Consider the following 72,089-nt stretch of genomic DNA (forward strand, 5'->3'; position numbering starts at 1 on the left):
AATGCTCTTTAAGTTGGCCAAAAAGAACATGTGGGAAAGAGCAAGTATTTAAATTTTCAGTTTAATGTAGTGTTTGTCTAATTTTGATGACCTCGGTTTATATAGAAATAACCTCAATCTACATGTTAGCCATGTAATACAATTTGCTAAGTATGAGTATAATATATGTTGTTATTTACCAATTTAAAGGGAAATGTTTAAATATTGAGCTCAATAAATCATTTGAAACCTACTAGTTTAGAGAAAGCCCAGAATAAAAAAGAATGACTTCTTTCATTCCTGCTTGCTGAAGATCTATCTTCTCTCTCTTTTACCTTCTCTCTCTCTTTCTGTTTGTGTGTGTGTGTCTCACTCTTTCTGTCTCTCTTTCCTCCAGTTTTTAAGATTGACAGTACTTCTTAGATAAGCACAGTAAAATCTGAAGAAGAAAGCAGTCTGCCCAAGAAATGGGTGCAGGAGCAACTCTGCTCAACTGACTAGTTCTGTGACCTTGGACAGTTACATCCAAGGTTGTTTCTTTACATGTAAATTGGAGTTGGGGTTAGATCGTGTTTTGTGTCTCTTTCTGCTCTGAATTTCTATATTTCTATTATATTATCATAAGCTTTTGAATCATAGAAAGTCATAGTTTTCTTAACCTCACATATATTCTGCAGAGGTCAATGGGAAAGGATGAAACAGGCTCCCATCTAGAACAGGGGTTAATTAGACTGACAGTCAAAGGGGATTCACACCCCCACCCCAGCAGACGGAAAAAGGCCCAGATACAAATTGCTGTCAGGTCACTAAGCACAGCCCTGCTGATACGGATTGGTAGTCTTGTAATGCTTGCCAAAATATTATGTTAAATGATACAATAATATTATTTATTGACACAATTTCTTTTATCTTAGATTAATGGCAATGATACATATGAGGTATTATTGGTCGGTTTTCTTTAGGAATATCTTCCATTTCTTTTCAAATATATTTCCCACTGTCATTCTTTAGCAGTAACTAGGAGGGCCCTTTACATCATGCATTCATGAGTATATGTGACGATTAAAGCTATCTCAATAATAGATTTAAAATATCATCCTGTTCTTCATGAGCCAAAAATCATAGTGTACACAGAGCACTGCAATTGGTCTTTCCAGCTCAACTTGGGCAGAGATCTTTCTCTGTGTAATTGCAATAACAAAAGCAAGAAAATCCTGTCTCTACTAGATATAATGGAGAGAGCTTGTTCTGCTGAAATAAAGGCATTAACAGGCATACCATGCACCTGCAACCTCAGTAAATATCTTTTAAATACTCAGACACTGCAATAGAATGAAATGATATCTTTACGGGCATCAGAAGACCTAATCTGTAGTATTAGATCTTCCATTTATTGCCATATAACCTTGAATATACCAGTTAAAATATTCATTTATTGATTAGCAGAATGAAAACAAAATGGGGAAATGTATATTAAAGTACTTTGAAAATTAATAGCTTGCTATATAAATAAAAGGCGTTATATATTGGGATAGAAATAAATATTCATGATGATGATGAAATTATGCTGGAATGAACACTTGTTAGAAAAAAACACTTCATTCCGGAGAGTATTGCATTCAGCCTGTCTTCAGTCCATTTGGATCCCTAAAGAGAGCAACGTAGCAGTTTTTACACTGTGTTACCTTTGCAAGAGTGTATTCATAGTATGTTCCTTAAGCTGTTGGAATCACAAGTGAGTCTGGAACCAACCAATTTGGATTTGATCAAAGCTTTCATCAGTAAAGGGGCGGTAACATGGAGTTACATTGGCCTCATAAGGGTGCATACATCCTTAGATATAGAAAAAGCCTTCCTGGAAAAAGATTGCTAATATATGCATTTACTCTCATCCAAGTGGAATCCATTTGATAAAGGTGCCTTTGTTCATTTTGATACCAATAATCTGCTACCTTGTGACAGTATCTGACACAATCAGTTCTTTACAATTTAGTCTTTGAGACATGTTGCTTGTGTTATGCTGTCTTGCAAACAATACTGCAATTACTTAGTATTAACATTTTAAAAATTCCTTAATCTCTGGGGAGACTTCTTTCTTACAGAAAACAATTCTGGGACAAAACAAATTTTGTTTTCTGGCAAAACTGGGGGAAAAAAAAATCTAGGTTTGGTAGTATTATGAAATTGTGAAAGATTCTGTGGCTATGCTTTGAAGTTTAATGTAAGACTTTGGGCGGAAGTGAAATAGTTTTCATGGCTGAAAAACACTATTTCCTGTAAGAGTAAAAAGATGTTCTGTTGTGGGAACTTATTTTTTAGAGGGAAAAGAGAAACACTTTTGCCAAGTTTACGAAAAGATGTATCCATTGGTGGAGATGTAAAAATAAATTGTCACAGCTGTGAAGAAATATATGGTACTTGTGTTCTGTGATGAGGAAAGTTGGGTCATAATTACCATTGAAATGTTCCCATATTATGTGGAGGAGTCTGAAAAATTCCACTTTATCACTAACTAGTGAAGCACAATAGTGAATGAACCCAACTACTTCTATGGAACAGATTGTTCATTTCTTGGAAGTTACATGAATTCTTTCAGACCAAACAGCATACAAAGTTCTTGTAAGTTTCTTTAGCATTATTTAAAGGGTGTTATATACACAATCAATATTCAATAGATGCTTCATTCAATTAATTAAAATGCATTAAATGGCCTTCCATTGGCTGCAACCAAGTCAAATTTGGCTTGAACCTCTCATTTACTCATAGGGAGGGCCTGAGTGAATCTAACTTTACATAAAACATGGATCGGGTCATTGCCTGATCACATTCAGTATGTTGCCCTCATTTACTGCTATGCAAACAAGGCCCTAGAGGTGGGACTGTTGTCTTTCATTGTCTTTCAGTAACTTCAGAAACTGGGGGTGTCTAATGTCTGCAACATAACAGGACTATTGTAGGAAATTCTGAGACTCTATAAGCACTTTTAAATGTGAAAATTAAGAAGGCATCCCAGAAATGAATGGGTCCAGTGCTCTGATTTAAGAGTGTGTGACCTGTCGTCATTCATCCAGCAGACCCAAGCAGGCTTAGAGAAAGTAAGACGGGTTAGTATTATATTAAGTTTATTTTCCCTTTATTATGTATTTCCTTAAGAAATTGCTTAACTTTTCTAGCCTCAAATCATCTATCATGCTCTTCAAGAATTAAATGAAATAATGCATCAATATAGTACTTCAAAAATCATAGCACCTGAAAATATAGTGGTCATGATCATAAAAATGATCTGGGCTGGGCACGGTGGCTCACACCTGTAATCCCAGCACTTTGGGAGGCTGAGGCGGGCAGATCACGAGGTCAGTAGATCAAGACCATCCTGGCTAACATGGTGAAACCCCATCTCTACTAGCAATACAAAAAATTAGCCAGATGTGGTAGCATGTGCCTGTAGTCCCAGCTACTTGGGAGGCTGAGGTAGGAGAATCGCTTGAACCAGGAGGCGGAGGTTGCAGTGAGCCAAGATTGGGCTACTTACACTCCAGCCTGGGTGACAGAATGAGAATTCATCTCAAAAAAAAAAAAAATGATCTGAACATTTGTAAGAATGAACAACAATGCTGTAATAAGCCCCTAAACTTGTAAGAGCCAACTAAGGTTGAGAAAAATATCAATGGAAAGGGATATTTAACTGTAACTGGCTGAAACCTTTTTAAAGTATTTTGAATGTGAAAGACTAAAAACTGTTAATAATCCATTTAAAAATAGATGGAAAATATGTTAAAATACAATACAAAAATAATGTATTATTTCATCCCATTTAATTGAGATTAATTCCAAATCTATTGGGATTCATCACCTTTTTTCTGTTTTCTTAAATTTTTTTGAGGCATTCTAGATAGTGTTTTAGGCAATCAAAGGTAACTTTAGGAATATGAACCAAATTAGTCCCCAAATAGCCAAATTATAACATTTCATCCACTTTGCCATATATAACCAGCCACAGCCTCATGAAAGTTCTTTTCTGGTTTCCTTACAGAATATCTACATAAATAGATACATTTTTACAGTATATGGTCCTTTCTGCCAAATCATCAGAGCCTTACCTTAACTGTGCTGGACACACACATAATATGTAAATCTGTTCCTTAGAATTTAGCTACAGTTCTCTCAAAGTATTTTGTTGCTCACATATACTCTTTAGAGAATAAGGTACAAGCTTTAATTTTTCTCTTTCTACAAACAGACCCATGATGTACATTAGAACACAGCAACTATTTGAGTGAAATAAGTATTTTTATTTATTTCAAGAGGAAAGCAAAGTCGAAGGGTGTTCAGGTTGGTAATTATATCTGCATTTTGTCTATACTTGTTCTATGGTTAATCAAAAGGATACAATATCAATTTCCATCTCAGCCTGAATGATTGCTTTATAAAATCAATGTGCCTTGTCTGTATTGCATTTGGAGAAATTTTTAGAAATGTCTTTGCCAATATACATTTGGGAAAATTCAAAGCACTAGGCATTTTCCTGTCTGTTCATTATCTGATGTGTTGAAAAACTAACGAAGTATTTGTAGTCTGAAGGACTGGGGTTTTCTATCCTTTTTATTTTCAATTCAGTGCAGAGCCAGGAGAGGACACTATTGGAAAACAGAGATGTGAGAAAACCCTAAAACATGGTGTACTCATGCCTGAACTTAGCCTGTCTTTCACAGCAAGGCTCATCATTTCTGGGTTTACTACAGAACCTCACCGTGTACAGCAGGCCTCCTATAGAAAGTAGGTACTGTTGCCAAGATGACACCAGGCTATAAAGAAATGTGCCAATCTCTTTGTGCCAAGACAACTAAAGTGAGCTCACCTTCTACTGAATCCAGCATAGAACCCTGAGAGGCTTTGGACCTCACCGACACCGGCTCAGTTATCTTCTAAGTTACTCTCATAATTTGTGAAACATGCGATCAGGTACATGTGATTTACAATTACAATTAGCTTGTCAGGCAATATTTTTGCCCCTGGAGGAGTATCAAGCCTCTTGCCTATTCTTGCTTCCAAGTCAGGATCAGTCCCAGATAAATGGGAATGTGGATCAGTTTACTTTTGTGAGCTCCCACTTACCATGCCTCCTGGCCCTTTCTTTCCCTCAGCACTTTTCTCCCCTTAGATACTTAATAAAATTGGTCCCCTAGCTAAGTCCAATTGTCTGGACATCTTGCAAAGGATACCACATTCTGGGTTTATCATTCCTAACCTCCAGTACATGAGGCCTCTATGTACTGGATACTCTATGTACTGAGGCAGGACTGGGGACAAGGGGTTGGCACACAGGTGAAGTCAGCTGGATCCTCATCTAGGTGTAAAGCAATAGCAAGTTAATGAGTACGACGGCAGTCAAAGACAGCCCCCAGCCCCGTTCCCTCATGCAATTCCCCTTGACCCAGGATGTTCAGCTCTATCACTGACCTCAGCTTGTTCTGTATTAGACGCGAAGGTCTCTAAAGGCTAGCTACAAAGTGCCATTTCCGGAGTATAATCAAATATCAGCATTACATTGTACCATTTCATCTCTGCTGAAGTTCTTGAGTTTAAAGAAGTTACTTCTGATTCCTTCAAGTCTCAATATGTGGATGGATGCCACATATTTAGGAAAAATAAAATACATTGATTAATACTTTAGTGGCTTTGATATAAAATTTGAGAAAAACTCTTTAGAAAGTAAGAATTTCATTTCTGTATAAATGTGCATGAACCCTAAATATTTTTGGAAAATCAACTTGATTTTCCAGATAAATTTTTGAATTCCTCAAGGGACAAAGGGACTATTTTTTATTTTCTTTTAATTTCTTGTTAATTTATTCAAGCAATATATAGGTATATAAAAATCCCTGTTTACCACTTTTATTTTATTTCCTTTCTTGAGAGATAAGCAGTGTTATCAGTTGGGCACATAAACTTCCAAGTCTTTTAGCATACATGTCACCAATAAGATAAACAATTACCATTCAATTCTTTCTTTTCATCTGGGATCTGTCCAGGACATTCAACCTAAAATCTTTATTATGCACTCAGTATTTTCCAACATAAAACCAGTACTCTTGAAGTAAAGCAATGATATCTCAGATTCTTTCATATCAGATACCTAAACAAAGTTAAAAACTGGAGGAAAAGGAGGGTCAAGGCCGGTTATTAAGTTAGAGCAATTTCCATTTTTAATAACTTTGAGAGGTTAGGCGGTGTCATATTTTAACTGAGTAGGTATCAACTCCTCAGCGTCTGTTTCCTTCTCTATTTGCATAAGCAATTGACAGCTCATTAAGAGCTCATTAGGAACAGTAAAGACCCTGTGATGGGGAAAACAGAAAAAAAAAGCTGTTTTAAGAAGGAAATCTTGATTCGTGAATTTCCTCAATATCTCACAATATGTTTACACCTATAATATCTGATGAGGAAGGAAAGTAAGCTATATATATTTGTAAAATATAAAAGAATGATAATATAACTATTCATTGTATCAGAGTCTATTTGTCTTAATAAGAAAAAAGGGTATCATTAGAATAGAATCCATAACTGCATAATTTTCTCATTTAAAAAAAAGCTAAAAATTTTTACGTTTCCAAACTGAGTTTTCCTTCCATATACATACATTCATGTGCACATACATATGTAACACATACATACATATGTCTGTGTGTGTTACCTTCAAGGTTACACAGAAATATGACAATGCCGTGAGAGAAGAATCAAATGCCAAAAGTGGTAAAGTGACTTACCCAGGATGTCATTCTAGTAGGGGCTGAATCAAGACTGCATCCCAGGCTGCCTGACTACTTTTTCATTGTTTATTCCATCTCATCAAGGGCCCCTGGTGAGAAAAATCTATAAAATATTTCCAAAACACACACACACACACACACACACACACACACACATATATATATATACATATATGTATGTATATGTGTATGTATGTATATGTACTCAAATTTTAGATAACTATAACTTGGAGAAACCAAAATAATCTTATTGTTTAGAAACAGTCTGTATGTGAGAAAACTGACTATGCTTCTTCAGGGTAAAATATGTTCAGAATCTAAATTAGTTCTTTTTTACTTGCTAATACTTTCTTGACCCAAACAAAACAGGCAAAAATCAGATCTCCTCTGAATAAATGTTTGCCTGACACTTCTAAATCTCTAGGTACCAAAAACCGATCTTAAAATGAAAGGCAAATGCACATTGGCGTGCTGGCTATTCTTTTGCCTTTGTATTGCATTTTGTAGAAGGCATGAATGCAAAGCACTTTTAAACACTCAGGAATCGATGCAAAGGAAGCAGTGGGAATGCATTTATTCCTGTTTTATTCAATTTCAGGGCTACAGTTTTGCTTGACCAGATGTTGCCAAGTTTCAAAGTCAAATCGGTTCATCTCCTGGCTATCAGCTAAAGGGTGTTGTATTTGTAAGCATTGAGAACTTCTATCTACTGCTATTGTATTTTGCATATTTGTATTTTCTGAGTTCTATTTGAGAGAGACGGAATTACGCATTTCCATATGGATCATCCTCTTCCCTATGTATGTTGCTTTATTGCCTTTTGGAAGAAAAAAAGTGAGAGTTGCAGTCTGTATTTAGGCCATTTCTATGTTCTTTATTGGGTTACGTTTGAATGCCCAATTTGATCTCAATGGCACGTCCTTTGTAACATAAAATAAAACATGGTGCTCAGGAAAAGTAACGACACACACATCCAGGCCCTTTCATAGCAGTTGGTAAAGCTTAAGCCTTGCCTCTCTGTGTGGTAGTTTCCCTTCCCTTTCTTTTCGTTCCCTGTGACAAGCAGCCATTGTCCCCTTGGTGAGATCTGCAATATTACTTTGACCCCAGCCCATCAATCTGCCTCAATTGGATAATGATCTGTAATCACGTTCTTTCAGGGGAGTCTATAAATTTGCCAAGGCCCCATTCTCTTCTGAAGGACTCCTTATGTTCACTCCCATTTGTGCAAATGTGCTCTCTTTTACAGGGCTAAATAGCCATGCACATGGTCCATTCTGTGAGGAGGCACCGGGCGGTTCTCTGTTGATTTTCCACGCTCTAGTCTCTTAAAGGAGACTAAGGCTGACATGCAGGGACACAGTGGGGGGGTGGCCCGAGCCAGGCCACATCACAGGCAGCCGCTTTTCTCATTAAGACTGACCCATCATTAGGTCACTTTGTGCCATCCTTGTAATCAATGAGCTTAATGTTTAGTGCAAAAAAAAAAAAAGTTATTTAAGGAAAGGAGCTGGGAGCTGGAAGAGGAAAAGAGGAAAGAAAAATGGTAGGAAGCATGGAGAAATTCACCACTTCTAAATCTTAGGGTTGGTTATACTTTGCCCAAAGGGTAGGATGAACTCAAATATGCTACATGTGATTCCTCAAACAACCGCTTCCAGTCCTGTTTGTTTTCTGTAAAACGTAAATATTCTTAGACGCAACATTTCCCCCAGGGGCCCCGCACTTCTCATGAAGTCAGATGAAGTGCTCTGTCTATAACCGAGGCTGAATCTGCATTTGCTGGGAACCCTGTAGTGGTGAAGAGAGAGGTGGTCAAAGTCCGTGAGCAATTGGGGTGGTTTTGGAGGGGTAATTGGATTTTGTTTATTGTTGGATCCCAAAGAGTTTCATGACCACAGCCAAATACAGCAAATAAAAAAGAAAAAATATATTAAATTAAAAATTGAAAGACATAATTAAATTGGTCCCATACGAAGGGGGGGTTGGTTACAGAAGGGTTTGGGTCATTACATTTCCAACACCTGGAAAGAGTGTCTTTGTGCATGGTGGGAGGCAAAAATTAACACATTTTCATCAAAATAAATCTTCATAAGCAGAGAAGCTAGATTAGCAAAGATTTTGTCCTTAGCATTCATTGGTAATGATGATAATTTTCAAGAAGACGAACTTCACTGCAAACCTCTGTCTGATTAGTTTTTAGTTTATAGCACCCCAATAATGCCTTTGTTACTAGGTTTAGGGAAGACAGCAGACAAACAGCAAAAGGACATCACAAGACTGTCGAGGGGACATCAGAGAAAAAAGCAGGCTATTTAAAACATTTCATCTTTGTGCTTTCCACTGTCCTGTAGGAAAAAAAATGCATATTTTTATTCTCTTATTCTTCTACTACTCATTTTGACTTCATAAACACTTAGAAATTAATTTATAACATACACACATACATAAAGTACAGCACTTAGTATTTAAATGTAGGCTTGTACATTTTAGGGAATGATTATAGAACAAATACTTATGTAACCACCACACTGGTTAAGGAATTGATATTTGTGATTGAAATACTGAAGTCAGGGGTTAAAAAGAAAAATTAACTGTTTCATACCATTTGAGTCCCGCCATGAATCATGGATTACATAAGAGCTGAGGAAAGCCTTCGAGGTTACACAGAAACATGACAGTGTCATGAGAGAAGAATCAAATGCCAAAAGTGGTAAAGTGACTTTTCACGGTGTCATTCTAGTAGGGGCTGAATCAAGACTGCATCCCAGGCTGCCTAACTACCTTTCCGTTGTTTATTCCATTTTATCAAGGGCCTCTGGTGAGAAAAATCTATAATATATTTCCATAACACAAAAACTTTGTTTGTGTAATTACAAGTAACTCTCTGTGCTTAAGTTTTGGCACCACATACTGAAGAAAACGAAGTGATTTGGTGTCATAATTGAACTCATTATATCAGTGTAGTCTTATACACTGGAAAAATAATTACATATATAGAAAAATATTTTGTTCTGCTTATAAAATAGTTATGCATAAAAACAGTCTGACAATTCTAAGTGTTCAAGCCAGAGATATACTTAGGAAAATTTGCTATTACTAATATTTGATGAATAATATTGTGTCCTCTCATTTACAGGCTATTATTCAAATTATAAAACATTTCCAAATATCTAATTTCAAGTCAGCATTTTTCTCCTGTGATTCTCTAGCTAAAAGAAAATTATAAAGTTATAAGACCTATAAAATAAGCCATATATAACAATGGTATATACATTTTGCTGGTCTTTTTATCTTAAAAAGTAAACTTGTTAGCATATGTTGTACATTGACTAGGAAAGTGATCAGTGTAAATTGAACATTTACAAGAAAATTATTGACAAAAGAATTGTTGACCTAGAAAATAACCAGGAAGTTGATTTTCTATTAATTTTTGCAGTCTCCTTGAAAAAAAGAAACACCCTTGTTTAAGCCTCTAAAGTTTTCCTTCATATTGATAAAGATGATCACTATTTTATCAGAGATTCCTTAGATAAAAAATTCTATTATAAAATGATCTTCATTATTTTACAAAGGAAGAAATTGAGACTCAGAAAGGTTGTCCCTCACCCAAGGTCATATATTAATAGCTGGGTTAGAATTTGGACCTGTGTTAATCTGGTTCAAGGCACATATATTTCCTACTATTTTCTCTACATCCACTTACTAAATTTAAGTCAATATTTATTTGTTCCAAATATCCACCATACATGTGTATCCAAATTAAAAATTATCATGTTTTCTTTTTTCAAAGTCAGAGACACTTTGAATACAAAGATGAGACAATGAAACCCTTGTCTTAGAAGAACTCAAGACTCCTCTCCAATAACCTAATGGGGCTACATGAGAGGTTCCTTAGTACTTTATATATTTTTTATTATTCCAAATGATTGTTAATTTATTACTTAGAAAGTTGCCGATACTCTCTTCTACAAAACTATTTTGTTTTTAGGTATGGTTAATAAACTGACAAATACATGATTAGAGGCCACACTTCTTTTTTTGTCCCCGCCTCTGAAAGGTGTATTCCCAAGTAACTCTTTCCATGAAGCTTCCTATAGACCAATCTTGGCCCTAAATCGCGAATAGAAAGTCACAAACACAAAGACCACAGATCTACCAAGAGTGTAGTTGGGAATTTATTTTTTGTTAGGGCAAATGAGCAAAGTGAAACAGAGGGAAAGTCTTCTAGTGCAACCCTTCAAGAGGATTTTTAAGTAGGGGTGAAATTATCCTGTTAGCTATACAGCGCAGCAAAATTTTGTCTCACCTACAAGAACCTGGTGAGCCCCTGTCAGTCATGCCTTAGATTTTTGTGGATTGGTTCATTTATTGGTTTGTTTTAATTAACTGGGATTGGTCTGAATACTAGCCTTGAAAAATAATTGACCCACTAGCTGCTAAAGCAACAAAAATGTGTAATTCTGCAAGTGCAGTGATTTGGTCCTATCATCATCTGACTCGGCTATGAATTGTAGTTTCATCCTTATTACCCAGGTGAACATCATGCAAGCCAATGTCACTCTCTGAATTTCAGTTACAAGAGCTTTATAAACAGGATGATGCTATCAACCTCACTGGTGGTAGCCTGGCTAACTGAAAGACTAAAAAGAAGCATTTGTCCAGTATCTGACACAGCATTTCCACATGATAAATATCTACTGTGATTAATGTTATTATACACCTCTGAAGTAGCTTCAAATATACCATTGTGGGAAGACTGATAATTGTACAACCGTAAGAGTATAACGTGGTTGTTCCTAAGATAATCCTTGGCCTTTCTCTGAGCCAGTGCATCTTGCTTATTTTTCTGTGGAAACATAGAAAATCTGTATTTGAGGATTAACTGCTAGACTCAATGGACATGACAAGTGTGGGGTTACATATTATCCCATAGCAACTGGCACATAATAAAGACTTAACAAATATTTGTTGCATGAATGAACAAATCTATACAATTTTATCCCATTCATACATAGATGTAGAAGAGCTTCCTTCACCTTTCTCTATGAAAAACTAAAGGTCTTCCTTCTGCCTGTTTATAGAAGCCTATTCTTCATTGCATGGCTTAGAAACATGTCTTGTTATCTTACATAATCTCAGCAAATTCTCTTCTACATGTATTCATAAAATGTTACAGTGGGGTAGTATGCTGGAATGGGAAGAGAAGGGATAAAGAGAGAAAGGACCAGATCCCAAGTTATGTTGCGGTTTTCTCAGGAAAAAATATGATAGATTGGTGCTACTTTCAAGATTCTGAATGGCAAGAATTGTGGGAGATAATGAGGAAGGTACCTTAGTTGTTTGGGCTGTGAATAGGACATTTTTATTTTACAAGATGGATTTTTACATAAAGTAGATTAATAACATTTAAGCTTATGGGTCTGTTTGTCTCTTAAGAATTATTAATTTTAATATATTGAGAGGTTTGGAGTGGCGTAATAGAAAAAATGAATGAGAAGAAAATGTTCAGAGTATTCTAAAAGATTTTACCAGTAGCCACTGCTGTAGCAAAAAAACTATTAAGATTCTATTGAGATTGTATCAACATGATGAATTTTCACATGTATACTCCTTTCTGTCTTTCCTCTCCCTCCTTCCTTCCCTCCTTCCTTCCTTTCTTCCTTCCTTCCTTCCTTCCTCTCTCTCTTCCTTCCTTCCTCTCTCTCTTCCTTCCTTCCTCCCTCTCCTTCCTCTCTCTCTTCCTTCCTTCCTTCCTCTCTCTTCCTTTCTTCCTTCCTCCCTTCCTTCCTCTCTCTCTTCCTTCCTTCCTTCCTCTCTCCCTTCCTTCCTTCCTCCCTCTTTCTTCCTTCCTTCCTTCCTCCCTCCCTCCCTCTCTCTCTCTCTTTCTTCCTTCCTTCCTTTCTGCCTTCCTGCCTTCCTCTCTCTCTTCCTTCCTTCCTTCCTTCCTCCCCTTTTTTCTTTCAATTCTCTCACTTTGCTGTTAAAGAAGAGCCACTGAGAGTCACTTGATTCAAAACAGAGCCCCTGGACACTTCCATTCTAGCTGGTGGTCAATGTTCTGGAGAAATACACATTTGGTTTGCATGCCTCTTATTTATTCTAAATTATGAATGCCTCAGAGGTTGCTTGCTTCACTTTGTAGAAATTTTTCACTGAAAAGTTCATTTCTATTTAAAATGTATGAAATACTTAATTGGCATTGGGGAAGGATGGCAGGCCCAGGGTGGTGCAAGAGGCAGTTTCCTTCAATCTTTCAATACTTCCTCTATGATAAAAGACAACTAGTGGAGCCTGCCATGAGGGTAGTTTATTAACTTGTTTCTCCTCCTCCACAGAACTCTGGCAGTTCATCAGTGTCGCAGGCATATGGGAAGGACTCCTGTTTTAAAGGCCTAAGAGGACCCATGTCCTGTTTTTCAATATTAACACCAAATACTGTTTCAAGCTGAGCAGAACTGCCTAAGAATTAAAAATAGAGACTTGTTTGATCTGAGAAAAAGACAGAAAAATGACTCCTATAGAGTTTGAAATGGAGAAAGTCTCCAGAGACAGTTAATTGCTCCTCCCTTCTAAATACTGCTCAAAAACAGATAGAAACAAATCTCTGTCTGGTGATATTGCAATATGCAAATTGATAGACCAAGAATAAACATATTAGCTAATAGCTTCAAAAACCAGCCAAGAGCTCGAGTTGCATAAGAAAACTAGTGCTTTTCTTGGGAAAGCAAAAATAGAGGTTGTTTTGAACTCTGCAATAGAATCATTGCACTTACAGGGTCTCTCATGAATAATTGATACAATATTTGTCAGGAAACAACAAGTTCTGAAAACAAAGGAGTTAGGTTTCTAGTCAAGAAGTTAGAAAAACAGGAAAAGAGCAAACCCTTAAATGCAGGAAAAAGGAAATAATAAAGACAAAGATAGAAATCAGTGGAACAGATGAACAACAATACAATAGAAATTAGACAAATCAAAATCTTTCTCTTAAAAGTTTAATAAAAGAAATGGACAACTAGCATGGTAATTAAGACAAATCAAAAATGCAAATACTCAAAGAAAGACAAAGGGCATAGTTATAGGCACAACATAAATTTAACATAAAATGTATTGTAAAACAAATCAGAAACTTTTGTCTCAGTCCATTTGTGTTGCTATAAAGGAATACCTGAGGCTAAGTAGTTTATAAAGAAAATAGGTTTATTTGGCTCACTGTTCTTCTGCAGGCTGTGCAAAAAGGAGGGCTCTGGCATCTGCATCTGGTGAGGGCCTCAGGCTGCTTCCACTCGAGGCAGAAGGGGAAGGGGAGCCTGTGTGTGCAGAGATCACATGGCAAGAGAGGAAGCAGGAGAAAAGGAGGGAGGAGCCAGCCTCTTTTTAACAAGCAACTCTTGCAGAACTCACATGTTACAGAGAGGATGGCGCCATTCATGAGGAATCCACCTCAATGAGCCAAATACCTCCCATTAGTCCTCACCTCCAATATCGGCTGTCAAATTTCAACATGAGGTTCTGAGGAAAAACATCGAAACTATGGCAACTGGAAAGAGTAAAAAATACCAAAGTTGATGGAAAAAATGATCAGCAGGAAAATTCAACTAGGACAATAAGCATGAAAGAACTCAAAGACCACCCCTTTTAAAAAGCCCCCAGTCCACATGATTTTCTTCATATTTTATACTAAAATTTTCCTAAAAATTAAAGACTTTAAAAATAATTTTAGACTTTCAGAAGAGTTGCAAAGAGTACAGAGTTTCTATATTCCTTTTACTCAGCTTCCCCAAATTTTGAACTTTACGTTACCATGATAAAATGACCAAAACTAAGAAATTAACATTTGGATGTCCCGGTTTTTCAGCAAGTTTATTTTCTGTTCAGAATCCAATCCAGATACCATATTGCATTTAATTGTCATGCCTCCTTAGCCTCCTCCAAGCTATGATTATTCTTAGTCTTCGCTTTTAGGACCTTGACATTTTTGAAGAGTACTGGTCAACAATTTTGTAACATTTTCCTTCTTTTAGGTTTGCCTGATGGGCATTTCTCGTGATTAGACTGGTATCATAAATCTTGAGGAAAAATACCATTCAGTGATATGCCCTCTCATTGCATCATATAAGGTATATTACACATAGCATTCTGTATGATCACTGGTGATGTGAACCTGGCCACTTGGTTAAGATAGCGTCTGCAAGTGTCTGAGGAATTTACTCTGGTTCTCTTTCTGTACTCAATTTTTAATAAGTGGGACACTAAATCCAATCCTTTCTGAAGGTGAGGGGAATTAACATTCATCTCCTGGAGAAAGGCATATTGAGGAATCTATGGCCTTAGGCTAAGAACACCACAGCAAGTAATATTTTGTTGGAGATATGTTGGGGCTGTGCAGATGTCTTGTTGGTGTCAAAGTTTTGCCTAGCAACTTTAGCATTTATCAGTGGATTTCCTGCAGCAATTGTTGCTGTGGCGCCCTAATAGTGATTTGTCCCTTCTGAATGGTGAGTTGTCCCTTCTCCCACATTTACTTCAAGAGAATGTCCATTCTTTACTTCAATCATGTAGTTATACTAGTATTTTTGCATGTACATTTATTTTATTCTTTGGATTATAGTCTCAAGACTATCAATATTTTTTTTTGGTGAAATTATTCCTGCTTTCCCCCACTCAACTTTTTATACGAGAATTTTCAATTCTATAGAAAAGTTGAAAGAATAATAAAGTAAATACATGCTATACCCTTCGCAGTTGTTAATGATTTGCAATTCTGTTTCTCTCTCTCCATAAATGTATATATACAGAAAAGAAGCACACTTATTTTCCAACACCTTTAAAAGCCATAGACATCATGACACTTCCCTTCTAAGTTTCAACGTGTATCTCCTAAGAAAAAACTTTTCTCACCACCCACAATACTATTATGTCACCCTCAAGACATTCCACAATTATATAAATTATCTATATTAAGTCAATTTTCAGTATGATTAACTGTTCTTAAAATTTCTTATAAAGCTTGTTTTTTTTTTGGAAAAAATATATAGTATCCAACCAAAGATTATACACAGTATTTTGTTGTCATAATTCTTAGTTTTCTATAATACAGAACAATTCCCAAGTTTTTAAAATTTATTTTATTCACTATTTTTAAATATACACTGTCATTATTTTTAAGAATCTGGGCACCACTTAATCTTTTAAAGTATCTGGCCCAATTTGGATTTGTTTGATTGATTCTTCATAATTAGATTCAGGTTAAGTATTTTTTGGAAACAAAATTGCATAACATTTCAAAGTACAAGATGTGATTTTGTCACATTAGCAAAGGCAAAGTTTGCTTACTTAAGGGCATGTCTTAGTTTGGGTTCCCTAGAATTAAAACCTCAGCAGGGATCAGGGTATAGGATTTATTGCGGTGTGATGTGGGAGGAACCTGTAAGGGGGTGAGTGAAGTAGGAGAGGAAGAGAGCAAGAAGCAAGCAAGGGTGTGGTCTCAACTAAACTTCTGCCTTGGCCTGATCCCTGGTGGGCAGGCAAAGAGGGGAGGGTGTAGCTCCAGAGGATAAAGAAGGTTACAGAGCTCCTCCTGTTGGTTCCGTGGGGCTGGCCATTTGTGTCCTCATGGTAGCCAGTTGTTGGATGTATGCTGCCATGGATGGGGTGGGCTGGGGCAGAGGAAACCTAAAGGGCAAGGTGGCTCCCTTCAGCAGAAGGGATTCTCTGAAGAAATGGGGAACTGAGCTTTGTTAGTGATCAAAACACAGCATCTGGGCAATACACCCCATGGTGATCTGGTGGAGTATCCCTAGCAGCTACTACAGGTGACGACAAACATCTTCCCCTTGTAAAGATGCCCTTTCCCATTTGAAAATAATAACTAATCTTTATGTTAAAATTTGAGACTGTGTGAATATCCTATTCCCCAGCAACGCTTTACCCAAAGGAGGTAGTATCCATTGATCATTGTTTCCAAAACCAATTATGATGAGATAGTTGCAAAATAATGATTTTTCTCCTAATTTGAGCTTTTCTTCTATATGTATTGGCTTGTGTTCTTTTGTAAAGAAAAGCTCTTTCTCTCTTACCACTTCTCATTTTTGGTACTGCTATACACCATGCAAATATCTGTAATTTAGTGTGTTATCATCTGTTATGTTTCTCATCTTGCTCAGCTGTCACAAATTTGGCCAGTGGGAATCACTTCAAGCTGGTTCCTGTGCCATTTCTGACATGTCCCCATTAATCTGAGCACTCTCTTCAGTCTCACCTGGTACTTTTCCTGGAATTAGCCATCCTTCAAAAAGACCTGGTCCCTTAAGCACAGGATGGTATTTTGAAAGCAAGAACTGAGTGTCCAGTGTGCTTACTGGTGCTGGAGTATTATTGGTTACATTTCAATGGTCAAAACTAGAAAATAGGGTTTTTTAAAAATCTTGAGTTCATTCTGATATTTCTAATTCAAATTCAACATCGCTAGGCTCTCTTCACCTTTCTCATATTACGTTTTACTATTTTAATCTCCCTTTTACAGTAAGAAATATGTGTTGAATTTAACTTTATCAAAACAGTTTTATAATTATTATATCAGTATCACTACCAACAATATATCTAATGAAGTAAAATTCCAATTTTCTTTGAAGCTCTTTTTGTCCTCATAACGTATCTCACTAGCTGCATGCAAAATAACGGGTTCAAATGTTATCTGAGTCAATTATTTTTCCTTGTATTTATCTTATCAATCTGATAGGTTCATTTATTTTCTGTTGATATTCCATTTTAAGATTTGCTTTTTATGTTCTTTTTATTTAATATTTTTAACATGAAAAATAAACCTCTATGGTTCAAAAGCTAAAAATATATTACAAAGTATCCTTAGAAAGTTTGTTTCCCTCTTCAGTCCTTCCACACCATTACCATCCATCACCTAGAGGCAAACATTTTTATTAAATTTTCATCTATCCTTTCTGCATTTCTTTTAAAAAAATGGAAAAAATAATTATTTTTGTTCCACAAAAAAGTAGCTTACTATATACACAATTTTGATCTTGATAGTATGTTGTAAAAAATCAATCTATTTCCTTCGTAGAGCAACATAAATGCGCAATAGTGAACTTCATAGAGGTCTTCCTCATTCATTTCATGTCCACATAATATTTCATTGGCTTATTCAAGCAGTTCACTATTAGTGAGCATTTAGGCTGGTTCTGATGTTTTACTGTGACAATGAATAACCCTTGTGAATATGATGTTTCATGTTTTCAGAAATGTACTAGCAGGTATGTCTGTCAAATGGGGATTTCTGAATCAAAGGAGAAATCTGAATACTGTTTTGCCAAATTTCTTCTTCATATGGGTTGCACCATTTAGCACTGCCATCAGTAATAAATGTAAATATCTGTTTCACTTGTCCTCACCAATGGAGTGTCAAGGGTTTGAATTTTGGCTTGTCTGGAAAGTGAGAAATAGTAGTTATAGTTTGTATTTCTCTTATTATAAATGTGTGTATATTTTTTGTAGGCTGTGTGTTTGTCTTTTTCACCTACTTTTTCTCCTTATATTTTAGGTCCCATAGATTCTTATATGTAGTTTTCATTAGATCTAAAAATTCTGAAATTTTGGCTTGTTTAACCCTTTTCTTCTAAGATTTACTTATTAGAAACCTGTTTGTATTTAAATTTCTAAGTTGAAGACTTTTTATTTTTCTTTTTTCTTTTTTTAATTTTTGCTTTCTTTGAATAGATAATTTTTTTAAATTATACTTTATGAAATTTGAGATTTTCCTTTCTGACATAGTATCTAGTCAATTATGAATATTTGATATGCAATTAAAAAGAAGAAATATTATATATTATTGGGACATAAATTTTGATACATCCATAAGATATAATTGCTGATTGGGCTATGTTTTTTATATACTCCCTTATTTGTTTCCACTGGATTAATCTAAACCAGAAAGCTGTGTGTTATATATGCTATTTTAAATGGATTTCTCTTTGATCTTCCTTAGTTTCTGCCATAGGAATGTATTATTTGAGGCATAGATTTTATAATTTTTGTATCTTCCTTGTAAATTAATGAATTTAATTACATGAAGGTAAGAATTGCAGTTCACAAATCATGCCATGTACAAAGACAACAGAAAAATGAGAGATTTAGGAAGAGTCTTTTCAATATTTAGAATCAACAAAGAACAAATATCTAGATTATATAAAGGATTCCTATAAACCAACAAGAAAAAGAAAGAAAGGCTTAATGAGAAAATAGGAAAAATATAGGAACAGGGAGAAGAAGAAACAACAAAACCAAGAAAGTGCATAAAGATATACACAAATTCTTCTGCCATTAGACATATGCATGTTAAAACAGTGAGATTACTTTAAACCTGTTAGGACGTCAACAATCAGAAAGCAGGATAATGCTAGTGGTAGAAGGGATGTGAGGGTAACAACACCGTATTCAGTGCCAATGTCCTTTTGCATAGCATTCAGTAGTAGTCAAATCAAATTTAAATATACTGTATACCAAAGTGTATATGCCAAATTGTGAAGCAGGTTCATAAAGGGATGAGTGTGCAGGTTCATTGTAGTGCTGTCTGTGGTGGTGTTGACTATGAGAAGGAAGAAATATAATTAGACTGTGTTTTAATACACATTAAACAAACGCCTAGTCAATTTCCAGCCTACACGATGTCGGCCCCCGTGATCCAGTACACATTCGTTTTTCTAGCTGTGATCATCTTCTCTACTCACATGAACTTTTTACATCTCTCTCTTTTTTAGCTTTTTTCCCCCCCAGGAAAATATATTTATTCAAATTCTCTTTTCAGTTCTCTCCAGTGTCTTCCCGCATTACGTTTTTGGTTTTGTTACAGCACTTGACACTATGATGTACTATTGGCTAGGTACTTAGCCTGGTATTTATACATGAGACCTTGCATTTCATCAAACATATTTTAAATATATCAGAGTTAAGGACATTTTCAACAATCATTCCTTCTAATAGGACTTAAATGGCAAAGTGTTTGTGTAATATTAAGATTTTTAAAAATATTTGAACATCAACCAAATGTAAGCTGGTGTAGCTGTCCTAACAGTAGATGAATTAGATATTAAGACAAGAAGCTTTCCTGGAGAGAAAGTAGAATTCCTATTGATAAAAACAACAATTTATCAGGAGGACATAACAAGTCTAAATCTGTATGCATCCAATAATATTTCAAAATATATAGGGCAAATATTGACAGAATAAAAAAATAGAGAAAAATCACAATGGTAGTGGGAGACTTTCAAACAATTTCACCAATAGCTAATGCAGAAGATCTCAACAACATGATTAACAAACTGATCCAAGTAAAATACATTTTTAAAAAATCAAGTTTTCAAGATTATATGGCTTTCACCCAGAATGATTACATTCTGGCAGTGTGATATTGCCAGCTTTGGTGCATTTCAAAGGACAAAAACCATTCAGGATATATTTTCTGATCATGGTGGAGGCACACTAGAAATCAGTAACCAAAAGTATTTACAAAATGCCCAGCAGTTTGGAAAAAAAGCAATAAATTTTAAATAACCTGTGCGTCAAAGGATAAATTTCCACAAAATGAAAACATTTCAAACCAAACATAACATGAACAATTTTAATATTAATAGTTTGACAAATTTAGAAGAAAATGGAAAATTCCTAGATAAGAAGTAAACTTCCAAAAGTAACAAAAAAGAGAGAATGTGGATCAATTAAAGGATTAAAAATTTGATTAAAGACCTTCCCACAAAGCAGAATCCAAGCTCAGACTGCTTCAACAGCTAATTCTCAAAACATTCAAAAGTGTTCCTTCTCAAAACATTTTATGAGGCCAGCATAACCTCGATATGAAAACCAAAAAGGGCATTATAATAAAGAAAAATCACAGGCTAATCTCTCTCATGATCCTATGTACAAAAATCTTAAACAAGATGATAGAAAATCAAATGCAAAGATACATAACAATTACAATACATCATGACCAATTTAGGCTTCCTTTTTCTTTCCAGGAAGTCAAGTTTGGCTTAATATTTGAATATTATTATAATTTATCACATCAACAGAAAAAAGAAAATTCATATGATCATTAAAATAGATCGAGAATAAATGATTAAGTTTAACACCCATTCATGGTAATAACTTTGGGAAACTAGAGATAGAAAAAACCCTTTCTCATCTGAAGGATGTATCAACAATAAACCCGCATGGAGAATAACGCTTAATAGTGAAATAGCAAAATGTTTCCCTAGAGTTCAGGAATATGACAAGGATATTCACCATTACTACTATTCATATTTTACTAGAGGTCGTAGTGAGTATAATAAGGAAAAATGAAAGAAAGGAAAGGAAGTAAAAATGACATGATTGTATACTTTGAATCTACAAATGTACTGGCAAAATTGATAAGTGAATTTAGCAAGATCAGATAATAAAAGGTGAATGTAGAAAAAACAGTAACATTTCTATATACCAGCATAAATAATAGAAAGTGAAACTTTAGAAATATAACTTACAATAATATGGAAAATGTCAAATATTTAAGCTAAAAAGAATAAATAAGTGCAGAACTTTCACAGGAATCATTTCAAAACATTATTGAAAAAATTTCTACATCATATTATATTTCTACATTGATGTAGAAAGGCTTTCAATGCAATGCAAGGCTTTCAATATTTGTGAAAAAGACATTTAACCCAATAGCACAATAAGTATAAGTTAAAATGCTCATTCTAAATGTACAAATAAATGAAAAGGATTAAGAATAACCAAGACAATCTTGAATAAAAAATATAAAGCTAGAAGACTGACAAATATGAAGTCATGTTAAATTGTTGCAATAATGAAAACTGTTGCATTGGTTGAGGGACATACAAATAGGCAATGAAACAGAATAGAAGTCCCTGGCCAGGCATGGTGCCTCACGCCTGTAATCCACACTTTGGGAGGCCGAGGTGGGTGGATCACCTGAGGTCAGGAGTTCGAGACCAGCCTGGCCAACATGGTGAAAGCCTGTCTCTACTAAAACTACAAAAATTAGCCAAGAATGGTGGCACGTACCTATAGTCCCAGCTACTTGGGAGGCTGAGGCAGAAGAATCACTTGAACTCGGGAGGCGGAGGTTGCAGTGAGCTGAGATCACACTACTGTACTCCAGCCTGGGTGACAGAGCAAAACTCCATCTCAAAAAATAAAAATTAAAAAAAAAAAAAGTCCCTGACACAGACCCATGCATGCCAAGTCACGAGGTTTATGATAAAAGTGAAACTGTAGTATGTATTAGGGAAGGAATCATCTTTACAAAATTAATGCTGAGTCAATTAGTCATCGCATAGGAAAAAAGATGAATTTTGACTCTTATACCAAGTACAAAAACTATTTCCAAATACTAGATCTAAATATAATAGATTTTTAAAAAGGTAAAATTGTATCTCCATGATGCCTGGTTAGCAAGAATTTGGCAAACAGGACACAAAAGAATTTAATCCTGAACTGAATAAATGAGACATTGGACAACTTTAAAATTAATTTTTTTCAAAGACACTATTAAAAGAATGAAAATTCAAGCTGTAAAGAGGGAAAATATATTTGAAATGCTTATACTCAATAAAGGATTCATATTCTGAATAGAACAAAAATTCCTACAAGTCAACAGGAAAAAGACATTCAACCCAATAGCACAATAGGCAAAACACCTGAAGAGGCAATTTTACTTGCTGATAAATGTATTTTTAAAATCTCAATTTTATTAGCTTTACAGGAAATAGAAATTCAAAACTCAATGTGATTCTAACACAAAACGTCAGAATGGCTAAAATGCGAAATTCGTTAATACCAATGCTGGTGAGGATATGGAGCAATGGGAACTCTCATGAATTGAAAAGAGAAGTATAAATTGGCATATGCACTTTGGAAAAAAGTTGGCAATATCTACTAAAAGTGAATATAAATGCCATACAATTCAGCAATTCTACTCCTACATATATATCCTGTGTATCTTCACCAAAAAGACATTTATATAATATCTCACAGCAGCAATATTCTGATTAGCTCAAAATGAAAACAACTCAAAATTAGAACAGATTAAAAAATTACCGTATACTAATGCAATGGAGCACTACAGAGCATTCCAAAAGAAGACTTACTGTTATATGCAACAACATGTTGCATCCCCCAAGTGTCCTACTGAGCAAAAGAGACCAGAGAAAAGTATACATAATGAATTATTCCATTTAAGTAAAGTTCGTAAAATAGGCAAAAGTAATTTATGGTGTTACAACTCAGGATAGTGGTTACTGTTGGGGAAAATATTGAGTGAGGAGGCTTAAGGAGAATTTCTGAGTATGTTCTATTCTTTGCCTGGCTGCTGGCTGCAAGATGTGTTTACTTTGTGATATTTCACTCATCTGTAGAGTTATGATTTATGTACATTTCCATGTTTGTTATACTTCAGTTGTACATAAAGCATGGGTAAGAAGGTATTTTAAATGGTTCCCCAAGAGGTGATTAAAAACACAGAACCAGACAGTAGAACTGGATGTGTATGTGTTTGTGCATGCACACTATTGCCCCACCAGTTTCTTCCAAACTACAAAACTCCTGCTTTTTAATTGTCCTACAATAAACGTCTCCAAACTCTGCAACACACACAAAAAAACAAAAACAAAAAAACACCTCATTAATATGAAATGCAGTCCTGATTGTGGAATGTGATGACATTTTGTGTGTGATGTGTGTGTATGGTATGTATGTGTGTTCTGTGTGTGTGTGTGTGTTGGGTGTGAACTTCTCGAATCAAGGAAGTAGATAGAAGGTTATTAGAGTATCATTTTGTTACTATTGAGCATGACAGTAATGACTAGTTATAATGCATAAGTAACTTAGAGTGTGAATTTAATAATCTAATATTTGCCACCTTAATTATGGTATGTAATTCAAAATTATCCAATTATTAAGCAATAAAACTGGGTCTTGAAGTGATGAAGACAAGTAGGAATGGTTGAAGTTGTCCAAAACATTTTATGTTATCTTTAGTTATGATTCTCTGCTCTTCATTTTTATAAAGCCATTAATATTTTTGTTGCAGTCTATGTATCAATTTAGTCTTAGGTTAGTGAGGAAAGACTTAAAAGAGAGTAGATTTAATTCTTCTAGTGTTTATTCTGCTATTGTATTAACTCACATAATTTTAGAGAGTGTTTAGTTTTCAAAATTTGAGTTATAAGTTTATGGTAAGTGGTGACTATAACTTTAGGGGTATATTTTCAAAATAGTTTGTATACCAATTGAAGTAGCATTTGATTATTGAAATTTAAAGAACGATTATTATTTATGTTGGAAAAGCATCAAGAAAAAAATTAGAATACAAGGTAATACCTCATTCCAGAGATCACACTTGTAAACCAAAGTTCCCTGGGAAAAGAATTCAAAGAATCACAACCTACGTTGCTTATGCAAAACAATGCGTTAATTTTCGACCAGTGATTTATCTTGATGTAAGTTACATCAGATTTCATAATACAAATAGCTCTTTCAAATGCTGTATCATTAATAAGGAATTTTACTAACGAAATTATCTACTTCAGAAGACTAAAAAAAGAAGTGGAAAATGGAAGATTTTGACTGTAAATGTTCAGAGATTCGTGAGAATACTTGGCGCCCATTTGTCCCATTGTACTTAGTTGTTTCTTTTCGATAGCAAATCTCTTGCCCCATTGCTACATTTTCACATCACAAATCTCTTACATTTGTCTGGAAGCTGTCAACCTCCTATCCAAAAGAACATTATCATGTTTTCTTTTTACCACCTAATTATTATTCTGTTAGACAATGTATTTACTCCAAAGTGGTTTGGCATAATTGATTAGGTTGTTCTATGTCAGGACAAGCACAGATGCGGGGCCAGTGGAGTCTGTTAAACTTGGAGACAGGGCTGAGACAAAGGCCTCGCTCCAGTCTCCAGGAGGCAAGAGGCTGCCAGTGCTTCTGTGCTGGCAAGACAAAACCTTCTTGTGGTGGGTGGTCCATGGGGAGGTAATTGGAGATCTGCAGTATGTCCACTACAATCAACAAAAGGGTACAATAGCTGTTCTGTAGGGAATCTGGGGAAAAGAATTTGTTTAAATAAAATTGCAAGCTTGTCAGAGTGGGAAAGCCATTCTCAAATGATCTGTGCATCGTCTAAGGGAATGCAGATTGGGAATCATTTAGTCTCAGGCGAAAGCACTGATGATACAAAGAAAAGTTTAACTTAAACAGTGTAATAGAGAATGAAACCCATGCATTATTACTGTCGGTATGTTAGTGGCATACAACAAACTCTTCTAGGGGATACTTCCAAGTGGAAATGTTTACAAATGGGAAGTTTGATTCTTAGGCTGTGCCCCCAACACAAAAATGAGATGGTCAAACTGTTCTTAGCTATTTATTTATTTTATATTGCAATGCTGAATCTGAGTATTAAGTATAGGAAGCACCCGTTATAAGGAGTGGTTACGGAATAAAATTGCCAGTGGTATTTAGTAAAGTTTTATTAATAAACTAAGTAGAGTGTGGCTCTGTCGATTATTCCTGAGTGTGATTTACCAACAACATGGTACTATAGACATGGAAATTATTAGAGGCCCCTGGGCTCAATCCCCTAAAGAAATTAAGTCATGGCTAAACCAAATTAAGTCTTGAGAACATAAGAATGTAAATCATGGCCCAGGGCAAAGCCCTCCAAGTCATTAGGTTAATGGTGCTCACTGTCACCCAGTGATTCTTCACTTGCATGTTATGAAGAACAGGAAAGGCCACCGAAAGCATGATGGATAAGAACAGAAGTTTGTGGAAAGGAAACGATTTTTTCTAAGACAGCAGAGTCAATGCCTTAACCTAAAACCCTTTCCTTTTATATTCTTTTCTTTCCTTTCCATTTTGTTCTAGTGTTTGCAGAGTGTTTATAGTTTCGTGGGAGAGCAGGACCATTTCCCATTGTGTGTGTTATTTAAGCCTGCAATGAAAAAAAGGAACTAAAAGTAAAGAAAAAATTGGAACAAGCAAAGGAAACTTTTTCATATTCCCTCTCTATCTCTAATTTCTGTGGATACACCAAGTCTTGTTTTGAAAAACATACCTAAAGAAAAACATTCTCTATTTTGCTTTGAAGTTAGGTGGTCTTCCTATAGGTAGTGTAAATAGGATGCTGTAAACTCATGCCAGCCTAGTGGGTCCTAGGAGTCTTTGTTCTGGATGCAATTACATGATCAGGTTGCTTTCCCCAAGCCAACATGTTGATCCCCATAAGAAATAATGTAACTAGGAAAAACAAATAGCTGTGCAAACACCTAAATGTAAAGGAGCTTAGGAAAAGTTCATAGAGTAGAAAAGTTGCTATCTTTCTTTCTTTTTTTTAATTATACTTTAAGTTCTAGGGTACAGGTGCACAACGTGCAAGTTTGTTACATAGGTATACATGTGCCATGTTGGTTTGCTGCACCCAGCAACTCGTCATTTGCATTAGGTATTTCTCCTAATGCTATCCCTCCCCCAGTCCCCCACCCCCTGATAGGCCCCGGTGTGTGATGTTCCCTGCCCTGCATCCATGTGTTCTCATTGTTCAACTCCCACCTACGAATGAGAACACGCAGTGTTTGGTTTTCTGTCCTTGTGATAGTTTGCTTAGAATGATGGTTTCCAGCTTCATCCATGTCCCTGCCAAGGACATGAACTCGTACTTTTTTACGGCTGCATAGAATTCCATGGTGTTTATGTGCCACATTTTCTTAATCCAGTCTATCATTGATGGACATTTGGGTTGGTTCCAAGTCTTTGCTATTGTGAATAGTGCCGCAATAAACATGTGTGTGCATGTGTCTTTATAGTAGCATGATTTATAATCCTTTGGGTATATATCCAGTAATGGAATCACTGGGTCAAATGGTATTTCTAGTTCTAGATCCTTGAGGAATCACCACACTGTCTTCCAAAAGTTGTCGTCTTTCTAATATTGATTAGAAACTTGTTCAGAACAACTTTCTTTACCCACAGATCCCTTCTGTTAAAAGAACAAGTGATGCAGAAAGGTCTATGGCGTCCTTTACTTGTGATCTACATTAACACTTCTCTTCTAGGACCGAATGTCCCCTGAGCAGAACAGGACAGCTGCCTTAAATTGTGAACAAAAGCTGCTCATTAAGCTGGTGGGTTCTCGGTGAACTGTCAGTAAACATTTTAAGAAACCATTAACCTCACATTTGATTTCAATAGATAATTGACTTTTAGAATTGTTGCAGACACTTTTCTATTGATCACAAAGGGATGCATTTTGTTACAAGCGGAAAAGAGAAAAACCTCCCTCAGCCCAGACCCTCATATCTTGCTCTCTGGGATGAACATTTAATGGATGTTATGTATTGACTATTAATATTAGGAAATAGAGAATAAAATAAACAATTTAACAAAGCCAACAATGATGGCTTCTTCTGATTATAGGAAACCACTTAGATACCAAATGAATATGGAAAATTAAAGAAAATATGACGTGGTATTTACATTTAAAATATATTTTAATGTTTTAGTGATTCAAATTTCAAATCCCAAATGAAGTAATGAAAAAAATAATGTTAAATTTGTGACTGAATTCAAAAGTGGCATGTAGCTTCAGTTTGAGTAAGAACATGATAATGAGCTATTTGCAAAATCATGTTATTCTGAATCTCCAAACTTGTTCAGTATAAATTGATGTTACTTATAGATTTTAATTCATAGAATAAGGAAATGGCCTGAAAATTAACATCACAGTTTTTCTAGCCTCTATTCCATTTATATTCCTTTAGGAAAGTAAATCTAGATACAGTTTTCTGTTTGTAGTTTTGGAATGTTAACTTTTACTTTTACTCTATAACTTCATGTACAGTAATCTTCCTACACTGCACGTTATAGTTTGTATTTTAGGCAGCATTCTATGATGAATAAGAATGATTTGCTTTCCTTAGAGAATAACACTTCCCACAGAGGCCCATGTGCCACGGCAAGATAACATTTTCCAGGGGCAGACTTTCAAAGTGTAAAGCTCTAGGCAAAGTTGCCTTGGAGTCCCCTTGAGATCTTGGGGAGAGAGATAACTCACACGAGGGGAGATGCCCCTTCAGCCAGGCAAGATGCCAGCATGGACAAGAGAGAAGCACATCATCTCCCGTGGGTCTAAACACAGAGCTGCTGGAGTGGGAGGCTCCAGACAGCCATCAATGTCTCAGGTCCAAATCTGGCAAGGTCCCTGAGCTTTTGGTAAATATTATTGTACTCGCTGTCTTTGTGGCTTTGAGGCACACATTTCTGTAAAAGCCATGTAGCTTGAAAACAAGGACTTAAAAGCACACACTGTCTATGTTGCATCTTCCACTCTGTCTAAGAATGTCTGTGGAACAATAGAGAGTAGGAGGTCGAGCACCGGAGCGGCATTTGATGTGGCCTTCTGCTGCTAATTACTGGCATGGGGAGCCCTGCTCTCCCAGTTGTGACTCACCAGTGCCCCTTGATTAAATGCAGACGAGGATTTAGTTACCACAACATGCATCAGCTTTGTTGAACTTCCTCTTGGTCTCACTTCCTGCTTCGGAAATGAATTCTCTCAATCCATAGTCATTCTATCAGGCCCATCATAAACTCTTGAGAGAGAGAGAAGGGGTTGTGCTTTGTGATACCCTTGGGGAGCTCAGAGATGGAATTCAGGGCTGTTTATCCCAAGACCGTGGTCTTGTCAGCACTCAGATTTAACAAGCACGGTGGACCATGGACAATGAAGAAGAGCACAGAAATACATCAGGGTCTACTTTGATTAAAATTTCACCCCCACCTTGCAGTTTTGAAATGTCTTAGCTTTCATTTATATTTATATGTTGTCTGACTCTACCAGATTCATTGTCTACAACTAGATCCTGATGTTCTGTGTGGTTCACAGGGACGGAGACACATTTGCCTCGATCAAAACAGACAAGAGTCTCAGTATGTCTGGGTTGCATAATTGAATGAATTCTTTCTCATACTGTGCCTCTCTGATTTTCTTTAAAATGGTGAGACTTCATTTTCCTTAAAAAATGTCATGAGGAGTTAGCAGTTCAAGAATATCTGCTTTAGGGTTGCCTTCTGCCATCAAATCATAGAATTAAGAGTCAAAAGGCAACCTGCAAGTCTTCTGTTTAATTTCCTTCCAAATGATAAAATACCTTCTAGAGCAGGTGATACTCAGCAATGGCTCTCATGGTTGGAAAGCTGCTTATTTTATGGAATTTAAGTCTACTTCCTTGTAACTTCTACTCATTGGTTCTAGTTCTGTCTCCTGGTGAAAGGGCAAAAACAACAACGCACCAAAAACAACAACAAATAAGATCTCAGATAGTACTCTGTTTTTCTTCACCAAACTAGAGAAGACACTAGCAGGATGTTCCTGGAATGTCCTTCTGTTCGTTAGTGTGGGAGCAGATGAGAGATAACTTCTTTCCTCAGGACACACAACATGTCGTAGTAGTTGTAGTCCTGATGTTCCACCCCCATCAGTACTCCCTGTAGAGGGGAAGAGCATGCACAACTTACTAGCCACTGACTTCCAATAACAGAACTTCCCACAAACCATAACACTTTAAGAAATAGGAAGTTTTAGGTAGTATATTAAGATGTCTATCACTTTTTTACTCAGCCGGAATAATGCTATTTTTCTGTTGAGACAAATAGAATGTTGACGTGGTAACCTTTCAGTTTCTTCAGGCAGCCGTTGTCTACACCTTTTTGACTTTTAGTTTGGGAACCAGGTAACCTGAATTCAAACCCTGATTCTGTCATTCAGTTATGTAAACACAAGCAAGTAAATTCACCTCTCTGAAATTTAGTGTTTATCAGTAAAGTGGAAAAAACACTTAACTACAGTATTAAAAGAGAATTCCATAAGGTAACTAGCAGACAGTGCTCAGTATCACATTTGGCATTATTTCATATTCATTCAATTCAATCCTATGCTAATATAGCTGAAATGTCCTCATGCCGGACTGTTTGTAATGAGTAGAAGAATAATCCTACATAAAGCTCCCTACGTCTCTGTTCAATTTAATTCAATTTGACCAAGATGTATTGAGCAGCTACTACATGCAAGGCTCACCGACATAGTGATGCCAACATGAGCTACATTTTATTGAGTACTTACTCTGCTTCAGGAACTCGCTAAGAGTTTCATTACCTTATATACTTTGATTCTTACAACAACATGAGAGAGGGGTGTTGTTCAAGATGTTTCACAAGTAGCATAGTTCTGCCCGTAGTACATTGCCTGTATGGGAAGCTCAAAGGGCCTATTTTACAGAAGAGAAAATTAAGGATTTGAGATATTAAAGGAGCTCATCTTTGCTATAGCAAGTGGCCAAACTTTTAGGGCTGTTTCATGAGACTGTAATTCATGGGCTACCATTGTGAATCAAGGTAAGTCCTTCCCATCGCTGTGGCTCTCAGTTCTAATTCTCTTGTTTGGGGTTCTGTTATATAGCAAGTGAATACAGTTTTCATAAGTCAGTGCATCCAGAAAGCTTTGTTTCAGATGTTCCAAGCCACTGGTTTCTCAGTCAGAAATATTTATTGCCTCTTTTCATTGCCATTAAAGGTTCAAGCTCAGAATGCTTTCTAACACCTGTTAATATTAATACAATTTCAGTAGTAGCATTAAGGAATGCCAGTTCTGGGTTGTGGGGGTCCCTAGGCCCACACCAGCAATGCTCTCGTCTTCCTGCAGAGGTTCTGCCAGTGCCTCAAGAATGTCCTCAGAGTTCTGTCCATTCTTCTTCTGCTCAGACGTTTTGTCTGAAAGTATTTTCCCAGGCCAGAGCTGGACTCTGTATAGAGTACAGAGGAAGGGCCAAGGTATGACTTTACTCCCACCACTTATATCTGAGAGCACAGGCACAGAGGGCAGTTTGTCACAAATCTGAGTGTGCCCGAGCTACATTCATGAATAATAAATAGGCTTCATATTGCCTCACATTCCCATTCCCATCCCAAGTATGAGGCTGGCTTTGTTGACTGCAAATGAAAACTGCTTATTTATAGGGAGGAAGATGGGAGTGGAAGGGCAGATTTTAGCGGGTTGGAAATCATATTAATAAATAAGCTGAGAAATATTTGACTTGGGTAAATGCTCAGGTAGAATTTGAACATTGAGAATCATGCATTCATCTGTGTGTAAGAAATAAGAGTCAAGGATAATCCTATAGCTTAATCCCCCAAAATATGATCCACAGAGCATCCTGTGTATTTCAGAATGCAACAGGAATGTGTGCGTATGCTCTTGGATTTCGACGAATGACTTCGAGCCCTGGGATCTGTTGCCTTGTGAACTTTTGCAGCCTGTCAAACCACAGTCTAGTAGTAAGAGAAACCGTCCTCTGCCTGGTCCAAAGATGCCAATGTGGATAGTTTGTCGTCCTTGAAATGTGGTGTGACCCTCACAGCTACCACGTTTCTGAAGGCATCAGAAAAATCAACCATACTTAAGAGTTAAAATACCGCACGTATCATACATTTTTAAAAGTCAGAGTAACAAGAGTATATGGAATAAGAAGATGAAGCAATCCACTAATCACCATTTTAATCTCACTGTCAAGTCAGCTTTATATATATTTTGCCTACATAGTTTCTTAGGAGTAGTGTCTCCTTGTAAATGTGCTGATTGCCTCTTAATTAAGTGATCTTATTTATAATACTAAAGAAACTCAGTAGAGACAAAAATGAGAATCACATTTTAAACTATTAGACATAAGGTCAAAAATAAAGGCTTATTGCAAGGCAGCATTATCATCATCCAAGTGTCTCTTGCTTACACTGTGTTGTGACAAAGTAAAATCTATTTCAGCTGTTATATGGCAATAGCTGTTATTTATGAAACATAAAAAGATACTGAAATACAAAAGGGCTTGAAAAGACCAGGGTAAGATCAGATAAAAACATGAGAAAGAAACAGGCATCCTGGGATGGTAACTACCCTGCCATGTACTGACAGGAAGGTTGTATATTTTTAGAATATACTGAAAGGAATGGTGCTTTTACTTAGGTTTTTATGGTTTACCACGAGATGCAATTTTCTGGCCTTATATGCAGTTGTAACAAAAGTCAGAGACGTTTTATGATAGCTGCCACAGTTCATAAATGATGGGATACACTCAAATATTTATAGAACTGTAAAATCTTGATTTCTCTCTGGTTTAGCAGATGGGGCCCTAAAACCAGTTCCCGGATTGTCACATTTCTTCACCCTTTGATGACAAAAAAGCCTGTTGTCAGTTTTCTTCTCTGGAGAACAAGTTCACTAGTGTGAACAAGGTCACACTCTCACTCAATTTTCTGTATTTGAATAATGCCAATTAAGAGTGATCTGAGCAGAAGTTATAATTACTCTGGACATACTTCTTGGCATGAGACTCTAGGTTAGTATAGAAAAGATATCCTCTGATGTACTTTTTACTCATTCCTTTGTCTTCATTTCTGGGAAAATTCACTTCTAAACCTGTATCACCCACAGAAATAAGTATCACACCAATATTAAGACTAGTCTATTCAAGTGGCTGAGGGAATTTCTGCTGTCGTGTGTGTGTGTGTGTGTGTGTGTGTGTGTGTGTGTGTGTGTGTGTGCGCGCGCGCGCGCATGTGTATTTTAAAATGTACTGTAAGATAAATTTATTTTTCTGTTAAGGTCACCAAATTTGAGCATCCTTTACAATTAATTTAAGTATTATTTTTATTATCTTTGGATCTGGACTCTTGCTCTGTCACCCAGGCTGGAGTGCAGTGGTGCCATCGTAGCTCACTGCAGCCTCGAATTCCTGGGCTCAAGTGATCCTCCTGCCTCAGCCTCCTAAGTAGCCAAGACTACAGGCATGCACCACTGTGCCCAGTCAGAGTATTTAAAATTAAAAGGAATGACTGTAAGTTGGATGGTGATGGAGGTAAGAAATCCACATTGATGGATTGATAATGGTATTTTTCTGATTTTAGAAATTCAACCAACAAAAGAAACACAAATACTTGTAAAATAGGTGTATATAGTAGTTATTTAGGAAGCATCATAGAAAAGGCAATCTGAATAAAATTTTAAGCCAATAGATGACAGAGATAAGTAGCTAAATAGATAATCAACTGACTGATAGACTAAAGACATATTTGCGTACATGTGGTTTGTTAGACAGAGTTTGCAAATTTTCTATTTTCTCTTGAGGAATGCTACTAAAATTAAGTAGATAAAATATCTAATTAAAATCTATACACTGATGGTGACATTTTTGTTGATAGCAAAAAATGATGTCTCTCCTAATGCTTCTATTTTTCATTATATGCTTTAAGAAGAAATGCATTTGAAATAAAAATCTTAAATTATATATGCATAGATGAAAATAGTAATAAAATGTAGCTTACTCAGTTGTGCTCAATATTAAAGAGAAATATAAAATCTTCAGTTTTACTGAATCAGAATCTCAGAGTGGACAGAGCTGGAGAAATCTGTAATTCAACGAACTCCCAGGGTGATAAAGATGATTTACTAACTTTGTGAACCAAACCCCTCTCTCGCCCCATGAGCTTGAGGAGACACTAGCATAGCCCACAAATTAGATGCAGATATAATCAATATCTTGTTTTAAATCTAGCTTTCCAGGATATTCCTTAATGGGATATTGCATAACTAACTTAATTTACACAACAATTTCACCCAGTGCTATTATTTAAGCATAGTTTGAGATAAATGAAGGAGTATGCTTATTACTTCTTTTGGTAAGAAATTACACTGGCTATAATTACATTGAAATAATTAAGATAATATTTGGAATACTCTCCTGACCTAGTTGGGTTTGTTTCTGGATGCACACAAGTGTTCTAGTGTTCTACCATCTGTTTGAATTATGCGGGTGGAGAGCCTATCAGGCTCCTGTACAGTGCCAAGAGTAGCTGGCTTAGTCCACCCTGGATAGCCATGAGTCACTCCCCACCCAAATTCACACTTGCATCAGGACACGCAGATACATGTAATATAAAAATGCTGTGCTGGCTACACAGACACAGCTTCCATTTAAATCACGTAGCAGGCCAGGTCCAGTGGCTCACACCTGTGATCCCAGCACTTTGGGAGGCTGAGGCAGGCAGATCACCAAGGTCAGGAGATGGAGGCCAGCCTGGCCAACATGGTAAAACCCCATCTCTACTGAAAATACAAAAATATTAGGCAGGCATGGTGGTTGGCTCCTGTAATCCCAGATGCCTGGAAGGCTGAGGGAGGAGAATCACTTGAACCTGAAGGCTGAGGTTGCAGTGAGCTGAAATCACGTCATTGCACTCCAGCCTAGGCGACAAGAGCAAAAAATCCGACTCAATAAATAAATAAATAATTCATGTGGCACCCCTCTAACCAGGTTGCTGCCTCCACATTTACTTTACTTCTTACCCTTCTCATTATTGCCTCTGGTTCTCTGTGGAGATTATTGTAAGCTTTTCTCCATTTTTTACAGAATTTTTTTGTACATGGCATACAGAATCGTATCAGTGATAGGGGATTTTTATAGAGGTACCTAAGAAATAGCAATATACGTCAATCTGATTCAAATCAAATTCAGTTGAATTCAGTTTAGTAAGTATTTATCGAGCCCTTGCTATGTGCTGGGTTCTGGGCTCGCTACTGAGGGTGTAAAGAAATGGGAGAGAAGGTTCTTACCTTCATGGAGCTTTAGCTTAAATTTCTAGGATACAGGTGAGGCGTGGATGGGTCATATCTGAATAAAAATAATCCTTAACTGAAAGAGAATATGACATCTTCTGTAATGGTGATTTCTCTTCAGTGCTTTTGCAGAGGAGATAGTGATTTTAACCACAGAAAGCTATGTGAAGGAACAAATACAGGAGTGGTTTCAAACCAAAGGTATAAAGTAAAAAAGAGTTATAGGATTAGGAGAATACAAGGTGAGCCTTGGGACTACTCAAACCTCTGTTCTGGATAGAACATGGCTTATTTTTTAGTGTGTATGACAGTGGAATTAAGTTCACAGCATAATGCAAATTCCATTGATCCACATTATTCAAGGATTCTATATTTGCAAATTCACCTAGTCCCAAATATTTATTTGTAACCCCACGATCAATGCCCTTGCATCGCTTTCACCATGTTTCATGGACATGTTCAACCCCGTCCCCCTCTGCACATCATTCCAATTGGCATGGAACAATGTGGCACTCTGCCGCCTTTCAGCTCTCTGCTGTAAACAAGTGTCCTTTTAGCAGTCTATTAAATGCCACCTTGTTTTTTCATTTTTGTACTTTTTTTGGTGTTGTACTGTTTAGAATGGCTTCCGAGTGTTGGTAGTGTTGAGTGCTCTCCAGTGATCCTCAGCACAAGAGACTACAATGTGCCCTATGAAGAAAATATGTGTTAGGTGCTTCATTCAAGCATAGTTTTCATGTTGGTAGCCATGAGTTTAATGGTAATGAATCAATATATAAAAAATAAGGTAACTGTACAGGGAAACACACATAAAACAAGGTTATATATTATTTGGTTAACAAAAATGCTATTACCAGAGGTTCATAGGAAACGAACTCTATATTTCTCCTAGGAACAATGGCTCAGTATTCACTAATTCAGTGTTTGTGGTGACTTTTTAAACACACCTACAATGAATAGTGAGAATCACCTCTATCTAACGAGAAGCTAAGTATTGAGGGCTTTATTTTCCAAGCAGTGAAGACTGCTGAAGAATTTTTAGCTAAGAGACAAGTTAGGAAAACAGGTGCTCCATTTTTTTTAGATGTGTATATGTGTCTGGCTTATTTCACTTGATGTCCCCAGCTCCATCCATGTTGTGGCTAAAGGCAGGACTGTCTCCTTTTTTAAGGCTGAATAATATTCCACTACACACACACACACCCACACGCATATATACACCACTGTTTTTTATCCATTTGTCCATTGGTTGGCGAACACCTGGGTTGTTTCCATAGCCTAGCTATTGTGAATAACGCTGCAATGTACATGGGGGTGCAGAGATCTTTACAAGGTAGTGATTTCATTTTCTTTGGATGTAGACCCAGAAGAGGGATTGCTGGGTCATAACACAGCTCCATTTTTAATTTCTTTAGGAATTTTTATATTGTATTAGGAATTTGTGTTAAATACGTAGATTTCAGGTGTTCTTATTACACACAAAAAAGCAACTATGTGAGATGATAGATAGGTTAAACTGCCTCACTATAGTAATCATTGTACTATCTCTCAGTCTGTGTACATATACATATATACACAGATTTGTATATATGTATATATACACAGATATATATATATAGATATGTATATATATGTATATGTATATATGTATATATACACATATACAGAGAGAGAGAGAGAGTAAGCACTGCAATCCTAATGTTACATCAGGTAGTAAAACTGAAATATACACAACAAATTATTTTAAAAGAAAGAGAAGTGTGTATTCAAAAACAGAATATAGAATTACTCTAAAAAAATACAATGGAGGGGAAGGGAAGAAATGATTACACAAAGGAAGAAACAGTAGAAAATGATTGCAGTGAATACAAAGGCAGTCATTATAATAAACACAGTAAATGCATATTTGAGACCTGGATATTGACTGTGTCCAGAGATGCTCCGAGTTTTCAAGCCATTAGATGTGACACCAAACACCTTTCCCCCAACAATTGTAATGTCGCGGGAAATGATGATTTACAGTTTTGCTTAAAGATTAAATTGTAAGGTGATCTGACTTGTATTTACATGTGGAGAATTTGAATTAAGAGACAGTGAAGGCCTTTCAGAAAGTTGAAAGGCCACACAATTCTGAAGGATCAGTGGGAATGCAAGAGGACGTAATTGTGAAGAGTGGTGAAGATATTCCAGGACCATCTCGCAGAGCCAAGCACTTCACTCACACCTGCAAGAGGGTCAAAGAGACCATGGAGATGTTAATGTAAATACTTTCTTGATGAACTCACATGATATAGTTGGAGGTTGCACAACATACTTGAAGAAAATAATGATGGTTTGTTATTTGGAAATAGAACTCCTGGACCTTTTTATTATCTACAAGGTTCAAATGAATAAACAATTCAAACCAAGGCCTCTCTTTGGTTTAAATTTTCCTACTACTTGTGAGATTTGAGCTGCCCTCTCATAATCTACCTGAGTCCAGGCTTTATGGTGTCAGGACCCGTAGTTTTATTTTAGCCCTAATTCCAATAACTAGCTGGCCCATCTTGCTTAATCATTTAGCCTTTCTGTACTATGTAAGTAAAAGTGATTCTAAAAGCTCCTTTACTTACCACTACAAATTATTGTCTGTCCAAAATGCACAAATTCATATGAAAGTGCTTTGAAAACCTAAATGTAATTTGTAAAGTAATTTTTGTAATTTATACAGTGACTTGAGGATCGCTGTAGTGACCTGTCTTTCTTCCCCAGATGTCACCTATTTTTTCAGCCTGACATCCCCAAAATAGATGGGTTTCTGGGGATTTAGTTTTTCTTCTAGAATCCCAGTTAAATTCAAGTATCTTACCTGGGAGGAGTGATACATAAGCAGTTCTTATATGGAGATTCTTGCAACAGAGTGTTTTGTGAGTAGTGGAGGAAACTATTATTCTTATATCATGAGGCAAAAAAAAAAAAAAATACTATTGGAAAGTCTGCATGTTTTATAGGCCTTGGCAATTTCTGAGCATGAGGGACTATAAACTCTAAAGTTCAGCACAGGCTCCCTTGAGGAGGGACCACAGGGTCACAAGGAAGAGGAGCAGACAGAGAGGGGCAGGGCTGGGTTACAGTGCTGTCATCAACAAAACGTTGTCTTTTCTTACTCCAATTGAAGCAACCTGTAAAAATTACCCCAGACTAACATATTTAATGTTCAGATGGAATGAGATACACTATATAGTCTAAACATTTATGCTCCCCGCTAAAATTCATATGTTGATACCTAATTGGCAGTGTGACGGTCATAGGGGGTGGGGCCTTTGGGAGGTGATTAGGTCATGAGGGTGGAGCCCTCATGAATGGAATTAGTGACCTTATAACAGAGGCCCCAGGGAGGTCTCTCAGCCCTTACTCTGTGTGAGGACACAGTGAGAAGACAGATGCTTGTGAACCAGGAAGCAGTCCCTCTCCAGACACTGAATCAACCAACACCTTGTTCTTGGACTTCTCAGCCTTCAGAACTGTGAAAAATAAATTTCTGTTGTTTGTAAGTCACCCTGCCTATGATATTCTGTTATAGCAGTCTGAATGGACTAAGACAGGATAACAAAGTTTGTCTATTACTTCGGATATGTTTGGAAGCAAACAGTGAAGGTCTGATGTCTCTAGACCTATTATTATATGCCAAGATAGTAGACATTCTTTGTGAGACTATTTGAAAAAACTTACTAGAAGGAATGAAAAAAATGTGAGAAATTATTCTTTTTTTTTTTTGAGATGGAGTCTCGCTCTGTCACCCAGGCTGGAGTGCAGGGACGCGATCTCGGCTCACTGCAAGCTCTGCCTGCCGGGTTCATGCCATTCTCCTGACTCAGCCTCCTGAGTAGCCGGGACTACAGGCGCCCGCCACCACTCCCGGCTAATTTTTTGTATTTTTAGTAGAGATGGGGTTTCACTGTGTTAGCCAGGATGGTCTCGATCTCGTGACCTCATGATCCACCTGCCTCAGCCTCCCAAAGTGCTGGAATTACAGGCGTGAGCCACCGCACCCGGCCGAGAAATTTTTTAAAAAAGAAACCAAGGCACAAGTATCTACCATCTAAAATTAACAGCATTAAAAAAACAATGGGAATGAAATGGAAAGGAAAAGATGAACACCAGTCACACTGCAAGAGAAATATTTTGAAAAGGTATTGATTAACTCCTAGAAGGAAATTTGTTTTTCCCTTTATCCGAGAAATTCTGCTTTGACTTGAACTTGGAGAACAGGAACACCTGCTAAACAAGGAAAATTTTGTGTGCTATTGCAGAAGTAAATAAGAAAATGATAACTTCCAAGAATATTTATTTGGTGCTAGTCAGTCCTGGCAGGGAGTTAGGCAGCAGGGAGATGAGCTTAAAGGGTTTAAAAGGCTGTATTTCAGTGTGAAGGGTGCTTGTTAGAAACCCATAGAGAGTTAAGCAATTATCCGAGATGATGTTGCAGTGCTTACGGGGTGCAGAGATGTGGATGGCTGTCTTTGAAAGAGATCAGCTAGGAAAAACTGTTCAATCACTTCTAGAATGGATGTGCTAAGCTATGTTCCTAAATGGATATCAACTCAGTAAATTTGACAGCTGGGAACATTAAACATCCACGTGTCTGTGTTTGTGTCTAAAGATGCAGTAAATTCATTGAAGACAAGTCTGTGGTATTACCTGGTTTCTCCAAAGAGATGCTATTTGGGGAATTAAGAGAGAGGTTTTTTTCAGCTTGCCTTTGCAACTCAAGCTTGTCCCATAGTGCTCGCACTTTTTATGCCGGCTGTGCGCACACAGGCAGATAATCAGAAGATGAGTCACAATCCTGGTTACATCACTGATTAGTCATGAAGCGTCAGAAAAGCAGCTAACTTATCCATTTTCCTGACTTCATTTATTCAACGGAAGAAAGTAGAGAGCTGCCTCTTTGATGAGTGTACCCGTGGTCCTAACAAACTTGGCATGCTTTCAAACTACATAGGCTATCGTATAAACATTCACACAATCATGTATAGAGTAGAGCTGAAGGGAGACAGAATGCATTTTAGTTTAGGTGCACTCTCAATTACTGTAACATCTGCCATATTTTGCAGAGGCTACCCTAGAGATATACCTGAACAAAAACACTCACCTGTGAGGAAATGCAAGCAGATTACAGACCAGATTATTGAGGAGAGAGAATAACAATTCATTCCTGAATAAGATACCAGCTCTTTATCAATTTAATGACATTAATTAAAAAAATCCTACGTGAAAGTGAAATATGTCATTACTTACTTTTTCACTGAGGCAATGCTGTCCTTCCCACAAATCATAGAAAGATGTTGCCCCTCTGCATAAAAGAATATTCTACCTTTCTCATCCTCTTTGCTCTGTTGAAACCAAGGGACTATACATAATTTTCTGATTTATATATTTTATATCTGACATAATAATTTATTTCTTTTTCTTAGAAACAGAAATTTCTTAATTTCTTTATGCTATGTATAGCATAAAGAAATAAAATAAATTCTAGTGGTAAGCAGAATTCTGAGATGGCTGTCGAGGTTTCCACCTACTGGTGTACATGCCACGTTTAATCCCCTCCCCTTCAGCGGATCTGATGATTAGGTTACCTTATAGGAGCCAGGCGGTGGCATAGTCCCTCTCATGTTGACATTATATTATATAAGACAAGGTGACAGAGGACTAGAAAGAAATTCTCCTGCTGAACTTTAAGAGCAAAAAGAGGGCCTTGTGGGTCCTGTAGGAGCTAAAAACAACCCCCACACTGACAAGAAAGTAGGACTTTAGTCCTGTAACTGTGGTACAGTTTGGACATGAAATGGAATTCTGAATATTGGAGGTGGGGCCTGGTAGGAGGTGACTGGATCATGAGGGTGGGTTTCTCATGAATTATTTAGCACCATCTCCCTTGGTACTCTCCTCAGGATAGTGAGTTCTTATAAGATCTGGTCATTTAAGTGTGTGGCACCTCCCTCCTCTCTCTCTTGATCCTGCTCTAGCCATGTGACGCGTCTGTTCCCCCTTCACCTTCTGCTAGGATTGTAAGCTTCCTGAGGCCTCACCAAAAGCCAAGCCGATTCTGGCACCATGCTTCCTGTACAGCCTGCAGAACGATGAGTCGATTAAACCCCTTTCCTTATAATTACCCATCCTCAGGTATTTCTTTATAGTAATGTGAGAATGACCCAATACAAACTTCAAAGAACAAAATTATTTCAGCAATGTGAATGAGCTTGGGAGGAGATCCTGAACCTCAGGTGAGATGGCAGCAAGAGCAGACACCTCGACTGCAGTCCAATGAGCCCTTGCAGAGGCCCAGCTAACCCAGGCCCAGACACCTGACCTTGGGGAGTTGTGAGATGATAAATTTGTGTTGTTTTAAAATGAAATTTGTCATGCAGCAATAGAAAAGTAACACTGGTACCAAGCATGTGTTGAGGGAAGCTACTTTTAGCAGATACTTTGAAATCTCAATGGGTGGGGGGTGGGGGTGGGGAGATGGGGCAGCGATTGGTTGGAATTCCCAAAGCAGGAGGGATCTGCTGTTCAGCATAAATGCTAGAGCTGGAAGAGAAAAGTACAACTGCACGTATTGCAGTTGCATTTGAAGAAAAAATTGCAGTGACACAGAGAGTATTTGGTTCCAAAGCATGCTAAAGAAATGTCATAATAGTGTCATAAAAGACTACAGTAATGAATGCCCTGATATCCTTAAATAGTTTTGTGTCTATCATAGACTAAGAATTACAGAGATAAAATCTGTAAAAACCAACCAGTGGTAATGAATGTGCTACTTCCCCTGCCATTGTGTAGTTTTTGACTATGCATGCATAATGTAACAAAAATTCACTTTTACATTGTGCTTTTCATTCTAGATAGTTATATCAACATCTTTCTTTTCCCAGTTGCCATCCAGTTTTTAAATTAGTATTTTGAAAATATTGTAGAGGTTGTATGTTTATTTGATATAAGTCATAATTATTTCTCTCTGTTGTTGAGCATCTAGGTGGTTTGAAATGTTCATTACTGCAGTAAACACAGTAATCAATACTGCAATAAACACCTTTGTACATGTACTATTGTAATGTTTTTGGATTTTTTTCTCATGATAAATTGTGAAAAGGGGGGTTGTTATAACATTCACGACACACCATGGAAGCTATCCTAAAAGAAATAACGAGAAGATTGACTTGCCTATAAAAGCACCTCAGCAGATATTTTTAGAACCACACTCAGTAAATAACAAATATTTCACTGTCCAAAAAGTTTAATTGCTCGTTCACAAAGCATGTCATTTCATCTAATTACCCACAATAGTTGATAAACAACATTACTGTGTACCTATGTCTATGCATAGAAGGAACAAAGATGTTAAATGTTAACTATTCTAACATGATTCTCAAGAATAATAATAGAATTATATTTAAGAATGCTGAATAATATTATTAAATAATACTTAAATATGCTTATATATGCATGTGTACATTTAGATGTGTAGTTTATCTACATATCTATCTACATATATAAATATACATATGCATATGCATATATAAACATAGATAAGTCTTACTTACTAAAGTGTTACTAAAAATGTCAGAGGCTATAATGAGAAGACCAAAAAGTGAATTCAATCCTATTAAGTATATATTAAAGTAGATTTTGAATTTGGTGGTAAATTGGTCACAGGCCCTTGAAACATATGTACACGATATGTTTCTCACAGGCCCTTGAACCTCCTGTTCAGCATAAATTCTACAGCATATATGTACACTGTATGTTTCAAGGCCCTGTGACCAAACATATGTACACTATATGTTTCTACTTTCTCTACACTACAGAGAGGCTGTGTGTGTGCGTGTGTGTGTGTGTGTGTGTATATATAATGTATATACAGCCTCTCTACACTATAGATTAGAAAATGCAAATTTTGTGGCCAGGTGCAGTGGCTCATGCCTACAATTCCAGCACTTTGGGAGGCCGAGGTGGGCAGATCACAAGGTCAAGAGTTCGAGACCAGCCTGACCAACATGGTGAAACCCTGTCTCTACTCAAAAATACAAAAATTAGCTGGGCTTGGTGGTGCACGCCTGTAGTCCCAGCTACTCAGGAGGCTAAGGCAGGTGAATTGCTTGAACCCGGGAGGCGGAGGTTACAGTGAGTGGAGATTGCACCACAGCACACCAGCCTGGAGACAGAGCGAGACTCCATCTAAAAAAAAAAAAAAGTTGTAGCATAATTGTAAATATTTTGTCCTGTATATAAGATTACATCTGACAGGTTGCTATTTTTACCCTAATCAAATAAAAATAATTTCTTTCATTGGTCTATAATAATGGCATCCTCTTTTTTTTTTCTGAATAGAGAATCAAGTAGAACTTCTATTATTTCCAAGAAATTGTGGACAAACCTTGTCATTTTGCATCTACCATTCCCATGTTGCTTGTCAAATGAGGATCCTGAACACAGTTTCTAGGATGATGAGGACGTTGTAGTTCTCCTATTATTCTGCTGATGGAATTAGTGTTCAGGGTGGTGCATTCTGGGATGACTGCATCTGTCCTATGCTATGAATAGTGCTAGCCTAGTACTGAAGGTAGGTCAATGTATCATGCACTTGAGGTATTTGCCTGTTCATTTTTAGTGTTGAATTTAGCATAATGCACAGCATTGGAGAAGACAGAAGAAGAAGAAAACCATTTAGATTTGCTCAGATACCAAAATTATGGCAAAGTGTATGGCTTTTAGGGATGTGTTTATTCCTGTCCAAGCCTATCAACATTGTTTCTCAAGACTATGAATTTACAGTCATGGAGAAGGTCTTCCCATTGGCTTCCTCTTGATGCCTTCTAAGTACTTAAACACATAACAATAAACAATAAGAATAGCAGAAATGTGCACATAACTCGTGCCAACTCTGCTGGCATAAATCCGACACTTTTATTTGGGCCACAACAGGACACGAAAGGGTGAGATATTATACTGACATGGGGTGTAGAATTTCTTCTCTGACTTCTCACTCCAGTGTGCTTCCAGGAATTAGTGTTAATTACTACCAAGAAAGCTGTGATAGATAATTCTGATCACTTCTTATTTTAGTTATATATGAATAATTCAGGAAAAGCCAACCTCTCCACCCTATCAAAAACACTCCCCACTTTCAAACTTTCTCTGAGAACTGTGCATAGCTAGTAAATCAATTTGATGATTATTCTATTCCAAAGAGCATGCAATGATTTACATTTATATGCCACAAATTTCCTTCCTGTTGCCCCAGCAAGAGCTAGAGCATGATTGATAATGATGCGAAAGTGCTGGCACAGACGTTCCGCGGCCTCAGCATGCTTGCGTTGCCCAGTGTGACAAGCTCCTCCTTGTATGCACAATGCTCTCATGCAGGTAGCATGTGACGCAAGGCCGAGAGTGCCAGCAGATTCTTGATTGTTTTAGTACGGGACAAGTACTGACCCCTATGACAATAAATGTGTTTGGCATTTATCTTCTTAGCAGGTCAATACTGAATGTCATCCTTAGGGGAGGGGTGCTGTTTAGCTTCTTGTAATTAGTTTAGTTGCCTCTGTTGAATCCCTAATGGACTCCTGTATCATAAAAAACATTCTTTTCTGGAATGGTTGTCAGTTTCATTGTGTCTGCTCCCTCCTTCCAAGCCTCCCCTCCCCACTTTATTCTCTTCCTGGGAAAAAGAAAAAATAAATAAACACAAGTTTGAAAGATTAAAGTGATACCAAAGACAAAAATGTATCCCTCTTTATTCTACTAATTTACAAATTCTATAATCAGAATTAAAGGAAAGATACATCTTGAATTTTGTTAGACTTACAACGTTCATATCATTATGAAATTATTTCTTTTGAAAACTTTAAATAACACTCAGTTTTTGGGTATTATGCCTTTCTCAGAAAATAATCTCTGGAGATCCTACTGTTCTGCTGTCAAGGTGAAAGTGGTCACTACAACTCATGTTGCTTCCCAGGATGATATGATTGTTATTATTTCTTATTAACTGAACAAGATGACAATCACAGATAGGCAGTTTTTTACCCCTTAGTGTTTTAGCTCTTTTAACTTCCCATGGACAATACAATCAAATCTATAAAAAGTATCCATACCAAAAATATAGGGCAATCTAGGTTGGAAATGTATTTCATTCAGCGAAGTGAAATTTAATATTGTAGGATTTAAGTTTTGGTTAGATATCAGATACTCTTAATGAAGATATTTAAAACTATGGCAAAGTGTTTCTCAAATTTTAGCTTAGCTAAAGATCAGTCAGGATGCTTGTTAAAAACACACTTACAGGCATCATCGTAGAGATTTTGATTCAGTAGGTATGGCAAAAAAAAAAAAAAAAATCAGCATTTCAAAAGTGCCCCCACATAATTACAGTAAGGTAGTTTCTGGAATCATCTGGAAAAACAGCTGTGGGTTTTTTAAAGTAGTGTTTTTTTTTTTTCTTTATGCTAATAAAATATAGGTTGACTCTCATCTGCAGATTGTAGTCAATTTTTCTGAGATTATGAGTCCCATTAAATTTTCAAATGGGATCACGCAAAGAATACACTGTCCTGCATTCCATCATAGCCCCATTCAGTATTTTTAATTGCAATATTTCTTATAAAAGTGACTTTTGGAGTATTTTTGTTTGTCTTCTTTTTTAGTAAACATAATTTCCTTGGGTTTAATATCTGCATTTTATTTTAATAAGTAAATATTTTTGGAGTTTGAGTGCAAATCTAAGAAATTAGAAATAATATACTTCTATGTTTCGCTTTATCTGGGGATCCATAAGTGGGTTTCAAGGACAAAATATGTGTGCAACTATCTGTTAGGTTTTTCAAGCATTCATTTATTTACTGGAGCTTCCATGACTCCCAAAGAGGTCCATGTCTCAAGAAACATTAAAATTTAATATAGGAAAATTAGAAGGAGAGTCATAGAAATGCAAAACCCCATTTACCAACAAGTTGTTAAAGAAATGACTGGCCATCTTTTTGTTGGTAATGTGTCACCTTTAAAGGGGATTAATAGGGCCTAACAGGAAAGCATCATTTCTTTGTTCTCTTCTCAGCCTGGTGAGATAGGGTTTTACAAAGTGGTTGCTTAGTAACTTGCCCAGTATGACTATTTTTCCTCTCCCCATATGCAGACATAGTTAATTGCGAGATTTTGAATTATTACAGTAATTTTCTATTTCAGTGACCTTATTGATAGAAGAGAGAATTACAGAATTTCTGAAGTCAAATTTTTTGATCTAGGGCAGCATATGGTAATGACACTGTATTCTGGATATATGTAAACTACTCATTAGAAATGAAAACAAAAGTCTCAGAAAAGAAGTGTTGACTTGATCAAAGTCCCTAAGATAGTAAATAATTGAGTCTAGGAGGCTTAAAACCAGATGTATCTTATGCCAAAGCCCATGGCATGCTTTCCCATCCCAACTCGATCCTATCTCAGTTTTGTTTGGCTCTAATCATCATTAATATATTTCCTTGGTAACCAAGAGTTAAAATGACATGGACAGTCTCCCTTACGTTTCCCATTAGTTCAAATTATTAAATGATGCTTAGAACTAAATTGAGTATAAGGGTTTCCTTATTATTCTTCAACTTCCTGATTCATGAAACTGCAGAAAAAATAAGAATGTTTTAGGTGTTCTACTTTTAGAAGAATGAAAAGAAACAGTGACCCAACAGTTGAATACTACTGTGACCATAAATTGCCTTTATGCCAGATTTTCATCTGTATCAGGAAAATATTACCCATAATCTCATTTGACAAGATAATCTCTGAGCTACCTCCATACCAAAATCATTTGTATTGTCTTTTGATCTTTTGATCTTTACCCCATTGCCTTTTAATGTGCATTCTATGTTAAATGATTTTACATAAATGATTATAATTTCTTGACATAGGGATTTTTTCTGCTTTCAGGTCTATTTATTCTCTTTTCTTCAAATAAGGCATTTTTTTTTCTGTCATCAGCCATAGTTCATCCTTATCTTATCTCATCTGAAGTATTCTGGGGTCTTGTTCAGCTTTTTCCACTAAAATTCAAAATAACTTATTTATTCTCTATGAATTTATATAGACACTTTCTGTAGTGTTAGGTATGAATCCCAATTCTTAACCTTCATGATCCTTGGAAAATTTCTGTGTATTCTCTACGTACTTCTTTGCCTTAAAGGTTTCTCAGGAAGGGTAGTGCACACCTGTAATCCCAGCTACTCTGGCGGCTGAGGCAGGTGAATCACTTGAACCCAGGAGGCGGAGGCTGCAGTGAGCCGAGATCGTGCCACTTCATTCCAGCCTGGGTGACAGAGTGAGACTCACTCTGTTGGCCAGGATGATCTTGAACTCTTGACCTCAAGTGATCCACCTGCCTCGGACTTCCAAAGTGCTGGGATTACAGGCATAAGCCACTGTGCCCGGCCCAGTCCTCTTTTATATATGTATTAATATATACATTCTTCCTATTGACTACAAATTAATCTTTTTTAAAAAGTTCTGTCTTGGACCATTTTCTCAATCCTTGCCAAGAATTCTTCATTCTCTCTAACAGTTCAAGATAAAGAGAGACTCATTGTATGAGTCTGTTCTCACACTGCTCTAAAGAACTGCCCAAGACTGGGTAATTTATTATTATTTTTTTTTTTTTTTTGAGACGGAGTCTCGCTCTGTCGCTCAGGCTGGAGTGCAGTGGCACGATCTCGGCTCACTGCAAGCTCCGCCTCCTGGGTTTACGCCATTCTCCTGCCTCAGCCTCCTGAGTAGCTGGGACTACAGGCGCCGCCACCGCCCCTGGCTAATTTTTTGTATTTTTAGTAGAGATGGGGTTTCACCGTGTTAGCCAGGATGGTCTTGATCTCCTGACCTTGTGATCTGCCAGCCTCGGTCTCCCAAAGTGCTGGGATTACAGGCTTGAGCCACCGCTCCCGGCCTAGACTGGGTAATTTATAAAGAAAAAATTTCCTGAGGCCTCCATATCGCTGAGAAGACCTCAGGAAACTCACAATCATGGAAGAAGGGGAAGCAGGCATGTCTTACATGGCAGCAGGTGAGAGAGAGCAAGAAGAGGGAACTTAAAACCATCAGCTCTCATGAGAACTCCCTCAATATCACCAGAACAGCCTGGGGGAAACCACCCCCATTATCCAATCACCTCCCACCAGGTCCCTTCCTTGACACATGGGAATTATGAGGATTACAATTGGAGATGAGATTTGGGTGGGGACACAGAGCCAAACCATATCACTCTTGTCTCAAATCCTTCTCCTTCAACAGGAAAACTCCTTTAATTTCACTATGCATGTACCTGAAAGACAATCAAAGTATGTTCCTTGCTTGCAGTAACTGCAAAACTAGATTCCTTGCCGTGCCAGGAATCTAGTTTTAGTATTCCAGCTTTTAAAATATAAAGACAGATTCTAATTCCTTTTAGCTCTATCTGAAAGCTTCTCCTTGCAGCTATCACTTACTTCTGGGCAACTATTCAGTGTGGAGACCCCTAAGAAGTCTGTCTCAATGCCAGCTATTCTGCTCCCTAATAGACCTGGCTTCTGTGCTAAAGTGTTAGATTTTACCACTGATCAGTTCATCAACACTGAGTGTTTCAATCTAGTGTCCATGTATTGAGACACCGTGGAGATCTGTGCCTAAAATACTTACTGTTACCATTGGAAAAAGCAAAAGAAAGGAAGATTCTATCTGTATTTAGAGGCTCTTGGCATTTCAACACAACAAGGAGTGCCTGTGGAAAGCCTGCAGTTGCATTCTTCCTGTCAATATTTATATAATGCCAAGGTTCAGCCTTATAGAGAAGAACTCTCTTGTGCAATTCAAGATAGAAAGGGCCATGAAGAGCTTCCCTAAAGGCTCTCTTAACTTTCTATTCTGTGGTATAAACACAAGCCTTAGGATATTTTTATTCTACTATTTTCAAAACTTCTCACCCAAGGGAGCCAGCCAGGCCTGCAGTGACAGGAGAGTATGGGTGGTGACAGCCTAGGATTATCATTTCCGTGGTACTATTTGGGCTACTTGACAGCACAGTTGGGGACCAGAGACAACCTTGTTGAATTTATGGGTTCTGTTTTGGTTTTGACCAAAAGTTAAAAACCACAGGGCTGTGTGTGTGTGTGTGTGTGTGTGTGTGTGTGTACATCTGTGTGTGTAAAACATGAATCATTGAGAATGGTGAAACAATCCAGAGTAGAATGTTCCAGTTGTTTGCATATCTATTTTTCATAAAAACCACAGACATTTTGATGTGTATGCCTTGAATTAATGCAGAAACCAATGGCCTACATGTGAAGACACCAGCTCCAGAGAAGAGATTCACATTTGGCATATGATGGATGGAAGGAAGGACTGTGATGACAAAGGGACCAGGAGATATTTCTTATTCTTCCAGCATAATCTCTAAACCAGAAGCTTATTCCCATAGAATTTTCCAGTGAGGAAGGGTTAAGAATACTTGGGAAAATGAGGGTAAAAGATGAGCTAAATATTACCTTGTAGAAACAGTTCTTTGGGAATCGTTTATGAAGAAAATATTTTTCAATCTCGAATCATTCCATGTAGATAGTTATCGATTTATCAACTTTTTCTGTTAATGATGTTACTAATGATATAATTTAAAGACCTGAAGTTAATGGTGATATAATTTAAAGTCATGCTTTTATTTAAATGAAATCAATTTTTATCAGGATGAGAAGAAAGTCTTTAATAAAATGTATACTATGGGGTAAAATGGCAAAATGGCAATTTATTTTTCTCTCTTCTCTCTTTCTTTCCTGGATAGCCTGTGCCTGGGCCCCTACTTAGCACCAAATAAAGCCAGGGCGCAGATAACCCTATAATATTCATGACCTCTGCTGTTTTTTGCATGTCCCCTCCGGGGCCCATATTGAAATTTAATTGCCATTGTGATGGTAGTAAGAGGTGGGCCCATTATGGGATGATTAGAACATGCAGGCTCCATCCTCATGAATGGATTAATGTCATCACTGAGGGAGTGAGTTAGTTATCTCAGGAGGGGGTTCCTGAGTAAAAGTGAGTTAGCCCTCTCATGCCCATTCTTGCTCTTCTGCTCTCTTGTCCTTCCACCTCCTACCATGGGATGATGTAGTAAGGAGGCCCTCACCAGATGCCACTCTTTGACCTTGGGCTTCCCAGCCTTCAGAAGTGGAAAAAATTAAATTTATTTTCCATATAAATGACCCAGTCTGTGGTATTCTGTTACTGCAGCACAAAGTGAACTAAGACACCCTCTATTCTCAGTCTACTCACATGTGCCGCTCACACCTCATCACCTCACCTATTCCAGCTCTTCCTGCCTTCACACCTTGCAAAGCCTTTATTTAATCCATGGTTTGGCTTCACCCTCAGACCTATTACAGAGACAGTTATTGTATTTGTCTTTGACCTCAGTCTCCTTCCTTTCAAGCCTGGCTGAAGCTTTAACATCTGTCATTCTGGTGCCCTGAGTATGGAGCTCACTTATTGTAGCCCAGGTTATTATAACCATCAAATATGCATGCTCATTTGGTTTGCTCCAGGAGCTAGTGGAGAATCTAAACAAAATTCTTCTGATACAGCAGGAGCAAACTTAGAACAAGGGCGTTGAGGTCCTGCAAGGTATCCTCGTTATTCAAGTATTTTCAGTTACTACAATCAATTCACCAGTTTATTCTTTCTTGGTAACCTTTGGTCTCCAAATGTTTATATAGCCTTTCTGCAGACAATGCTGAACATCTAAATTTGATTGAGCCTAAACATATTTTCAGAGATTCTATTCCTTTCTCCCTCATGAAAACCTTCACCATGTTCCCTGGAAGGTTGGTGTCCTTGGGCAGGGTGCAATAAACCATGGGAGCCTCTTAAAAGTGTTACTCATGAAATCATCATTGCCTTTGCTGTTTTGGACCAAGAACCCAGTTTAGTGTCCCCCAAAGACCCTGCTCTGTTCTTTCCTCTTTACCTGTTCATAATCTTTTTTAACTTTCACAGGCTAGATCTTATGAAAAATAACTCTTTTCCCTGGTTGCTTCTTCCTCTGAGTTTCTGCATTTCTGCTGGTTGGCTTTACATGTTAATATTCATCACATATAACTTAATATTGCCTTCTGTTGTTTCAGCATATACATTACTTCCCCAACTAAATTTTAAGCTCCCTGAAGGAAAGAATTGTGCCTTTTTATTTTTTAGACATTCTTTACAGTAACTTATGCTGTAGCACACATACATTACCAAATAGCAAAATATCATCAGTGAGTATAAATTATGATATTAAGAATAGACTTAAAACCACCATATAAGCAGTTTTAGGGAAAAAATACATAATTGGGGTATTCATGCATTTTGAAGCCTATTAAAATATAAATGCAGAATATAGTCAGTCAATCATGGTATTCTCTATAAAGCACACTTAGGAAAGGGAAAATTCATAGCAGGAATAGTGATGTGTTTAACAAACAGGCATCAGTGTATTGAATGCTGCCAAACCCAATCCATTGCTCAACAGAATGACTATAAATAAGACAGCACAGAGGAGGAGAGTTAGAGATGAAATGGGCAATGAGGTGGAAGGAGTCGCAGCTGTTTCTTTTCATTCATTCATTGAATTCTCTGTAAATATTGGTATGGCTTGCAAAGTGGTAAACAGCATTTCTGTAAATTAGAATGACTGCTCATATCCTGGCAAGAATATCAGGGGTCTGAGTATCAGGCAAAGCAGACGATGACATCATACACGGCATGAGCTTCCCCTCGGCTTCTCCAAATGCTCCTAATTCATTTGCTCCGTAACATTTGAATATATATTTTAGCTGAGCCAACTTTTTTACCAGGAAAGTATTCAGTGCTTGTTTTAGATTCATTTTCCTGCAGCTTGCATTTTGCCATATGCATTGGGACTTGTTTACACTTTTATTTTAAGGTTTGTTCTGTTTCTGATTTTGTTTCGCACTGAAGTTCCGAATAGACAGATGTCTATTAGAAGAATTGAAATGACATATCAGAGTTTTAATGCCGTCGTTCTTGTATTTGCATATTTAATTACTTGCATCGCATTTTATTAGTATATTTTCTGATGAGGAATTCTCAGTAATTAATTTCACCTGGAATGGTATGCGGGTGTATGAAAAATTACACTTGGCCACTTGCAGAGACCAGCTGTGTATTAGAAATATCTGGTCCCCATCTGCAGGATTAAAAAAAGTGAGAGAAAACAGCTGATTGTAAAAAACAGTCACTTTACCTTGTGCCCTGAAGGTATTATTATTATTGGCAGATATCCTTTATTACTCAGCCTATATTCTGGACATTAACTCAGAAGTTTACTCTGAGCATCATTCAGTGGGATGACTTGACTTTGCATCATTTTGGTTTTAATTTGTAGTCCTGCTAATGTGATTGGGTTCCACCCGTATGCGTGCACTCGCTGCCTTCAATTCCAGCCTGACTCACACACAGCCAACTTCATTTGGACCACAAATTGTTTTGGCCTAGCTGGCAGCGGAAACCCAAAACAAAAATCTGGGAGAGTAGGGATATCATGTTAAAAGATAACCCTCAGGGTCAAACGTGGCCTCTTAGAAATGCAACCAAATCCTGTAGCAGCGCTCCAGTACACACGTGCATGTTTTTATTTTCTCTTTTTCTCTCTGTCTTGCTATGTATTTCTATGTGGATTCTTTGTCTGCCCTGACAACAGATGGTGTTTTAATAAAGTCCGGTAGGAATATTACTGTGAGTAAACAATGCAGCGCATGCCAATTCCATAATTGCTGGGTACTGATTCAGCCTCTTACCTGCTGCATCCAAATTGGGAGGGAACCAACTGTGCTTGCACCTACCGGCAGCAGCCCGCTCGCCTGCAGCTGTGGTGTGCTTCAGCAGCTAGCCTCACCACGGAAGGTAAATTGCGGCTCCTGTCATGTGTCTTGGCACCGGGTCTAGGGAATGCTGCCATCTGGCTTGTCATCAAACATGGTCATTGAATCTCTCAGAGATAAAATGGCTTTTTAAAAATCTTGCTGTTTTTTTAAAAATTGACACACATAAAATGTATTATCTTTCTCTTTACAGGCATGGTATATTCTAAAATAAGTGTTTGAGCTTATTTGAGCAATAGCTTCCAGAGTGTTGTTTTTCCTCACTGATTCCCACGCTCAAAGGGATTTATAGTCTAAACCTATTATATGTTAATGGAAAATTTAAATTCATCGGATCTGGCCAAGAAATGCAAGCTCTCATTTATATGTCTCATTGGGGAAGGGCAAAAAGTTAGGTTAACTCTCTGAATAATTTTAGTTTGTTTTTCATTGTATAGAAACATGTCCTTAACTCTTTTACTCAAAAAAGAGGGCAGGTGAAGCAAATAAAGATTGTAATCCAAATGTACGATATTTGTCCCCTCCCCATAGTCCCCTCAAACTACCTGCTAAATAGAAGTCTCCAGGAAAATCAAAGTGGCTTTGGCAGCCAGAAAGAGAAAGTCAGTGCTTACTCATTTTGTAAGAAGGCCAGCAGCATGTGATGTTTATCCAAGGATCATATTTTAAGTGACATCCAGTTTCTTCAAATACTGCCATTTTCAACAGAGTGCTCTAAACACTTTTGGTAGTGCCTACAATTATAAAAGCAAACAAAAAGCAAAATGAACTGCAGAAACAGCAGCGTAGCCTTCACAGTAGAGAAAGGTTAACGTCTGCTGGCTGACATATTCAGAGAAAAGCCTCTTGTTGCCCGGTTTGTCTGTTCAAGTAAATAAAATATATTAAACTGATAGGACACCAAACTGCTAGAGTTCATGCCAATTTTTTCTTTTCAGTAAAGGCTGCCAACTCCCCAGCTAGACTGATGGTTACATGAAATGCTAGTATTGCATCATTTTCCCTTCCATCGATTTTTAGATAGAATGATCCTGTTTTTGAATATTTTGAGAAGAATCTGAAACAAATGCAAAAACAGACAAAAATAATACACTGAAAACTCTTACACATTACCCATTCCTAACAAGTGCTCGTCCAAAGTTCCCCATCCATACCTCCTTCCTGGTTTATTTGAAACAAATTCTATCCATCCTGTCAATTTAACTGTAAACATTTCTTTATCTTTTTTTTTTAAAAGTCACAGATCTTTTTTGTCCCTTTCTGTAACTTTCTGTTTTAGCATTACTTCAAAGAAAATGTGTAATAGTATGAGGAACACCCTTTTAACCAAAATTTGCTAATGTTTTATATGTGCTTTGTCTATTTTTGTCTCTTTATATATAGTTTCAAACAAATGCATACTTTTTCAGAATCATTTGAGTGTATAGTAGGTTTCTGTTGCTACAGTAACACATAACTCAGAAACTCAAATACTGCATGCTTTCACTTATAAGTGGGAGCTAAGCAATGGCTACACGTGGACATAAAATTGGCAAAAATAGATCTTGGGAACTCCAAAAGTGAGGAGCCTGGGAGAGGCCGAGGGTTAAAAAAATTATGTACTTGGTACAATGTTCACTATTTGGGTGATGGGTGTGCTAGAAGCCCAAACCTCACCATTATGTAATATATCCATGTAACAAGCCTGCACATGTACCTCTGAATCTAAAATTTTAAAAAATTAAAAATAAAATGTACATGGAAAGGAAAGTAAAAAAAAACCCCACAAATTCCTTAACATTCTAGAATTCAGAAATCCGAAATGAGATTTCTGGGGCTAAAAAAATGTATCAGCAGGTCTTCTGGAGAGTCTGGGAGAATCTGCTCCCTGCCCCTTCCACGTTCTAGAGGCTGCCTCAATCCTCTGGTTTCTCAAGGTTGCCTGGATTCCTTGACTTGCAGCCCCTTCCATCTTCCAAGCCAGCATTTGCATCACTTTGAAATCAGCCTCTGCTCTAATCTCCTAGTCTCTGCCTCTGCTTCTCTTGCTTCCCTCTTGCTTTTTTTCTAAGAACCTTGTGATTACATTGGGCCCACCATGATAATCAAGGATAATTTCTTCATTTTTCGATTTTTAATTGCATCTGCAAAGTCCCTTTTGCAAACATAGAAAATATGTTTGCAGGTTCCAGGATTCAGATATCTTCCAGGGAGAAGGAGATACTGTGCACACTCCATCTCTAGTGTTTCCGAGAGTGCTTCCTAAGAATGATGACTTTCTCTTACACAACCACAGCAAAATAAGTCAAAATTAGAAAATTACCTAACCTGCACTGCATAATCTGATTTCATCAATTATCTCAGGAACTTTTTTTATCCAACACCACTCAAAATCCAGGATCCTAGACTATGTTTAATTGTCATGTTTCTTTGGTCTACTTTAATCTAAATGAGATTCTTAGTCTTCTTTTTGTCATTTATTTTGACATTTAGAAGGCAATAGGCCTGTTAGTTCATAAAATGTTCCACCATATCTATTTGTCTATTTTTTATGATTGAATTCAGATTATGACTTTTTGGCAGATGGGATGGTTAAATTTTATGTGTCAACTTGGCTAGGCTATGGTCCACATTTGTCAGGTCAAATGCTAATCTAGAGGTTGCTGTGAAAATAGTGTGTAGATGTGGTGAACATCTAGAATCAGTTGACTTTTAGACAAAGTGAGAACCCTCAATAATATGAGTGGACCTCATCCAAACAGTGAAGGCCTAAAAGCAAAAGGATTCCCTAAGGATTCCCTTAAAACTGTAATGTAGAAACCCTACCTGAGTTTCCAGCCTGCCAGCGTGCCCTACAGATTTGGATTTTCCAGCCCCACAACCACATAAGCCAGTTCCTTAGAATACATCTCTTTGTATAAATATACCCTGTTGGTCCTGTTTCTCTGGAGAACCCTGAATGATGCAGTAGGTGTGGCAGAGAAGTGACACTGGCCCTAATCAGTGCATTCTAATAGGAGGTACATAATGTCAGTTTGTCTCGGTACTGAAGATACTGACCTTGATTACTTGGTTATATAGTCTAAGCCGTACGTGTTGGAAATTGAAACTAATAAAGCAAATGGCATCTTTACTGTGAAGTTACACAAATGTTCTTTTTGGTAAATACTAAGTAATTTTAGAGTGGTTTTTTTTTTTTCAGATTGTGTACATCTAGAGCTCTTTGTTAAAACTTTCCTTGCTAGTTTTGGCATCCATTGATTATTTTCAACTCCATCATTTCTTCCACGTTAGTTGAAATTTCACCATAAGCAAGAGCTTTCCCTTCTCCTCCATTAAGTAATTTAATCATTTATTGATAATATGTATAAATTTCTGTATCCTTATTTTTTTCTATAGTTATAATTGATATCTTATGGCAAGCTCACTTACTCATGAGAACCACGTTTAGGCAACTCTTCTTAAATCTGTGTGAATTGTCATAATGTTGGTAGCTTAAAATCAACCATAATGGAGTATTTACAATATAGAAATAGCAAATACTGCCAACCAGAGCTTCTTTATTTTTCCATTATGGAGAGCCAGTTTACTAGCATACCATAGTATATAATCCATTACTATCAATATTTATTTATTTATTTTTCTGTGACAGTCTTGCTCTGTCGCCCAGGCTGGAGTGCAGTGCTGCGATCTTGGCTCACTGCAAGCTCTGCCCCTCCAGGTTTTAAGCAATTCTCTGCCTCAGCCTCTGGAGTAGCTGGGATTACAGGTGCCCGCCACCACGCCCAGCTAATTTTTTTGTATTTTTAGTAGAGATGGGGTTTCACCATCTTGGCCAGGCTGGTCTTGAACTCCTGACTTCATGGTCCACATGCCTCGGCCTCCCAAAGTGCTGGGATTACAGGCGTGAGCCACCGCGCCCAACCCGATATTTATTTTTATGAGCAAAATGTTTGAGATTTGATCAGTAGGAACTCCATCAAACTGTATCCTATGTTATCTTGACATAGCTGCATCATTCATCATTCTTTGAGCGCTTTGTGATTTTCTGGCTCAATACGATGTTCTAGGATGATCTTGTACTTTCCCCATACTAGCTCTAAAATCATTTCTTATTCCAAGGAAATCTGTTTTCTTTTCATGGAGAATCATGTTTAGAAACCACAGTGAGTGCTAGTTCTTTGACAATGATTCCTAGGAGTGGAATTGCTGGGTCATAGTGTTTGAATAGATTTAGCTTTAAATGAGCAATTTTTTCCAAAAGTAGCTGTACCATATTCTCTCTTCTGGTCCATATAAAATAATAGGGACTGGATGTATCCTCAGATACTGAACAACAAGCTAAATTGGACAAAGTATGTGAAATGAGGGATTAAAACATTGGACAGCTGGTAGTACAGGTTGGTGATGCCTGAAAGAAAGAAAACAAGTAAGAATGATGATCTCTACTCATCAGATTACTGTCTAAAGGATAGGTATCTAAAGGCATCCTCAAGTACTAATGCAATATGGGAGCAGCAGAAGAGTTGAGCTGAGAGAATTCATCACCAGAAGACTGGGCTGAAGGCCTCACTGGGTTGAGGAGGAGATCAGAGTGCAAGATAAAGCACCTGAAAGGAGGGCACTGTACAGAGAGAAACCTTCAATGACATGCAAAGAGATCCCCAGAGTCTTTGCTGAACACTGACGTACATACATGTGTGAGGAAACAATCTGAGTCTGAGAAAAGAACCACCAAAGGAGAGAATGCTGAACAGCCTCTGTGGCTCACACAGGACTGTGAAGAGTTTGTATTCCCATCAGTCGGAGTGAAAAGACCTCATCACACATGGGGTTTCAAGTGGAATTCTCACAAGCTTATCAATAATAAATAAATAATAAAGTTATTTTAGCAGTGGGGCTAAATTACCCTGGGTAAAGACTTCTCTGAACGTACCTTAATGATGCTTAAAAACAAAGCTTTGAAAGGATTTAACTAGTGCAAAATAATTTAACTGCACACTAAAACAAGATCCAACATTTCTTAAAGGAATGTAACAAAACCCAGTACCTTGCAATGTAAAATGTAAAATGTCCAACATCCAATAAAAAATTACTTGGTATGTGTGATGGTTAATACTGAATGTCAACTTGATTGGATTGAAGGATGCAATATTGATCCTGGGTGTGTCTGTAAGGGTGTTGCCAAAGGAGATTAACATTTCAGTCAGTGGGCTTGGGACAGCAGTCCCATCCTTAATTGGGTGGGCACCATCTAATCAGCCACCTGGGAATATAAAGCAAGCAGAAAAATGGGAAGCAATGAGACTGGCCTAGCCTCCCAGCCTACATCTTTCTCCCTTGCTGGATGCTTCCTGCCCTAAAACACTGGACTCCAAGTTCTTCAGTTTTGGGACTCGGACTGGCTCTCGTTGCTCCTCAGTTTGCAGACAGCCTATTGTGGGCTCTTGTGATCATGTAAGTTAATACTTACTAAACTCCCCTTTATATAGATAGATATAGATATATATCTATAGATAGAGATAGAGATATATATCTATAGATAGAGATAGAGATAGAGATCTATAGATAGAGATATAGATCTATAGATAGAGATATAGATCTATAGATATAGAGATATAGATATAGATCTATATAGAGATATAGATATAGATCTATATAGAGATATAGATATAGATCTATATAGAGATATAGATATAGATCTATAGATATAGAGATATAGATATAGATCTATAGATATAGAGATATAGATATAGATCTATAGATATAGAGATATAGATATAGATCTATAGATATAGAGATATAGATATAGATCTATAGATAGAGATAGATATATCTATAGCTATGTATATTGATATATATATCTATAGCCATGTATATCTATAGATAGAGATAGATATAGATATAGATCTATAGATAGAGATAGAGATATATATCTATAGATAGAGATAGAGATATATATCTATAGATAGAGATATAGATCTATAGATAGAGATATAGATCTATAGATAGAGATAGATCTATAGATAGAGATATAGATCTATAGATATAGATATAGATATAGATCTATAGATAGAGATATGGATCTATAGATATAGAGATATAGATATGGATCTATAGATATAGAGATAGATCTATATAGAGATATAGATATAGATCTATAGATATAGAGATATAGATATAGATCTATAGATAGAGATAGATATATCTATAGCTATGTATATTGATATATATATCTATAGCCACGTATATCTATAGATAGAGATAGATATAGATCTATATCTATAGATAGAGATATAGATCTATATCTATAGATAGAGATAGATGTAGATATAGATACATATCCATCCTCTTAGTTCTGTCCCTCTAGAAAACTGACTAATACATATTTTGGTACAAGGAGTGGTTCCAGAGGAACAGAATATTAAGGATGGAGTTCTTTCATTGGTTTCGGGGTTTCTAGAGTTGGCTGCTTGATATGATTAGACCCAAAAATGCTAAGGACTGTACTTCCAATAGTATGGAGAACACTGATATTCCTTGGTGTGAACTGTTTAGAGAGTTATGCAAAATTAATGCATTTGACACTCCTAATTCACTGCTCACGAGAGGCAAGAAGTTTAGTGACTCTATACATAATACCTTTGACCATATATGGAGAACCAAAGAACATAATGAAGCTGGTTGGTTGCTCCTAACTTCAGTGGACAAAAGGATGAAAGAAGATGATGAACTTAGGGATTCTGTCTCCTGGCTTCAGAAGCAGATACTGAGCCTCAAATCTGCCAAGATTACCCTGAGTGAGAGTCTTATCTCCTGTAGAGAAAGAGCTGAAATTGTGGGAAAACAGACACAGCTCTTATCCTGCAAGTGGCTGACCTGCAACAAAAGGTGCATGCACAGCCTCGCCAGGTGTCTACTGTTAAAGTGAGGGCATTGATTGGAAGAGAATGGGACTCTGCAACTTGGAATGGGGATGTATGGGAGGACCTGATGAAGCTGGGGACACTGAGTTTGTAAACTCTGATGAAACTTTTTTGCCAGAAGGAACAGCTTTCCCATTCACAGTAATGACAACATCCCCTCCCCAACCCATGCTGCCATCAGCCTTTCCACCTTTTCTGAGGAGATAAACCCTGTGCTGCCTGAGGCAACAGTGATGACCTGCCCTGAGGCAGTTGCCAAGCAAGATAATGTTGTTTCTCCTTAGGAGCCACCCCCAACACCCCTGTTTGCTTCTAGACTTATAACTAGAATAAAGTCCCAGTGGGTCCCTAGAGGTGAGGTTGAGAGTATGATCCATGAGGAAGTGTGCTACACTCAAAGAAAATTGTTTGAGTTCTCTAATTTATATAAACAGAAATCTGGAGAACAGGCATGGGAATGGATATTAAGGGTATGGGATAATGGTGGAAAGAACAGAATTGGATCAGGCTGAATTTACCGATTTGGGTCCACTAAGAAAGAACTCTGTTATTAATTTTGCAGCTTGGGGAGTTTAAAAAGGTTCTAATAGTTTATTTGCTTGGTTAGCTGAAATATGAATTAAAAGATGGCCCACTGTGAGCAAGCTGGTAATGCCTGATCTCCCTTGGTTTAATGTAGAGGAAGGGATCCAAAGGCTTAGGGAGATTGGGATGGTGAAGTGGATTAGTCATCTTAGACCTACTCATCCCAGCTGGGAGGGTCCAGAAAATATACCCTTGACCAATGCCTTGCAAAATAGATTTGTAAGGGCAGCACCTGCATCTTTGATGACCCCTGTAATTGCTCTTCTCTGTATGTAAGATCTAACAGTGGGAAATGCAGCCGCTCAACTAGAAAATTTAAATACAATGGGAATAATTGGTTTCTGGGGTGGCAAAATTTAAATACAATGGGAACAATTGGTTCTGGCAGGGGCCAAGTGGCAGCACTCAACCATCAAAGGCCAGGTGGGTGTAACTACCGTAATGGACAGCAGAGGCAAAGCAGCAATCAGAATAGTCTGATTCATGTAGAGCTCTGGCATTGGGTAATTATTTATGGTGTTCCTAGAAGTGAAATTGATAGGAAGCTTACTGCATTCCTACTTAATTTATACAAGCAGAAAACTTTTAGGTCGAATGGACAAAAGACTAATTTGAATTATAAAAACAGAGAATCACAGACTCTCAATCAGCTTCCAGACTTGAGCCAGTTTACAGACCCAGAACCCCTTGAATAAGTGGGAGGCTGGGTCCCATTGAAGAAGGACTCCACTACATTACCCACAGTTTATGTGGTGAGTCTTCTGCCATCCTTCCCCAAGGAGACCTCCAGCCTTTTACCAGGGTAACTGTCACTGGGGAAAGGGAAATGATCAGACATTTCAGGGACTACTGGACACTGGCTGTGAGCAGACATTGATTCCAGGGGACCCAAAACATCATTGTGGTCCTCCAGTTAAAGTAGGGGCTTTTGGAGGTCAGGTAATTAATGGAGCTTTAGCTCAAGTTTGACTTAGAGTGGGTCCAGTGGGTCTCTGGACTCAACCTGTGGTCATTTCCCCAATGCATAATTGGCATAGACATACTTAACAACTGGCAGAACACCCACATTGGTTCCCTGGCTGGTAGGGTGATGGCTATTATGGTGGGAAAGACCAAATGGAAGCCAATAGAGCTGCCTCTACCTAGAAAAATAGGAAATCAAAAGCAATATCACATCCCTGGAGGGATTGCAGAGATTAGTGCCACCATAAAGGACTTGAAAGATGCAGGGGTGATGATTCCCACCACATCCTCATTCAAATCTCCTATTTGGCCTGTGCAGAAGACAGCTGGATCTTGGAGAATGACAGTGGATTATCGTAAGCTTAACCAAGTGGTGGCTCTAATTACAGCTGCTATGCCAGATGTGGTTTCATTGCTTATGCAAATTAACACATCTCCTGGTACCTGTTAGGCAGGCATTGACTTGGCAAATGCCTTTTTCTCCATTCCTGTCCATAAGGCCCACCAGAAGCAATTTGTCTTCAGCTGGAAAAGCCAGGAATATACCTTTACTGTCCTACCTCAGAGGTATATCAACTCTCCGGCTTTGTCTCATAATCTTATTCGGAGAGAACTTGATCACTTTTCACTTCTGGACGATATCACACTAGTCCGTTACATTGGTGATATTATGCTTATTGGATCCAGTAAGCAAGAAGTAGTAAACACACTGGACTTATTGGTGAGACATTTGCGTGCCAGAGGGTAGGAAATAAATCTGACGAAGATTCAGGGACCTTCTACCTCAGTAAAATTTCTAGGGATCCAGTGGTGTGAGGCCTGTTGAGGTATACTCCTTGTAAGGTGAAGGATAAGTTGCTGCATTTGGCTCCTCATACAACCAAGAAAGAGAAACAATGCCTAGTAGGCCTGTTTGGATTTGGGAGGCAACACATTCCTCATTTGGGTGTGTTACTCTGGCCCATTTATTGAGTGAACCAAAGGGCTGCCAGTTTTGAGTGGGGTCCAGAACAGTAGAAGGCTCTGCAATAGGTCCAGGCTGCTGTGCTAGCTGCTTTGCAACTTGGGCCATATGACCCAGCAGATTCAATGGTGCTTGAGGTGTCAGTGTCAGATAGGGATGCTGTTTGGCGCCTTTGGCGGGCACCCATAGGTGAATCACAACGGAGATCTCTAGGATTTTGGAGCAAGGTTCTGCCATATTCTGCAGATAACTACTTTCCTTTTGAGAGACAGCTCTTGGCCTGTTACTGGGCTTTGTTGGAAACTGACCGTTTGACTGTGGGTCATCAAGTCACCTTGCAACCTGAACTGCCTATCATGAACTGGGTACTTTCTGACCCATCTAGCCATAAAGTGGGTCATGTACACCAGCATTCCATCATCAAATGGAAGTGGTATATACGTGATCAGACTTGAGCAGGTCCTGAAGGCACAAGTAAGTTACATGAGGAAGTGGCACAAATGTCCATGGTCTCCACCCTGCCACCCTGACTTCTCTTCCCCAGCCTGCACCAATGGCCTCATGGGGAGTTCCCTATCATCAGTTGACAGAGGAAGAGAAGACTAGGGCCTGGTTCACAGATGATTCTGCATGATATGCAGGCACCCCCTAAATGTGGACAGCTATAGCACTACAGCCCCTTTCTAGGACATCCCTGACAGACAGCAGTGAAGGGAAATCTCAGTGGGCAGAACTTTGAGCAGTGCACCTGGTTGTGCACTTTGCATGGAAGGAAAAATGGCCAGACGTGCAATTATATACTGATTCATGGGCTGTAGCCAACGGTTTGGCTGGATGGTCAGGGACTTGGAAGAAGCATGATTGGAAAATTGATGACAAAGAAATTTGGGGAAGAGGTATGTGGAGGGACCTCTCTGAATGGTCAAAACCTGTGAAGATATTTGTATCCTATGTGAGTGCTCAATGACAGGTGACCTCAGTGGAGGAGGAGTTTAATAATCAAGTGGATAGGATGACCCTTCTGTGGACAGACACCACTCAGCTTCTTTCCCCAGCCACCCCTGTCATCACCCAATGGATACCCATGAACAAAGTGGCCTTAGTGGCAGGGATGGAGGTTACGCATGGGCTCAGCAACATGGACTTCCACTCACCAAGGCTGACCTGGCTATGGCCACTGCTGAGTGCCCAATTTGCCAGCAGCAGAGACCAACACTGAGCCCTAGATATAGCATCATTCCTCGGGGTGATCAGCCAGCTACCTGGTGGCAGGTTGATTATATTTGACCTCTTCCATCACAGAAAGGGCAGAGGTTTGTACTCACTGGAGTAGATACTTACTCTGGATATTGGTTTGCCTATCCTGCACACAATGCTTCTGCCAAGACTAGCATCTATGGATTCACAGAATGCCTTATCCATTGTCATGGTATTCCACACAGCATTGCCTCTGACCAAGGCACTCTCTTTACAGCTAAAGAAGTGTGGCAGTGGGCTCATGCTCATGGAATTCACTGGTCTTACCATATTCCCCATCATCCTATAGCAGCTGGATTGATAGAATGGTGGAATGGCCTTTTGAAGTCACAATTACAATGCCAACTAGGTGACAATACTTTGCAGGGCTGGGGCAGAGATCTCCAGAAGGCCATGTATTCTCTGAATCAGCGTCTGATATATAGTACTGTTTCTCCCATATCCAGGATTCATGGGTCCAGGAATCAAAGGGTGGAAGTGGAAGTGGCACCACTCACCATCACCCTTAGTGATCTACTAGCAAAATTTTTGCTTCCTGTTGCCATGACATTACGTCCTGCTTGCCTAGAGGTCTTAGTTCCAGAGGGAGGAAGGCTGCCGTCAGGAGACACAACAATGATTCCATTAAACTGGAAGTTGAGATTGCCACCTGGACACTTTAGGCTTCTCCTACCTTTAAGTCAACAGGCTAAGAAAGGAGTTACAGTGTTGACTGGGGTGATTGACCTGGACTGTCAAGATGAAATCAGTCTACTACTACATAACAGAGGTAAGGAAGAGTACTCATGGAATACAGGAGATCCATTAGGGTATCTCTTAGTATTACCATGCCCTGTGATTAAGATCTATGGGAAACTACAAAGGCCCAATCCAGGCAGGACTACAAATGATCCAGACCCTTCAGGAATGAAGGTTTGGGTCACTCCACTAGGAAAAAAGCCACGATCTGCTGAGGTGCTTGCTGAAGGCAAAGGGAATACAGAATAGATAGTAGAAGTCATCAATGCCAGCTATGACCACATGGCCAGCTGCAGAAATGAGAACTGTAATTGTCATGAGTATTTCCTCCTTGTTTTGTTAAAAATATGTTCGTGCATGCATACACTTGTACTAAGAAAATATCTTCATTTTATTTCCTTTTTATCACGTGACATAAGATTTATTGACTTCATATCAGCATTTAAGTATTGTTAACTTTATGTAATAGTATTTGGGTTGGGGATTGGTACATTTCTGGTTGTATGAAGGATAGTTATGTTAGGCATAATTATGACCTTATTATTGGCTTTACTTGAAGACTATGGATGATCTCAGGAGATGTGTATGGGTTCAAGTTGACAAGGCGTGGACTTAAGATGGTTAATACTGATTGTCACCTTGATTGGATTGAAGGATGCAGTATTGATTCTGGGTATTTCCGTGAGGGTGTTGCCAAAGGAGATTAACATTTAAGTCAGTGGGCTGGGAGGGCAGACCCATCCTTAACTGAGTGGGCACCATCCAATCAGCCGCCACCAAATATAAAGCAGGCTGAAAAATGTGAAGCGGCAAGACTGGCCTAGCCTCTCAGCCTACATCTTTCTCCCATGCTGGTTGCTTCCTGCCCTGGAATATCAGACTCCAAGTTCTTCAGTTTTGGGACTCAGACTGGCTCTCGTTTCTTCTCAGCTTGCAGACAGCCTATTGTGGGACCTTGTGATCATGTAAGTTAATACTTAATAAACTCATATATATATATGAGTTTATAATGATGTATATATCTTATATATATATTGACTTCATATCAGCATTTAAGTATTGTTATACTTAATAATACTTAATAAACTCATATATATGACTTTATATATGATATATATATCTTATATACATATATTGACTTCATATCAGCATTTAAGTATTAAGATAAGATATATATGTATATATATATATCTTTCCTATTAGTTCTGTCCCTCCAGAGAACCCTGACTAATACAGTATGCAAATAAGCAGAAAACTATTAATATGACTCATAAAGAGGGAGTAAAATTAGTCAATAAAATCAAACCAGGGTTTGGCAGTAATAATCAAAGCAGCAGACAAGGACATTAAAATGAATCTTGTGAATAGTTCAAAAAGGTTGAGGAAAACATGACTATGGTGAAGAGAGAAATGGGAGATGGAAAAATTACTCAAATGAAACTTCTAGATATGGCAAAAATTATATATGAAATGGAAAACACTGCAAGAGAGGAACAGCATATTAAGGCACTGTAGAGAAAAAGACATGGGAGTAGAAATTACTCAAATGAAGGAGAGAGGGAGAGAGACAGAAAAAGAGAAGGAGAGATGGAGTGAAACTAAAAGTCCCCCAAAGCATTGGTAATCTGTATGACATTAGCAGGGAACCTAATGTGCGTATCTAGAGTACCAGAATAAGAGAAGAGAGGAGGGGGGGCAAAACAATATTTAAAAGATAATGACCAAAAATGTTCCAAATTTAGTGAAAACTGCAAACCTGCAAATCAAAGAATCTCAAAAATTCTTAAGCATAATAGACATAAATAAAAATACACGGCCAGGTGCGGTGGCTCCAGCCTGTAATCCCAGCACTTTGGGAGGCCAAGGCAGGCAGATCGCCTGAGGTCAGGAGTTTGAGACCAGCCTGGCCAACATGGTGAAACCCTGTCTCTGTTAAAAATACAAAAATTAGCTGAGTGTCATGGAGGGCACCTGTAATCCCAGCTACTTGGGAAGCTGAGACAGGAGAATCGCTTGAACCTGGGAGGCGGATGTTGCAGTGAGCCGAGATCAGGTCACTGCACTCCAGCCTGGGCAACCAGAACAAGACTCCATCTCAAAAAACAAAAACAAAAACAAAAGAAAAATACACCAAGGCACAATGAATCAATTTTTCAAAAAACACAGAAAACAAAAGAAGTTACCAGTGGCATAAGAATAAAGATATAGTGTGTGCAGAGGAACACAGATAAGAAAAGGAGATTTTGCTTGAAATTATGCAAACCAGAAAGTAGAGCCATTTTTATTTTAGGGGTTATATTATTAACTTAGATTACTTTATCCAGAAAGAAAAATATCTTTCAAAACTGAATGGGAAATAAAGACTTTTTCAGGCATACAAAAGGTGAAAGAAATCATTGCCAGACTCCCTACACTACAAGAAATGTTAAAGGAAGTTCTTTATGGGAAAGGATAATAGAAGTTTGGATCAGAAGAAAATGGAAAGCATCAGCAATGATAAATATATGGATGACTATAAAATTTTTAAATTTATTATACCTTTAAGCAATAATTGACTACACAAAAATAACATAGAGTAAGGGTGGAAGAACAGGAGGGAACAAAATGCATGACAACAATACCATGAAAGATACATGCGGTGGTACAATATTATTTGAAGGTAAATTGTGTTAAGTTAAAGATACATATTATAAGACAGCAAACATGAAGAAAACGTATGAAATTGAAATTTTATGAAGTATGTTTTCTGATCACAATAGAATTAAAATTAAATAAGAAATCAATAATAACAACAAACTGAGATATGTATAAATTAGCACACTTCTAAGTAACCCAAGAATTATATAAGGTATCGAATAAAAACACAGCAATTAAAAAAATTAACAACATTGTGGGCTGCAGCTAAAAAGGTATATCATTTTAACACCTTTAGATTTATTGTTCAAGTTCTGGTGTTGCTTATTACATTATGGATTCTTGTGTCTTTCTTTTGGAGAACAATATTCAGAAACCAAGGTATAGATGCTAGATAAAGTCATTGCTAATGGGATGTTATTATGTATAGGTCCCTCAGTGAACAGAGCTAAGAAATTAATAACATAGATATATACATACAACATACATACATTTGTGTAGATGTATACTTCACCATATACATAGCCATATGCGTATATATCTGTATCCATTTATCTATCATATGTCTACATTAAAATCCATGCTTTCACACTGATGCTTTAGTTTCAGTAACTTCCCATTTAATTTCTTACTCCTTATTTTGAAAGTCAGAAAACTGGCTCTCACTATCCACAGTATATTTATTTATATGCTTAGTCCTAGAATACACATAAAGTCATTTCAGAATTGCTAATCCACAACTCTGTGAAAAATAAATCTGCTACTAATAATTTATTATTTGTTCACAGTTCTTTTTGCCTTTAGCGTGAGGACATGGTCCAAATACTGTATTAAGTTGAAAAAAGTTACTTTGGTTAGACTGTCCTCCCACTCCCTTAATTGTGGTAATATTATTAATTTGAAATATAGTTCAGTTCATTTATTTCTGTTTGTACAAAATTTTAGGATTTTTTCCCATATTTGTCTGCCAAGAATTCTGAAGGATCTGAAATTTTACCCTACTTGCAAGCTAATAAATTATCTTTTTATTATCCAAAAAAAAAAAAATCTTTCAAAACTGAATGGGAAATAAAGACTTTTTCAGGCATACAAAAGGTGAAAGAAATCATTGCCAGACTCCCTACACTACAAGAAATGTTAAAGGAAGTTCTTTATGGGATGTCATTTATTGGATGGTAGTGGAATAAACAACAGTCTTGGTTCCAAAAAAAGAAAGAAAAAGAAAGAAGGAAAGAAGGAAGGAAAGGGAAGGGAAGGGAGGGGAGGGGAGGGGAGGGAGGGAGAGAGAGAAAAAGAGAGAGAGATACAGAAAGAAAGAAAGAAGGAAAGAAAGAAAAAAGAAAGAAAGAAAAATTCACCACTCACAGTGTGGCAAGAAAGTTGAGCATCATGTTTGAGTCAGTTCTCCGAATTCTCCAAGTCACATGCAGCAATGCAGAGGGAACCTGGTGGCTGCTGCACACGTGGTGGGTTTGCATTACAGCTAAGAAACCTTGAGCCTTGAAAAGTTGAGCCTTTTTTAGTGGGTTACAAGCAAACATGCCTGAATTTAGCTGTGAAATAAGACATTATTTTTGTTACATTGTCTTCTAAGGCCATTTGATATACAGACATCCAGAACAAAAGGACCATTATTACATCTGCTCTCAAGATGTGCAGAAATGTGGAGATCTTTTGAGAATTGTCTCTCAACAATAGCTACCCCTCATTTTTACAAGCTTTGCCTTCTGGCAAATGTACACACGACTGTACCACTCCAGCAGCCATTCTGATTAATCTAACCCGTGGAAGCTAGAACCAAATCCATTCAGTTATCTCATACCTTATTTAATTAAGGCTATAATCAACAGAAGGATGAGGCCACCCTGAAGCATTGACTTCAGCCATACTCTGGAGGGTCCAGACCCTGTCAATTGAATGAATCCCATGACCCATCAGTGTCCATGTTTAAGTCAGGTGAATTTCTCTTTACATTCCTGTACTGACTTTTCCACTTGAACCAAAGGTTTCCACTTGAACCAGGTAAAGCAGAATGTATTAGCAATTTCACAGACTCCACCTTGATGGATGAGGAATTACCGGCCAATGCTATCATCAGTAACAGCCGTGGTCTTTGAGTTGAGGCTGACCTCTATACCTTGCAGGGATGAGGTGTTATAATTGATCTCTTCAGCTAATGAACAAGTTTCGTCCTATCTATTCTAATGAGATAACTCCAACTGGAAGGAAATTGTCCACAGAATAAACATAAATAATAAATCAGTTGTATTCCAAGAAGTATCCTAAGTAACAAGGGTAATTTGGGTAAGGTGAATTTGGAGAAAATTCTGTAAAACTAATATGTATTATAATAAAAGTACATATGCATATGTTCCGATTCATATATATTATATTCATATTCATATTAAGAAAATGGTCTTTAATTACTATTTTTAAAATTATTTCATAAGTAGATCTTGAAATTTGTAAAAGTTTCTCAGCATCTATAGAAATAATCATATTATTTTTCTCCTTAAGTGTATTAATATGCTTGATTATAATAATGTACTTACTAATGATGTATCAACCTTCATTCTTGGAAATCCATTTACATATAATGTAATAGCTGATGCTGTTGAATTTCAACATATACCATTTTGCTATTTGTATTATTTTTTGTCTCATCCCTTTTTTGTTGTTATTGTTCTTCCTGTGTTCCTAGTTTCCTCTCTAATTTGAAGCAAATAAAAATCTTTTCATTCAATTTTATTTTTATATTACTTTTTGAGTTATATTTCTGCCTTTTTTAGTTGTTCATTTTTATACTACAACATATATCTTTAACTCTCTCTCTTCTCCTTTTGGGACTTCACTTGATATTGTCACTGAAGTCCATTAAATTTTAAATCGTTTTTAATCTGTGTTTTCACGTTGGGTTATTTTTATTCATGTGTGTCCACTCACTGACAACTTTTCCTTTTTGCTCTAATCTGCTGTTAATTCCATGCAATACATATTTTCAAATTAAAGGCATTTTTTATTAAAGGCATTTTTTATTAAGGCATTATAATTTCCATTATAGATTTTTCACCTTTATCATTTTTAATAGTTTCAATTTATTTGGTGACACTCCATCTGTTCATTCATTATGACAATGTTTTTCTTAAAGTTCCTGAATATACTTATAATATCTATTTTAACATTCTTGTCTTCTAATTTTACTATGTAGATCATCTTGGGGCCTTTTCTGTTAATCCTTTTTCATCTTGACTATGAATAATATTTAATATTCCTTCATTCTCTGGTAACTTTTATTTTAGGCTGGAGATTGTAATAATCCAAGAAGTTTGGATTATAATGTTTCCATTTAAAGAGTGTAGAATTTTGTTTTGGTAGGCAACTAAATTATTGCACAATTACTTAATACCTGTTGTCTATTTTGTATTTTTATTTTTTAGAGTGGATCTATTTTAAGCTTTAGCTTAGTTCTACAGCATGCCGCTTATAGATTATGGCTCTTACTTCTTAGGCATGGCTTTTTTTGTCTCAACAGATTATTCATGATGCTTGTTGGGATCTTTGCTCTGGAACGGGTAGAATTTCAAAATCTCCCAGCTCTGCATAATCTCTGGTATCATTCTGAGATCTCTTCTAGGCCTTGTGGAAGTTTGTCATATGAGCTCTCAGCCATGTGAATCCCCATGCAGATTTCTAGGGGCTTCTGTCTTCATAGTCGCCTTTTCTAAAGTCCTCATGGTCCAAGTTCTAACCACTTCAGCAGTCTACAACTCTGACATCTGTCTCTTCAATTCAGTAAAGTTGCCGCTAGCTTGGACTCCTCTTCTGTGTTCTGTGGCAGGAGAATTACCCTATGCAGAAACTTGGGGTGATGGTGGGTTTGTTCAGGGGCTCAGATCACTTACTTACCTTGTTCTCAATTATCACAGACCCAAGATGCTTGTTGTACAGTGTCTGAAAAGAGATGTCTTTTCTCTACTGTATTTTATCCACTTCGGCTGTTTTTGGTGTGAGGCATGTCCAGTACCAGTTACTCAGTCATGGACAGAAGTGGAACTCACATGGTTCTCTTCAACGAAAGAGCAACAGATGACAAAATAACTAGTTTATTTTGACTAATTGATGTGAAATCTTGGGCAACTTGCTTATTCTTTACCTCAATTTTGCACACAGAAAGAAGAATTTGATGTATGATAGCTGAAGCCACCTTCTAACTTTAAGATTTAGGATTTAACAATATTTGTCAACCTTGTATTAAAAGTATAGAAAAAATTTATAAAATTAGTGTAATGAGACATATTGCAAAGATTGTTTATTTTAGTTACAAAAATGTGAGTTGTTTTGGACAATGCTATTTATTTTATAGTTTAAAACCATTAATTAAATGGAGATCGACTGGTGGATATCTTCCCTTAGATTAAAAAACATATCAGAATAATTGGGTGAATAGAATCTACTGCTATTAATATAACATCCATCAGTTATGCTGGGATAGGAAAAACAATTCAATATGATTATATGAAACAACTTCAAAATAAGAATTTTCATCTAATCATGAAGTTAGAGTGATTCAAATAGTATCATGAGTCACTACAGAGTTCTATTAATTATATTGCTTGGCAATATAATTTGATATTTCTTGAAGTTGTGTGTTCTAACTATATTGTTATTCATTGAGATAAAGCTGGCCATTTCCTTGTTTTGGGTAGTAGCATTCTGAAAATTCTCAGTGTAGTCTTGTGATTTCTGGTCTCCTCGAGAATAGAATTTCATGTGATCATACCACTATCCGTGTCTGTTGACAGTTACAGTAATGATACGTCAACATTTTATGAATAGTTAGCTTTGAAAAATACTCATATGCCAAGATGTGGATTTTTTAAACAATTCAATATGCTGCCATCTGACAGCAACATAGACCTTTGTAGAAAAATGTTTTCTTTCTTCTGTACTGACCTATAGTGAAAGGAAGATTTTACCAATATGGAATTTCTGATAACTGACACCTTACTCACAGAAATAGAAAGCTATTTAGCTTTCTTTCTTTCTTTCTTTCTCTTTCTTTCTTTCTTTCTTTCTCTCTTTCTTTCTTTCTTTCTCTTTCTCTCTCTTTCAAATACTTGGTTGCTGGAATTCAATGATGAATTATAGTTCATTCTTAACTTAGGGCTTTGAAATCTGTTCAGTCCTAAAGACCAGAATTTAAGACTTTAAAACCTTTCAACAAAGTTGAATTATAATCCATTCTTGATTTAGGGTTTTGGAAACCTTTAACAAAGACCTAGATTTCAGACTTTGAAACTTTTTAACAAAATTACTTACCATAGCAATTGTTATTCTCTTGTATCTATTATTGGCATTTTTAGAAATTTTCACCATCATTTCTGGAACTGAATAATAGCAGTAACGTTTTTTCTATTTGGATTCTCTTTCTAAAATTACATTTACTATTATAGCTTGGTGTCTGCCAGAGCCGTAATTAAGTACCATTTGTGAGTATAACAATCCCTTTTTTCAATCTTATTTAGCTTTCTATTTATTCTTTGACTATTACTTTTATTTTGAATGACAGGAAAGGGAAAATGTGTGGCCTAATTAACAAAATGTTACCAGCTATTCTTGGCTATACATGGGCAA

The 72,089-nt window shown here is 37.2% G+C and overlaps 1 long non-coding RNA gene across 1 annotated transcript, besides 1 other annotated feature; it reads right to left on the reverse strand.

Moving 5' to 3' along the window:
- Positions 7,104 to 8,755: an enhancer, noted in NCBI's record as "VISTA enhancer hs1315". NCBI's record gives its function as "enhancer in: midbrain (mesencephalon)[11/11] | dorsal root ganglion[11/11] | forebrain[9/11] | limb[6/11] | trigeminal V (ganglion, cranial)[9/11] | cranial nerve[9/11]" and the evidence as "EXISTENCE:transgenic organism evidence [ECO:0001131][PMID:17130149]".
- LOC107986562 (uncharacterized) lies at positions 36,224 to 52,401 on the reverse strand. The gene is made up of 2 exons (XR_001743957.2): positions 52,326 to 52,401; positions 36,224 to 36,709 (listed from the first exon to the last, which is right to left on the reverse strand). It is a non-coding gene; the product is annotated as an uncharacterized LOC107986562 (long non-coding RNA).
- Between the last annotated feature and the right edge of the window lie 19,688 nt (positions 52,402 to 72,089).

Source organism: Homo sapiens, chromosome 6 (genome assembly GCF_000001405.40).
Source record: "Homo sapiens chromosome 6, GRCh38.p14 Primary Assembly".
NCBI classification, from domain to species: domain Eukaryota; kingdom Metazoa; phylum Chordata; class Mammalia; order Primates; family Hominidae; genus Homo; species Homo sapiens.